This window comes from Anastrepha obliqua, chromosome 4 (genome assembly GCF_027943255.1).
Source record: "Anastrepha obliqua isolate idAnaObli1 chromosome 4, idAnaObli1_1.0, whole genome shotgun sequence".
NCBI classification, from domain to species: Eukaryota; Metazoa; Arthropoda; class Insecta; order Diptera; family Tephritidae; genus Anastrepha; species Anastrepha obliqua.
This window is the reverse complement of record NC_072895.1, coordinates 125,155,824-125,207,203: the sequence shown is the minus strand read 5'-3', so window position 1 is coordinate 125,207,203 and position 51,380 is coordinate 125,155,824. Positions and strand designations below refer to the sequence as shown.

Genomic DNA, 51,380 nt, shown 5'->3' with positions numbered 1-51,380 from the left:
TTTAATGTATAAATAAAGTGTATGCCAATTTAAATAGCTTTAATGAAAATCAGGGAAAATATGGCTGTTTACAGGTATCTGTCCCCGTAAGTTGGCATTTCTATTCAACATTTTATGTTCCATCAGTAATAACCAACCGTTGCGCTTATTATTTATTTATGATATTTATTATTTTCTTTAATCTTTTTTATAGTTCATCTAAGGAAACGATATAAAAACCTAAAAATTACATATTATTTACATTAAGAACTAGCTATTGAAATTTCGCTCTACGACATCTAAAGTCCTGTATAATAGGTATTATGATAATTTTTGGAAAGAAAATATTAAAAAAAAAATAATCTAATAAAATTTCTTCATTATATATATTTTGCTATCACTTAAAATACAGTTACTTATGTATAAGCAGTAAAGTTCTAGATGAAGCCCAGTGTGGGCTTCTTAAGTGCACGTTTCCACAACTTTGTTATTCTTAGTGTCAGGTTCTCCTTATTCACATTTTTAAATTTAGTAAAGCTGACATTTCAATACAATAATTTACTCAATTATAGAGTTAAAGATTTTGAAGGGTTAAGAGTTTTGAAAATATTTGGAAATAGTTTTTCGTAGTCTGGTACAATATTCTGCACTTGCTATGGAAGATATACTGTTTTATTACTCTCTATTTCCTTGCCTAAATATTTAGTATATTTTTTCATCGGGTGAGAAAAATAGATTTTTGTCGCACGATGTTCTTATCACTTTTTATCGGTTTATTATAAACTTATAAAATTTTGTTTACTATTTATTTTCACTTAATTTCTTAATACTTATTGTAATACATCATTTCATATTTATATATAATATTTTTCTTGAGTTCTGATTATGAGCACCAAAGCGAAATATTAGTAGCATAGAAAATTAATGTTAGAATTAAGGCACTATTTTTCAACAAATATTATAGTCTATTTTGCTGATATTCAAATTGGCTCTCAACGACTCAAACGTGCAACTGACAAGAACAGTTTTATGCTTCATCTCTACTTTTACTGTATTTTGAAAATTTTAACACCATTTCATTAACGGAAGTTGTTTCAGGGAAGATTTTTTATATGGTCACATTTATTACCAAATTGGAAGTTTCTTGGAAGTTTTTAATGTTTACCAAAACTCTAATATAATATAAATTGCCCGTGTTCTAATGATCATTCCGTACTACATTTCGTTTACTCTAATAATCTTCTACGTTTTTAAGCCGAGCTTTCCGTCGTGATTGGCGCCGACGCGGCATTGGGGCCGGAGTTGGCGGGCACTCTGGTCGTAGTTACTGCAGCTACTGCCGCCGCCTCTGCTTGACGACGCTCCTCCTCCATTTCCAAGCGTTCAACTTTCTTGATTTTATGCAGTTTTCCTGAGAAATTGGGTGTAAACGGAAAATGGTAAAAAATCAAGTATTAATTTTCATTGCGACATTCACGACTTACTTGCACATTTCAACATAATGGTGCCCCACCAGATGGACCAGCCCCAGCCAACAAAACAGAAGAGCACACAAAATAGTTGCGCTGTGGCCACTATGACGTTGATGATGAAGGAACCGAAACGCGCTTTGGCACTGTCGTACTGCGAGAAGCGTGGAATGCCGACACAGAGGCAGAAAATGCCAGAGAACAAAGTACCTGGAGATGGAGTAATGGGATTAAGTGAGGGTGCTTTGTTTGGAGCTTTTTAAGATAATTTTACCCAATCCGGGAAATATGGTATTGCAGATTACACAAAACCAGGCCAACGAAAGCGGCAGAACCGGAATAGCGCCCTTCATTTTCGAGTTATATTCCACTAGGTCGGCATGTAGTTTTCGGCGTGTGTCCTTTGGCGGTTATTACAATCAAAAATAAATTAGAATGCTTGAGGTTTTTGCCGCAATATGCTCAACTTACCTCACTTGGTGGTGGTGGCGCTTTCATGCTCGCTCGTCGACTTTCGCTGATTTTCGGAATTTTATTGCGTCGACAACACAAAAGTGTGCTCCAAAAACGTTTGCAACAACCCCTGAAAGCACAAGTAAATAATAATTTCTACAGCATTACCACAAAGTTTTCGATAGAGGCTCACTGTTTTGGCTGCATTTCTGCTGAAGTAGTGCCCTCCAACACCGAGGCATCAGTAGCCGCAATACCACTTTCTGGGTCTTGCCAAGCTACGGAGCCAGCCGGTGACACAGTGGAACCAATTGCGGCACCGCGACCGGTCGTCTTACGTCGGCAAGGTATACAGAAGCAACATTTCTCCAACTCTGTTTCATCGCCAGTTGTGGGATCCACTTTGTTGACACGCCGGCAGCAGAATAACTTGCTTATGCAGAGTCCGCATTTACCCTGTTTGGGTGCAGTGGTGGCGGCGCCTGCAGCTGCGGCTGTCTCCGTCTTGGCCATTACCGTCATTTTTGCGTGTTCATCAGAGGAGCCGGCGCTTATCTTCGGCTGCTTGCGACAACGTTTGCAACAGTTAAATTTTTGCCAACAACTCGTTTTGGTTTTACCGTCCGCGGAGTGTCGCGCTTCATCGACGACTTCTAGATTGGTAGTGGAGGCGCTGCTGGTCGCCAATAGCACAGGCTCTTCGCTCTCATCGCCCGTCTTGCTCTTTTTGCTACAACAACAGCGTAAGCAGCGTAAACGGCGGCATGGCAGACAGAATTTCGTGCAGCAACGGCAGCAGCCTGTGGGTGGGGCTGAATCGTCGTCCTGCTCCTTGAGGAACTCACGGCTGCCGTTTCTAACGGGCGGAAAGAGAAAAATATAATCAACGAAGTAATATAGTTGTTTGGCGCTAACACTTTATATGGATTGCGTGGATTAGAATTTTGAGGCTTGGAAAAAAATATTAAACACTCTTTGAATAATCGGTTCATTAAGTTTTCATATGTGATTAAATTGACTTCTTACCCATTCACTTAACACACTTGATGCCCTAGGTCCTATGTATGCAGTTCGAAGTGTGGTTACGTGAACCTTTAGTAAAGGGTTTTCCAATAAGAGGTGTTATTTTGATATTCAAAGAAAAATGCTATTTTTTAATATAAATGATCTGATGTTTATGTTCATTATAAAGAGGAAGGTGTGCTGTTAATAGGGGAAAATAACATCAGGCAAATGACCACCACGGCCACGCTTACAGGACAATATCCTTTTCGTGAAATTTTCCATAACCGAATTGCAAAGTGGATGCCCCATGTCCTCAATAGCCTCACGAGTTCCATCTTTGAAGTCTTGAATCAACCCTTGACTGTTGGCGTAGACCTTCTCTTTCACGTGGTCCCAAAGAAAAAAGTCACAAGGTATTATTTCACAAGATCTCGGTGGCCAATTGTGATCACTAGTGGTGGGACAATTCGAATAAAAATTATTCAAATAATAAAATCTTTTATTCGAGAGGTATTCGTAATTTGAATAATATTTATTCGAATTTTTTATTCGTTTATTCGAATAATGCTATTCGAATACCTCACTATTCGAATACCTCACTATTCGAATACCTTACTATTCGAATACCACCTCACTATTCAAATACCTTACTATTCGAATACATCACTATTCGAATACTTCACTATTCGAATATTTTTGGTAAATATTTACTTAGATTAGCGGACTACTGATCGGTTTCTGTACAAGTGCATGTACCTATGTATGCAAATTCAAAAACCACGCAAAGGCTTATATTAAATGAAAATACTACCTACTTTTTATTGTGTCGGCGCTTTGTTTTTGTTTCATATTTTGGTAAATATTTACTTAGATTAGCGGACTACTCTTGCACATTTAGTTATGCACATACATATAAGTATGTACAGGGTTGGCCATATTAAACTGACCCATTGAGTAACCCTATAACTTTTTACTGTAATTTCAGATCAGCTAATGACATACCGCGTTGGAAGCGTCAGTCGAAGGAGATTTATACCATGAAACAGTACACCCCAATAGAACGCGCTGAAATTGTTCAGCTGTACATTCAAAATTCCTTCTCGATTGTAAAAACGCAACGTGCGTGGAGAAAAAAAAATAAAGTGAAAAGTGCGCCGTCAAAGAACGCAATCAAGCAAATGCACAAAAGATTTTTGTCTTCCGGCACTGTGGCTAATACCCGACGTCCAAATAAAAAGCGGCCAAGACGATCTAACGAAAATATCGCGGCCGTACGAGCCAGTATCGAGTCATCGCCGCGAACGTCAGGTAATCGTCGTTCTGCTCAGTTGGACATCCCTCGGACCACTCTACGACGTATCATTCGTTTGGATTTGGGGATATTCCCGTACAAAATACAACTAAATCAACAACTGTTGCCGGCCGATAAGCCTCGTCGCTTGGAATATGCCAATTTTGTCGTCCGAATGGCCCAAACTGATGAGGATTTTTGGCATCAAATCATTATGAGTGATGAGGCCCATTTCTCCTTGAACGGAACCGTAAATAAGCAAAATTGCCGTTTCTACGCCACTGAAAACCCTCAAATTATTGAAGAGGTACCTCTCCATGACCAAAAAGTTACAGTCTGGTGTGGCATTTGCGCTGATATGGTCATTGGGCCGTTCTTCTTTGAAAATGGTCAACACCAACCATTGACCGTCAATCAAGAGCGTTATCGGGCCATGATAACCGATTTTGTGATGCCGATTGTTTGTGAAAATGGTATGGAGCATTTCTGGTTTCAGCAAAATGGCGCACCACCACACACAGCACGAGCCACCGTCAACTTATTGAAGACTTTGTTCCCTGGCCGTTTGATATCAAAAAGCGGCGATTTTGACTGGCCGCCACGATCACCGGATTTGACGCGACCGGACTTTTTTCTTTGGGGCTATTTGAAATCTAAGGTTTACGTCAACAAGCCAAAGACACTAGGCGCACTTAAGGCCAATATCCGACGGGAAATAGCCGCCATATCGGCCGAAAAACGGGCACATTACGCTATACGAGCTAAGGGCGACCACTTGCGCGATATCATATTCAAAAAGTGATGTAAACGAATCTCCTTGAACTAAATTAAATGTTTTTCACAATGAAACACAAAAAAATGTTTCTTTTTCCATATTTTTTTAATAATCACATGGGTCAGTTTAATATGGCCAACCCTGTATACCTGTCGATGTTTTATCAAGAACAATACCAAAGAAATCTTATCATATTAGCTAATTGAAACATGAAGCGGTCAAATCAAAAAATCACAATGTTCAAAAATCGAGAAAAACTGATTAGCACCATGAGAAGGGCCAATGTAATTTTTATATTTTTAAAAGCATTTCCTCCCTGATGTAAATGAATATATAGTGAGGTATTCGAATAGTAAGGTATTCGAATAGTAAGGTATTCGAATAGTGAGGTATTCGAATAGTAAAGTATTCGAATGGTGAGGTATTCGAATAGTAAGGTATTCGAATAGTGAGGTATTCGAATAGGAAGGTATTCGAATAATGAACTATTCGAATTATTTGAAACGAATAGTATTATTCGTTTTATTCGAATATTATTCGAAAATAATCCCACTCCTAGTGATCACTTCTTCAAGAGATAACTTGGTCCAGAAACTATTCCCGTAAAAGATCAATGGTTTTGTTGCTTGTGTGGGACGTAGCGCCCTTTTGTTGTAAATAAACGTTGTCCAGATCAATAACATCCAATTCCGGCCATAAAAAACCGTTAATCATCTCTAATCTAATCTAAATAACACCTGTTATTGGAAAACCCTTTATAAGCCTTGGTGAATATGTGCAAACTAGAAACCATTCACAAACTTTAAGAAAGACGAATAAAATAAATCAAGGTACACTGCATTGGCGTAGAAAATAATACCACAACAACAACAAAAACAGCACTGGATAGGCTTATAAAAGATTATCACGGCAGGTGCGGGTAATGGACGAGTTCCGCTGGTGCCAATCGGGCCAAAAGATATGCATTCGACTTGGCAGTGCCAGCTAAAAAGGGGCTGGCTCGAAAAAAGGTGCGGTTCATGGCAGTCTCAAGCAATTGACAGTTGGCGGAAGGTGAGTGTTGCGGCTTTTATTGATTGTAGACAGCACTTTTCAGCCTCGTCAATATGCAGGCATATGGAAATCAGGGGCATTTATATGTAAATTCAGATACATACATATAGTGCATGTAAGTAAATGGACGACGTGTGCATGTGTGTTCGGCTGCATGTTAAGACGCATACACAAGTATGCAAGCCAATGTGAGGGCCACATTGGCCACTCATAAATGTTTGTAATGGATATCCGCTGCCGCTGCATCGCCGCAAGTGCTGACATTTCCTTCAATTTAAATCGAATGCCCATTTGAGTGACCTTGCAGAAAACATCATATATGTATATGTATATGTGCACATAGATGTGTCAGTATGTAAGTATGCACATACGCTGGCAATAAACAAACGGAAGTTGTTTTTTTGTTGTTGCCTTTAAAATGAAAGTTAACAGTTTTTACATTCATATGAAAATTTGTTAAAAGTATTCAAAATATCATTCCCTGCATTACATAAAAAAAATATTTTGCAATTTCATTCTGTTGCGACCTTTCATTTGTCTCTGCACGCTTACATTTTCCCTTACGCTCTCTTATAACTGAACCTGCGTTCGACGGTTGTTTGTGTTTAACACGTTGGGTGCTGCCCCATATATGAATATTGTATTATATTGTTGTTGCAATTGGTTAACTATTATGGCTTGAAATAAAATAATTACACAAATAAATAAAAAATAGAAAATCCGAATTTAACCTTTTCTTAGTGGCATCAGTGGAAATAATTTTTTTCTGAATAGGGCTTGGAGTTTAGCCACTTTATTCACAATTTATCAATGCATTCACCAGAATATTTATTGCAGGGCGCGAAAGAGTAAAAGACTGATATAATAAAGAACTCAGCAATAACGGAAAACATTTGATAATAATCAAATAAGATCGAAAAGGTTTTGCTCCATAGCTAAGTAAATTATTTATCTTTATTTCAACAAAGAAAATTCGTTATGTGAGCTGTATCTTGTTGCGCTGGTTTAACTTAATTCAATTATAAATCCATTCGCCGCTGTCTGCGAGAGCGGGCCGTTAGATGCCGATGAGTCTGAGAAATTCTGTGACAGATTTGTGACAAGTGGTATCAAGATTACAGTTACCTTTTGAAGTAAGCAATGCTTTTTTTTAACATGGCACGGTTGCCAAAATCAAAGCCAAGCAATTGGTGTATGCATCGAGATTGATAATATTTCATATACTAAAGAATCACACTGCTTGAACAAAACTGCAGATAAACCCTCAACATCAGAGTATGAGAAGGGTTTAAGTCGAGTAATGTCAGTCAAGACATCTCGCTTGCCAAAATCAAAGGATGGTCGCATATCGAAGGAAACATTTTCATCTTTGTCGGAGGCAGTTGCGAAATTGGACTTAAAAAAATATTTAATGCTATAATATGTAGCGAAATTAGTAATTATTAAGACTGCAATCTGTGTGTGCGTGATGTAGCCCTCCGAGCCCTTAGTTTAGATAGCTTTTCTTCCTAGGCATGCCTACGCGTCTGAGTAAAAAATTATTGGGATTAAAGCAGGCAGAACGACTCGGTGGAAAAGGCATGTTTTAAGAATTGTTTTTGCCGAAACTGAGTTATATATATATATTTAAAGGAGGTTTTCACGTTAGCTTCAAACTGAAGTGGAAGTATTGAAGATTATGTAAATAAAGAATATCCAGTTTTGTTCTGCTGCGTTGCTGGCATAACTCCATAATGAATTTTGGGTCTAGCCTGCCCGTCATTTCGAAGCTAACTAGAGCAATTTTGTCACACAGTTGAGAAAACGAAAAAAGTCAAAGAATATTTTAAAGTCGGGAGTAATTTATCGCCTCGGTTATAAAGCTCATTTTATTAGCAAAACAAGTCAATTGATTTGATGGAATTTTGTTGTTCACTTTTTATTTGTTGTATTGTTATTCTAAGTTGGTTTTTCAAAACTCAAAATGGCGGATGTAAAACCAAAAAGTTGAGCTAAGGTCATCAAACTGAAAACTTTCAGTGTTTGAACTTTGGGACTGCAAACCCCCCGAGTAGTAAGTTTTATGAGCTCAGCTCCGAATTATTTGCTACTCGAACGCAATCGCTGGACCTCAAAGGGATATGACCATTTTATTCAAAGTTGTTTATTTCTGCTTGGAACTGTGTGTTTATTATAGGCCAGATTCTGACAAATAGGAGCTTATAATTTTGCAATCCTACACATAGATTTTCTTTCAAAAAATTTTTCAACAGATTTCCACTGCTTTCCTATTTCCTGGCTGTGTCACACTATACCCACTTGCTTTTATTCGTTTCCGACCGCCGTTTTCATTTAAAAATCACGCGCTTGCTTGGAAAAAAACACTTTTCACGAATCCCAACGGATATGAATCAACAGCACGCACTTTTTTCTGCGGGTGAAGGCCAAATGCGATTAAACGCTTCAAGGCAGCTGTTCAGTTACATCAGTACGTTGTGGCAAAACGCAATTCAATAAAAGAACTCAGTTAACATATTGAAATTCCACACTGTTTATACTTTTTATTTGCAACTACTACAACTAATTTTTTGCTTATTCGCTTTTTTAGTACCAACAACTTAAATTGAAAGCGCTGAACACATGTGTGGCCACCGCCCGGACCAGCGAACGAACGCAATTTGTCTGAGTCCAAAAAATCCACACACCAAAATTAAGCCGAAAAGTATCCTCTTATTGGCGCTACAAAGCTTTTCGACATGCGAACGTGTGAAAAGTTACTGAGCTGGTAGTTAAAAAAAAAATACAAGGTTTATATGGCTGTACGCCGAAATGCGACTTGAACAAACACACACGTACGCACATTGCTTACTCACTGTGTTTATGGTGTGACAGTTAAGCCTTGCGCTGAATTGTTGGTAGTCTGCAGTACTGTTGCCATTTTTCGGAAAGTCAGTCATGGCTGGTGAACGGCCACTTAATTGCGAGGCATTTTAATCGCGTGGCGGACGTAGAGATTTCTACCTGTGCAATGGAACATGTGTGCTTGTGTGTGTGTGTATAAGTATTATACATGTACATGTGAGCGATGCCCCTACCATCTTATGGTACTGTTTCCGCTGTATGCTAATAAATACATAGATTTGAAGTCAGTTGGTTCCAGAGGCACTGTAAAGTTCGTAATGTTTATTTTCTACATTGTCTGTGGTCTCCTTACTTGTCCTGTTCTTCTGGAGCTGATAAGCTCTGACAATCCCTCCGAGGCATTGTCAGAGCTCGCAAAAGCTTTGGTCTCCTTGACGCGGGGATGAAGCTTAAGTGGTGGTCTGACCCGCATAGCATGGGGGCCAACCCAACACGAATTAAGAGGGAAGCTTCATATGGGGATTGGCTAGCCATCCATTCGCTTTACGGCGAACTTGGTGGCCAACTAATCACTATGCGAAGATCACCGTACCGACGAAGATCCCTTTGTCATCCCCAAACCCCTTACATTCCGTTATTTCCTCTCCTAGCCCACCCCCTAATCCAGGGTGTTATGCGACACCGTGCCCAGTGGATGGTTTGCAGCCAGGGGGTTCACCAGACCGGCTGTATTTCAACGGCGCCTTCCTAACACCGGGCCGCCTTAGGAAGTAACTGTGGCCTTGCCACGGCATGGGGCACTGCCGTGGTGGACCGTCTTGAATTCCCCATTATATAAATAGACCACTGCGCTCGCTTCGTCGAGCAGGTGGTCGTACGAAAAAGATGAATACAAACAAAAATTTAAGCAAAAAAACTTCCATTGTAGCGGGAGCAGGCTACAGCGGTCGCAATTCTACTGCCAAACACACACATAACGCTCTTCAGCGCGGAGGTGCCGTTGTCAACGAAGACTCGGACCACGAAAGCGACGGGAGCACTAACACAGCTGAGGAAGAGGCTCTTCTGAGTTCTCCGGCTAGGTCCAATGATGCTGCTTCGGATAGCAAGAACAGACCAAGGATCAAGCCTGATAAAGAGAAGCTGAGTAGTGCAAATGAAGCTACTGGAAACCTTGTTTACTAAAATGGACGCGGAGCCGAACGCACCTATGCCAGCATTTGACGGTGCAGTGTGGTTCAGCGGCGTCAAAATCATAAAATGCAAGGATGACCCCACGCTCACATGGCTAAAGGAAGCGGTAAAAACGCTTCACGGCCTGTGGGAGGGGGCATCACTGGAAATCGTTGATCGCAGCTGCATTCCCTCAATACCGAAGGCAAAGGTTTTCATTCCGCGAGTGGTAAAACCGGAATATACGCTGCGACTACTACAACGTCAAAACACGGACGTGCCGACAGACGATTGGAAAGTGTTGAGCGTGGCAAAACCAGGATTACATTATCCAAATAAACAAGCCGGCAGAGGACCTGATTTACGCGCGATTCGAGAGGATGGCTTGGGGAGTTGGTAGCGTGCACCTTCGCCTCAAAAAGCGCAACCCGGCTGACGACAACCACAACACGCTCGCTGCGGGGGAGGTGGAAAAGGATCTCGGTATAGAAGAGATCCTGGAAGCCTCCCTCAATATACAGGAACTGGAGAAGGGTGACTTGGAGGTAGTATCCAACCCCGAGAAGGTACTGAGGCCAGATGCTGAAAGTCCTTCAGATAAACCTCCACAAAAGTAAGAACGCCTCAGCCGAGCTCCTGCTCAACATAGAGGGAGTCGGCTCCGATGTGGCTCTAGTCCAGGAACCATGGATAGCGTCGGGCAACATAGTCTCCGGCCTAAAAGAACAAAACTACAACACATACATCCCGATTGTAAAAAATAAGGTAAGAACAGCAATAATGGTCAAAAAAAGTATATGTTCTTATATTGATCATAATCTCTCTTCAGTCGATCTGACAGTGGTGGCGTTGGAGGGCTGCAAGGATGAGACGCTACTCTTTGGGTCCTGCTATATGCCACTTGATGAAGAAGCACCACAGACGGAACTTCGGAAGCTGGTAGAAACAGCTGCCAGAAAGAAGTATGCACTGGTGGTAGGAACGGACGCAAACGCACATCACACGGTTTGTGGAAGTGCAGACATAAACGATCGAGGTGAGTCACTATTTACCTATTGTATATTCTTCAGAGTAGCCTAGAAATAGCTAATAGAGGTGAGGAACCAACATATGTGGGACCAACCTCGAAGAATGTACTCGATTTAACACTCTACACAAGCAGGCATGTTATGGTTCAGGAATGGGAAGTATTGAGTAGGCCCTAATTCTCTGATCACAGATACATAAGCTTTCAGGTGATATTCCGCTCAAAAAACAAGCTTACATCCTTTAGAAATCCTAAGAATACGAACTGGGACTTGTATAGGGATATACTATCAAAAATACCAATAATACCCCGGAAATTCAAGTCAAACATCGCGCTTGAGAAAGGGGTTGAATTGTTTACAACTACTCTTGTCAAAGCCTTCAAAAGATCCTGCCCTCCAACACGTAATAGACGCAAGGTGAAGCCTCCTTGGTGGAACAGGGAATTATTCAGGCGTAGAGTATATGAATTCTATAGGTTAGCCAAAGTTGGAAAGAGTATAAGGATCTACTAAAAGTATACAAGAAAGGGATACGTAAAGCCAAAAGAGAATCTTGGAAAGACTTCTGTAGCAGTATGGAAGACACTAACGATGTGACTAGACTTAGGAAACTGTTATCCAAGAATCCGTCTATGCCAAGAACAATACGAAAAATTAACGGGGAGTGGGCTGACAGCTGTGAGGACTCTCTAGAAGACCTAGTCAGTACACACTTTCCAGGGTGTGCGGACACTGCAGATCTCGAACCTAGAGGAGATATTGTGCACGAAATCCCGACGAACGTAATTACAAACAACAAAATAGAATGGGCTATACAAAGTTTCGACCCATATAAATCGTCAGGACTGGATGAAATCTTCCCAGCCATGCTCCAAAAGGTAAGCCATCTTGTGGTACCATGGTTAAGAACGATATTCAGGGGATGCCTGAGGTTCAGCTACGTTCCTGTATTGTGGAGAGAAGCGCGAGTTGTGTTTATTCCAAAAGCAGGAAAAAGCAACCCTCTATACTCAAAGGAATACAGGCCCATTAGTCTGACCTCATTTCTCCTGAAAACGTTAGAGAAGATTTTAGATACATACATTAGATACACAATTGCGCCGGACGAATTATCCTTTAACAACGTGACAAAAGATGCTATTTTAAATAGCATAGAGTCACTTAATGTGCAACCCGCGGTTTATCTATGGATAAGGCAGCTATTAGCTAGCAGAAAGATAAGAGCGGAGTGAAATTCTTAAGAAACTTGACGGAGGGGCACCAAAACTAGTGGCATATGCAGATGACATAGCTATAGTAGTTACGGGAAAGTACCTGGACACCATCAGTAATGTGAGGGACAACACTCTCAAAACGATACACCAATGGGCATCTCGCGCAGGGCTAGAGATAAACGCCGGAAAAACGGACATGGTACTTTTTACCAGGAAGTACAAAGTTCCGGCGTGGAACCTCCCGAAGCTAGGCAACAACGAACTACTTCTCAAAGACTATGCGAGGTACCTCGGAGTAATACTGGACAGCAAATTGCTGTGGAAGCACAACGTTGAGGAGAGGGTGAAAAAGGCCAGTAATGCGTTGTACGCATGTAAAAGAATGCTGGGCGTTACTTGGGGTCTATCACCCTCTCTGATGCATTGGTGCTACACAGCAGTAGTCAGACCGATATTGCTGTATGGAACCTTAGTATGGTGGACTGCGACAAAAAAACTGACATACTTAATGCCGCTAGAAAGGATTCAACGACTCGCTGCTCTGTGCATAATAGGAGCGATGAGACTCCAACGGCGGCGCTGGAAATGATACTCAGCATGCCACCTATTGACCTCATGGCGGAAAACCTGGCAGCGAAATCCGCGAGGAGGCTAATGGCTGCGGGGGTATTCACTTGCATAACCTTCGGTCACAGCTCAATAGGAAAGTGGAGCTCAGGTGGCACGGACTACATGACTCCGTACTTTAATTGGGAGAGAAGGTTTCGCACTACAATTGAAGAGGAAGGATGGCACAAAGGCATGAAGCCTGGCCATAGAACTTTTCACATCTATACAGACGGCTCGAAAACTCCAGACGGAGTGGGAGCGGGTATTTACTGCTCAAAACTAGGAATAAGGCAGCCTATCAAACTGCCAGACCACAGCAGTATTTTCCAGGCGGAAGTTTTTGCTGTGGGGAAGGCCGCGGAGCTAGCCTACACTAGACAAGAAAGAACTCTACAATTAATACATATATACGTGGATAGTCAAGCAGCAATAAGCTCATATTGTATTAAGTCCAAAAATGTTCGACGGAGCAGGGAGGCCATAGAAAGGCTAGCCGAAAACAATAGGCTGCATATCTACTGGGTACCTGGTCACAAAGGCATTATGGGGAACGAAATAGTAGATAAGATAGCAAAAAGTGCTGTGAGACTACCATTTGAACAAGAGAACGACATACCGAAACCGCTAAACACAATATACAACGAAATGGACGACCACATGAAAAGGCAAGTGGAAGCTAGGTGGGCTAACCTGACCCCATGCAAAACAGCAAAAGTCATGTGTAGAACTAACGACTAAAAACTGGCTCCATTCGTACTTACGCTCTCGCGAAAGGAATGCAGAACTATCGACTCAAAACTGTTAGTATACAACAAACTACTAATATATAAACCCATGATAATACACATCTGGAGACACGGCATAGAACTATGGAGAACAGCAAGCAAATCAAATATACAAATAATTCAACGACTTCAATCAAAAATCTTAAGGACTATCGTAAATGCACCCTGGCATATAACAAATGAAGACTTACACCGCGACCTAAAAATGTATCCCATAAAAGACGTAATCGAGAAATACAGCTCGAAACACACACAAAAATTACTGACTTATTCGAACACAGAGGTACAAAAAATACCGCACGTGGAGCTGATGCAGAAATTAAGGCTAAAGCGAATCACACCAACCAGCAGATACAAAAACTATTTTGACAAACTATACCTAAGTATATTACTTTTGCTAATATATTACATAAATGTAAGCTATGTATCTATTCATTGAAACATCTAATTTAAATGAGGATTTCAAGTAACAATTAATCTCCCACTCAAGCTATAAAAATTACTAAGTATCCATGGACAGATGTTATAAAAAATTGGGATCTAAAAATAACAAAAAAAAATTTTGCGGTTTTCTTTGTGGTTTTCTCAACTTTTTTCAGACTTGTTAAATATTTTGAAGTATTACAGAACATCAGCATAGCCTGGGAATCTCGGTGAAACACCAAAATGATGAAAAAGTTTTTCTATATTAATTTACGCGAACAATAACTGAGAAATATTTTTTGTTGCACAACTAAATGCACTGAACTTTTTCCTATAACTAAATTAAGAAACTTTCAATTTTTTCGAAAATTGTTATTAATTTTCAATTAATTCTGAGTAATAATGTACCAGAGACCATTTGCTTTAATGGTTTAAGTTGTTTTGTTTTCCATTAAAATTCAATTATTCCAACAACACCGTTCTGCACCATCCACCAAAGTAATATAGAAATTCCTCAAAAAACGATTAGGTCATTAAAATGCCCCTTTACAATATTAAATAAATACCTGAAAAAATGTTTCTCGACATCAGCAAAGTCCTGCGGCAAATCAATGTGGTATATTATCGAATTTTTTCGTTTTCCTTTTTTCTGAATCATTGCGCGGCAATTACGTTTTTGTTAGGGTTTTTTTTAAGTATGTATAAATATTTTTCTTGTTAAATTGGGCACTTGAAATTTCCCTACGCTACAAAGATATTTTCTCACAAAATCACGAATTCGCTAAGCACGAAACACGCGGTGGAAACAATCACTTTTGAGCGCGACTGCCTTAATTGCTAAAGATTAGTTTGGGTAATTTTGTGAGTAAAACGCGATTTCGACCGGAATCAGCCGCAGCTCAGAGATACAATTTTTTGAGTTTGGAATGCCAGAAAATTTTTACCCGAACTTCCTATGTGCTTTCGCACTCGTCGAGAATGCAATGATGAATAGAAATTCAAAATGCTTTTTGGTGCAACGCGATGTGGCACAGGCAGCAGACGCTTGTATGTGGTGGTCGCTTGACCGTTTCTTACTGATTGACCGGTCGTGTGCTCGTAGTGTGATGTGCCGCGTGTGCCGTGATTGTCCAGCCAAAACTGATTTCTTACTGCGGTCGACAGTGCCAGTAAAGCCGCAGGGGAAAATTTTCAATTCAATCCAACATAATTTGCATGCCTGACTCCCAATTTGCCCCGCATTCTCAGTCGTTGACGCTCAACCAATTTTTGTTACAACTCGTTACAATTCGACAACAAAAATACTTACGTACGAATATATCCAACTGCATACATTTACATACCTACCTACAAACAATTCTAGTACCTGATAATACTGTTGTTTTTGCTATTTCTATAGCCATTGTTTGGAGTTAAATAAACACGAAGGACGAAATGGCATGCCGCGGAACGGATATCCTTTGCGAGGCACTTGCCACCCCACACTCAAAGTAGAAACGAAAACAAGCAATGTAGTTGGGTAATGTGGACTCGGTAGTTGGGAAGCCAGTCGATTAGGTTGTCGTTGTAATTTTGCACTTGGTATAGTAGCATTATGGCGTGTCTTGGCCGTTGGTGCTACAGGACTTGAAGAATATTGGCAAATGACTTGTCTTGGCTGTACATATATTGACGCATTATGAGTGGCCACGCCAACAGTCGGCGGTATGTAAATGTATGTATGCCTTTATACATACAACTTTTGTTATTCTGCTTGTGGCAAGAGCGACTTAAATATGGTGTGTACACACAACACAGTGGATGAGGAGGGCAGAAGTGGCTTTGGAGGCAAGACTGATTTGTTACTGTTCGAAGAAATGAATGGAAATATATGCCAGGCCATGTAAAGATGCAGTTGAAGAATACATTAGCGCTTATAGAATATATAAATATGTAGATGCAAATGTATGCATACGAGTCCTTCTTGCTGGTAAAAAAAATAAATTTTATGAGTGAAAAATGGCAAGCTAAACGTAGTTGCAAGATTAATGTCACTTCTTGCTTAATATGTAGTGATGTGTGAAAGTTGGATGAGGAAAACAGACTTAGAGAGATTCTCCAATGTTACAAAAAATATATGCAGTGGTATTTTACAGTACCTGAACCACCTATACAGCTTTGATCTAAAGATATTTTTGAATAAGGTTGCTACGATAATTCTTATAGAGAAAGTATTGCAGATCAATTCCTTGTAAAGAGATTCAATTCTTTTCAAAATTGGTTTATTTGTGGGCTCGAGCATAATAAGAACTAAACTGTAAAAATTTTTTAAAAAGCTTAATAATTTTTGGATTTATTCAGTATTCTAAATTTTGGGATATATAAGTATAATTGGCGTATGCCTGGCCCTACACCCTTTATTTGGTGTTTGGCCGAGCTCCTCTTCCTATTTGTGGTTTGTCATTGCGTGCCGAGTGGCGGCCGCTATTAGAAAAATCTATTTCTATTATTTTGGTGTTTCATGTACGGAGACTCGAACCTACGCACTTCCGGATAGTAGTCACGCACGAATCCATTCGGTTCCCGGCTGCTTGGTATAGAGCTGCTTAATATTAATTTCTTTTACTTTTTTAGAATAAAACACGAGTATACTTTAAATAATTTTTTGGAGAAAAAGGTACATATGTATGTGGTAGTCGTTAGAAGACCGTCGTGCAGAACAGACGTGGTATAAACGTGGAGAACGATAATTTGCCGTGGATCAGAACATTACTTACTTGAACTTTCTTTTAATTACTCAATATTATTTGCTTTAAATTAAAATCCTTACATCTTATAATTTTAATTGAAAATAAATCTATTCTCACATGGGGGCTCAACCGGGATTTGAACACAACTTAAGCAAATAAATCAAAAAGTCACACGGATCAAATAGCAACAATCACTGGTGATCAGCAGGCCGAACATAAAGAAAGAAAACGAAAAGAATATATAAACCGACGAGTTTCTCGCTGTTAAGAGCATTGTTTTGTTGTTTAACGGGTGTCAAAAAAAAGTGATTGCCTGAAAATTTTATAAATATATTTTAGTCATATAAAAAATAAACCGGTATTAAATATGAGTTCTAAACAAAAAATACATTTGCAAAGAAGCGAACTATCCGTAGACGTGGAAGATAGAAGACAAGTGTCGGTAGATGTTGACGAGAATAGTGGCTCCAAATTTAATGTCACCGATGTTGAGAGCATTATAAGAAAATTTTCCGGTGCTAACACAATTAATGTGCATACGTGGATAAGCGAATTCGAATCCTATGCAAAAGCATTTCAATGGAGTGGACTCCAAAAATATGTTTTTATGAAAAAATCCTTTCGGGTGCAGCAAAACTCTTTGTTGAGTGCGAGGTTAAACCAGTTTCATACCAACAACTCAAAGCGGCATTAACGGCAGAATTCCAAGATAAGCTATCTAGCTGTGATGTACATAAGAAACTTCGTGAAGAAATTAAGAGAAGTAGTGAAACTTATCGCGAATATTTATACCGCATGATTTATATAGGAAGCCAAGCACAAGTAGACTCTGAATCAATATTTCGATACGTTATAGATGGCATAAAGGACACAACTTTCAATAAAGCTATTTTATATGGAGCGAAGACTACTGTGGAATTTAAGGAAAAATTGAGCACCTATGAATATATGAAAAAGGACAGCGTTTCGTTGCGGGGTATGCCCGCAATGACCGTTATAAAAAAGTTGAGAAAAGAGATAGCAAGTCACGACACTGCTTTAACTGTGGATCTTCTGATCACGAATTTCATAACTGTCCAGACAGGGCAAAAGGACCGAAATGTTTCGGCTGTAACGGTTTCGGTCACAAACGGCCAAATTGTCCAATGGTCAAAGCGTCGACAAACTGGGTGCGAAATGCCGGTATTTCTTACTGTCCAGTTATGGTTAATGGAGTAACAGTAATTGGCTTGATCGACACTGGAAGCGATGTCTGTGTCATTAAGAAGAGCTGCGTTCACAAGGTTCGCCCGCATACAATCTCTAAGTCTTCACGCTGCTCACTGACTGGAATTGGAGCAAACATTGTCACCAATGGCCTTTGCAGAGCCGACGTTTGCATCAACGGTGTTTCATTTAATGATATTGAATTTTGCATTGTAGATAACAGTTTTGTTAGTCCTGGTTTAATTATAGGAATGAATCTTTTAAAGCAAGCAGTTGTCAATATTAGCAACGGTAAAGTAACCATAAGTAAAATGGCGGAAAATTTACGTGCGCAGGTGGACAATACTGATATTTCGGCTGGTTGTTTTCTTGTTCATATCGATGATGAAATATTCGAAGATAGTCAAATTAATGCAGACGTTTCCGTGCAAAATCCCGATGTACGCAATGAACTTCAGCAGTTGGTTTGTAACTACAAACCGCAAATTCTAGAAGAATCACCAATTACATTGAAAATTTGTTTAATGGATAATGAACCAATTTACCGTTCTCCGAGAAGATTCCCAGCAACCGAACGTAAAATAATCGAAGAAAAAAGATGATAGTTATCGGCTATGCATCGGCTACTGAGCAATTAATAAAAAGGTGCATAAAGATCGGTATCCATTGCCTGTTATTGAAGATCAGATTGACCGCTTGGGTGATGCTGCATTTTTTAGCACACTTGATTTGGAAAATGGCTTTTTCCATGTTACCGTCGACGAGAGTAGTCGAAAATTTACCTCATTTGTTACACAAGGTGGACAATATGAATTTTTAAAATCACCATTCGGGTTTTGTAATTCACCATTTAGAGACCGTATAAGAGAAAATATTGCAATAATTTACATAGACGATATTGTGGTTCCTTCTCGTACCATTACGGAAGGTTTAAATTATTTGAAGAGAACATTAAATGTAGCGGCTGCCAATGGACTAATTTTTAAATGGAGCAAATGTTGTTTTTTGCGTGAAAAAATTGAATATTTGGGACATCGAATTTCCAAAGGAGTTGTTATGCCATCTAGCACTAAAACTAAGGCAGTAATCAATTTTCCGATTCCAAGTACAGTGAAGCAGTTACAAAGTTTCCTCGGCCTTGCAGGCTATTTTCGGAAATTTATTCCGAACTTCGCAGTATGTGCTCGACCGCTCACGGAGCTAATTAAAAAAGTATATAATTATATGGGTATATCGGTTTTGGAAAACCGGAGTTAGCAGCGCTGACAGATTTAAAAGGGGCACTCACGACTAACCCAGTGCTACAGATATTTCGATACGGTGTGCCGACTGAATTGCACACGGACGCAAGTAAAATAGGTTACGGTGCTGTTCTTTTCCAACGAAGTAGTGAAAGTAATACAATGCACCCTGTATTTTACATGAGTAGATGCACTACAGATGCGGAGAAGAATTATTCAAGCTATGAGCTTGAAGTTCTAGCTGTAATAGAAGCTGTAAAAAATTTTAGAATTTACTTACTTGGTCATTGTTTCAAAGTAGTGACTGATTGTAAAGCGTTCCAACGTACTATGCAAAAAAAGGACTTAACCACACGAGTTGCCAGATGGTTTCTGTTACTTGAAGAGTTCGACTTCTATGTTGAGCACCGTGCTGCATCAGCAATGCGGCATGTCGACGCGCTGAGTCGCAACCCAGTAGTAATGTACTTGAAAAGCGACAACGATTTTTTAAAAAGGTTATGCGAGGCACAGAATAACGATGAGAGCTTAAAAGCAATTATAGAGATTTTGAAACAACGGCCATACAAGGATTTTGTTATGCATCATGGTATGTTATGTAAAGAAGTCAATAATAATATTCTTTATGTCGTTCCAGAGGCTATGGCCGCTACGGTGATACGACAAACACACGAAAATGGTCATTTTCAGGTTCAAAAGATGAAAGAGTCGCTATCCAATGAACTGTTTATCCCCGATCTCGAGTACCGTATAAAACGATGTATTGCTAGCTGTATTAGATGTATTTTAGCTGACAGAAAACGTGGCAAAGCAGAAGGATTTCTGAATCCTATACCGAAACCGACCTACCGTTAACCACATTTCACGTTGACCATTTGGGACCACTTGACGACACCAAAAAGAGTTATCGATATATTTTGGCACTGATCGATGGATTTACTAAGTTTTGCTGGCTTTTCCCCACAAAGACGCTGTCTTGCGATGAAGTTGTCCAGAAGATGAAAGTAGTCGCCGAAACGTTTGGGTACCCACAACATATAGTAGCTGATCGAGGAGGCGCTTTCATAGCGCTTGGTTTCAAAAACTTTTGTACAGAACACGGTATTGAACTGCATCATGTAACTACTGGTGTTCTCCGAGGAAATGGACAGATTGAGCGTGTGCACTCCGTGGTCATATCTGCTCTTACCAAGGTTTCAATGGATAATCCAGAACAGTGGTTTAAACATGTACAAAGAATCATCAACTCAACATGCCACAGATCAATAAAGATGTCTCCATTCCAATTAATAATTGGCACGAAGATGAATACTGGCAGAAACTTACGACTGAATGAAATAATCGAAGAAGCTATAATCGAGCATGATGACAGGATGGAACTTCGTAACGAAGCTAAAAGGGCGATAACTGAGATTCAAAAGGAAAATTCTAAGAACTACAACAAACGTCGTAAAAAATCGTTGAGCTTTAAAGTTGGGGATCTTGTTGCCATAGAAAGAGTTCAGTTTGGTACAGGACTGAAAATAAGGCCGAAATTTCTTGGTCCAAGCGGTGAAGTCACAGCTATTAAGGGCTTTGATCGCTACGATGTGAAGAAAGTTGACGATAATGAAGGGCCAAAAATTACTAATACTAGCGCGGATAAAATGAAGCTATGGGTGGAATCCGACGACGACAACTGGAACGAGATTAATGCCGAGGACTGCCTGAGGTAGACGAGTAACATGGATGACCGAGTGTGGTAGTCGTTAGAAGACCGTCGTGCAGAACAGACGTAGTATAAACTTAGAGAACGATAATTTGCCGTGGATCAGAACATTACTTACTTGAACTTTCTTTTAATTACTCATTGTACCATATTATTTGCTTTAAATTCAAATTCTTACATCTTATAATTTTAATTGTAAATAAATCTATTCTCACATGTATATATTTTCGTTCAAAATTTCTGGGAAATAAGTATTTTTTGTAGTTTTTAATTTTTTTATTATAGGTTTTATAATTAAATGAGGCTTTGCTCAGTGATATCAATTATATTCAAATACGTAGGGTGAAGCAATGAATTAGTGAAATGAACTACTCAAGCGCTTCATTGCATATTTTGCATTGATTGCCCTAAAAAAATTAACAAAAAAATGTGCAACAATGTTAAAAAGAACTCAAGACATTTCACTTTAAAAACCCTTTAACAGAATTTTCAACAATGCAGAAATCTCAAAATTATTAAATATTTTCAACATTTTTGCAGTTTACTCAAGTATACAAATAAACCAATTTTTCGAAAAATTTACGACAACGCTCAAAATACTTGGAATACTTGACCCAGCATTCGCTCAGTATATTTATATGTTATTTGTCGAGGAGAACGATATCGATATACAAGAAATTATTCGCTCAACGAAGCCTATAAATCTCAGCAAAAGAATGAACTTTGAACTCTGATGAACTTTGTCTTCGGCCAAGTCTTGGTTCGATGGTCTGTGCTTACTTCTCCGTGTTCTGTTGTTGAAAACACCAGGTTGAGTGAGGTGAATTCCACTCAATTCAGTTTAGGCTACTAATTCCTTTTGCACCCAAAAGCCTCAGCATATTTCTTTGTGAATTCTTACAACATCACAGAAATTTCAACAACACTGATGGAGACGTATGTATGTATGTATGTGTGCACGTATGCATGTATGAGTATGTAACATCGTTAAGGAGGTGCTGCGAAAACTTTCATACGAATACATTATTATTATTACCAAACTTGGCAATGGGCTGCTTTCAATATTTTCTTCTCTATAAAAGCCGATTATCGCCATGGCAAGCGTTATAATAATAAATGAGAATTTATTTTAAATGCCCATAAATATGGCAGAGGCGAGGAGAACAATCAGATATTAGGCCGCCCATATGTGCTCGTGTGTAAAAATGAGTATAAAGAAGAGGCCTGCCAAGTAATACATATATACATATATGGATATATACGCTTTATTTGCAGTACTTGAGCCGTGAGGGACAGCACTTCACGTTAGTCTCTTTTTACGGTGGCGAATATCTAATGAATTATTGTATTTATGGAAATTTAAAATGATTTGGAATTTCTGCAAGTTACCACTCAAATACATCATACGCGTTTGATGTGTTCGTTTTGTCCTTTCACTTGGCACTTATGAATGGAGGTGTTATGGATGACACTGATGGCCACGGATAAACGTTTGCTTTTAGTATATGCTTTTAATATTATAAGTGTCAAGGTACCCACAATGGGTCTTGTATGCTAAAGTTCTTTGTGAATACGACGGTAGTTGCAGTGTTGTGCTTTGAAGTGTAGAAATACAAGCTGGTGTGGGACTCAACTGCATTTTGGATATGTAGTTGCATTCATTCTACGAATACTATACTCAGTAGTGACACACACATACGCATGTTCTTAAAAAATGTGCTGAGGAGCCATACTTTAAGGCCACCCATTCCCATACTTTTAACTTTCTTAGGAAATGTGGAAATAGGGAAATAAATGACTGAATTTAGCGCGAACCCGGGAGACAGAGCAGTTAGTAGTAACAGATGGAAATAATGGTAATGGTTGTATGGCTTAGGCTAAAGCCTTTAAGCACTGCTTGGCCTAATGCTTCGCAATTCGTGACTAAGTGTTCCATGGACTCCTCTTCATCACAGCAGAGCCTGCATAAACTAGTGCTAGACAGCCCTGTTGTATTGAAATGTTTATTACAAGCAAAGAGGTCTGTAAGTGCTCCAAAGAGTAATCACTGGCCCTTTTTATCCAGGGTTAGAGCAGATTTTGCTCTGTTGGTATTAAGATTCAGGTAATTTTTGGAGTGATTAGGGCCATTTGTGCCATTCTATTTCATGGCAATGGTTCACTGCCGGCCGAGGGATGACCGCTATTAGAGAAAAATTTGTTCTATCATTTTAGTGTTGCATGCACGGAGATTCGAACCTACACGCACCTCTCGCACCAACTATTCGGCTACGGTGCCCGAGTGCTAATTTACTAGTGCTAATTTCCGAAATGGTTAAAATCGCTAAAAATATGGGTGAATATCATGATGGAAAGAATAATGAGATGGCGCCTATCGTGGTCCCGTTACTTTGCGCTCAGCGAATTTGAGAACTAGTTACGTGATTTTAGCTCCAGTATGGCCAGATTACCATTTTCGTAACTTGATTTAGCATTTTTTTTGTGTTATTTAGTCTCGGAGTTTTAGTTCTTGCTTCATGACATTTTTCTAGCTGTTCTAATTAAAATGTCATGTTTATAATTTTGTAAAATATACATTTTTTAATAATTATTTAAATAATTCACTCAGTTTTATTTAGCTTTACTTTTTTTTAACATCTGGTGGCATTGCTCGCGAGTGCAGGTGTTGTTGGTGTTCTTCTGCTTTCGGCAGTCAAATCTCTCTATAAAAACGCACTAAATGCCCATTTAAAGAAAATAAAACACGAAATTTTTATTGTGTTACTTAAAGAACTTTGTATGCGTGACAAATTGTCTGTAGAATGTGCGTTTTTTTTTTAATAAATGTGTTATGCTTATGTACAATTTAATTTATGAGTTTTTTTGTTAAACGAGACTCTTTTGTTTAGGGAACGACTTTTTTGCTATATTTGAAGTTATGTAACTAGATAAGGTACTCTTTTTGTAAAAATGTCAGTATGGTTTCATTAGTATTTTTTGGTATTTTGTGGCTTATTTTTACAATGAATACAACTCGTAATATCCTATGTCTGGAAGAAACGATTACACCTCTATGGTTTTAATTCGCATTCAGTAAGTTCAAACGCTTTTTAAAACGTGTAAGAAGGTTTTCAATCTTAAGAAGAGTTGAGAGAAGAAGATTTAATATTTTTGCATAACCTTAAATGGAGCCAAAAATTAAATTTGCACTTTCAAATTATCAAATTTTATAGGAGGAAAAAAAATTTCATTAGCACTAAAATTTTCTCAGAGTGACCTTTTTTTGTTTAATAATAATATAGTTTGTTTTTTAACTTAAAATTTCGGTAGTTTTAAATTAAAAAAATAAACAAACACGAAACTTCAAAATTTTCGCATTTTCGGTATAAAAAAGCACTAAATTTTTTGCAAAAGCAAATGGTTGGCAATACTGCACAACTCAGCAAACGTGACGTCACGTACGCTCTGATGGGCGCAATCTTCTTTCTATCATTAATTTCTCCTGTATCTTAAGAGTAAGAGATATGCACATACATATTCAAACATTGACAACTTGTATCTGCACAGGAGCTTATATGTGCATGTTTCAATATCGAAATATATCTATTGAATTGCCAATAGTTTGAACTTCAATTTGAGATTTTACGAAACACCAATTTTATTATTGAAAACAAAACATAATATTTTCTTTACAGTACTTTAAACAGAATTATGTCGCAAAATAAATTTGAATTTGAATATTCATTCTATATCATTTCGCCCTATTCCCAACCTCCCTTTCCAAACACCAAATCACAACTTTCATCTGAGACTCGGTCACTGTTGAACTAACACACGAACATCTTCTTTTCGGCTCTCCTTCCCGGAGTTGTCAGTTTTGTGGAGGGCTTCTCTCAAACCAACACATCCTAGACCTCTGTCCAACACTAACCACCAAACGGATTACTGCATTTGGATCTAAGATACCATCCACTCTATTTAATATTATTACCTTTGAGAATGTGAGTAAAGGATACAATTATATCAAATGTATTAATATATCAGACCATACTTAAAATGTACAGTTAGAAATAAGTCATTTTTTAATCGTCATTAAGCACTGAAGGCCCTAGTAGCCAGTGTGGTAATTAAGTCAGGGTTATATTGTATATATCCCCTATAATCAATAATAATAATAATATTTTGTCTTTACAGAATTTTGAAAACACAAACAATTATTTAGCTGTTTGAAATTTGTTTCACATTTTTTACAGAATTTTTACCCAAATGTGTATTGTAATGCGGAATTTAGGACCTCTCCCATAAATAATATCTAGCATAATAAAGTTAGTCGTAAGTTTCTGCTGAATAAAAAGAGGTATACGTGAGAAGAAAAGCGGAAGAAAATCGAGCCTAATGATGAATTAATTATTTTAAATACGATTACTTATGAGCGAAATCTTCACATAGGAGTTTTAATTGAACTTTTAAAATTATACGCCGCCAGTAAACATTTTGATGTATTTTAATTATTTGACGATTTATTACAATTTTATTAAATTAAATTTAATAAAAATCCAGAGAATATAAATACTTGAACGACCTAAAACTGCAACAAATTCCTAGAGAGAATGTGCGTGCCAAGACTAATGCAAAAGCGAGCATCTTTTAATTCCCTCATACATCTGCCCGCTTGTACCTACATACATACATATGTATTGAGACATGTGGTTACTAACAAAAATATGCAATATGCTAAAATGGAAAATTGCCGATGTAGCATTTTAATTAGAAATGCATGCAATAGTACAATTTACAACATTTGCAATAAGTCAACTGTGCAACATGACACTGACTTCAGTGTGTGTTGCTGCAACACGCTTCAACGATTCACGCGTCACGCTACTCTGGCTCCATCTCATAGTTTAGCATTCCACGATTAAGCGTACAATAACCCAAAGTGAATACAAATCAACATACACTCATTGACATACACATGCATACATTCATACATATAGAGTGCATTCTTAAGCTTACTCGGAACAGTGCAGTGGCGATAAGAAAATCTGGGCTTTTCTTGGGAAAAACGCTTCAGTTCAGATTAAAACCAAAGACATATCGGTACATGCACATGACTGCTTCTTCTTTTTAGCGAAAGGCGAGCTCATCCCAAGATATAAACCACCCGCGGAAGTGCAATCAAAAGTTTGGTTTATTTTTGGATGATTAAAAATGGCACCCAGCTAATTCAAATTAAAAATTTGAACAAATTTAATTAACCAACTGGAAGAGAAGTTTTCGCACTAATACATACATATATATGTAAGCATGCGTTTACTGGAAAATGTAAATGAAATAATCGGCATTGAGCGCAGTGTCAGTTGAGGGCATTGCCATTAGATTGGCTGGAGAATTTGTGCAATAATATTATATTAAATAAATTCATAGGGTTTCACTTACCCACTGTCCGCAGCCGAGCCACCTTGTCCATCTGGTGAACGCCGTTTGATATCATGGTCACCATCACCATGACCATCGCCCTCGCCTCCTTCTCCATTGCCTAGTCCCTTTCGGCCATTTCCACTTGCCCCGGTGACGTTTGCATGTGCTTCGCCACTCATCAGCATTGTACTAAACGCCCCATCAGCCGTCGTGTCCGTCGCACCATCTCCATCGTACGCGAAATTCTGGAAATTTGCATCGTCACAGTCAACTTCTGGCATAACTGATATAGCACGTTCACTAACCCGTTCGACGGTGGCATCCACAGCGCCCGCAAGTGGCATTGTCATTGCACCGGTTGTAGCAGCTGCAGCCGCCGCAGCGGCAACAGTGGCGTACTGAGTGGTATGCGCAGTTGCGTTCAACACAGATACATCAGCCTCGATGGGCTGTGTTGGAGGTAGAGGAGATTTTTGTGTAGATGCAGCAGGTGTAACTGAGCTACTACCATTTTTTTGCGATACTTTGGCAGCACCCGCTGTTGTAGTTGATTCTTCAGCTGTGCCTGAGCGAGCGATTGATTCTCCAACACCGCCACCACTACCTCCTCCCCCTACACCACCAACACCACCAACACCACCAGCTTTGCCAGCCGCTTTATTCTCCACCACCGTAGCTACACTTGACGTGGGCGAGCCTGCACTATCCGACCACTGACGCCCCATGTCGCTCTCGAAACTTTTTAAATCGGTGAGATTTTCATGAATAGTTTTCTGGATTTCATCTGTTGCCACAGTTACAGTCTTTTGTATATTCTCCAGAGTCTTTTGAGACTTTTCTAATATAGCTGCTGGTAGAGCAGAAGCATTTTCCGGGGTTCTCAGTTGTGTACGACTATTACTCTTCTGTAATGTAGCTGGTTTTCCTAAGAAATTTTTACAGGGTGAGAATGTGAATAGGACTTTATTAGATACATTTTTTACTAACCGTTTGCCTTTGACGTTGTAATAGTTTCCTCTGCGACCGATCGCACTGTCGTTTTCTTGCTGAGATTACTATCGGAGCGTTTCATGCTGAGAAGGCTCATTCTAGAGGCCATGCGCACGAGCCCCACGTTAGATGGTTGCCGTTTTATGGTTGAAGTGGAACCGCTACCTCCTGTACTACCCGAGCTTATGTTTGCAGACCCCCTAATAGTTGTTGAGGCAGCAACGCCAGCTGCCACGCTCGCCGGTATTGCACCTGCTTTCGCTGCCTCCATTCCAATAGGGCTGCTACCTGTCAAGTTACTTTCGGTATCTTTACCATTAGCAGACTTCTCTTCTTCCAGTTTCGTCATCGCATCATCTTTTTTCGCATTACCGGTTTCTTTTCCCACTTCTGCGTTAGTTTTGCTTTCGATTCCCTTTCCTTTCAACACAGCCACTTGCCTTTTAGTTGTTGCTTTTCCCAAAGTTTTGGAGGTAGTTTGGCGTTTGAGCCCACTTGCTGCCAGAGCTACTGTGGCTGCAGAACCACTAGCGCCTGCCCTTTTTGTTCTTGTTGCTGCGATTGTACTTTCGCGGAGTTCGGTTTTACCAACACCAATTATCGTTGCATCCTTCTTTTGTAGATTAGAAACCTCTCGTCTGAGGTTCGTACCGGCGGTCTTCTGCAAATCACTCGGCTCTTTTTTCACAGATGTTGTCTGTTTGCTCACTGATGACGGCGTGCGCTTAGCACTCGAGGTGGGTTTATGCACCGAGGTTTGCGCTTTTTTGGCACTTATTGTTTTCGTTCGCTGATTTGGTGAAATTCGCGTGGGTGATGCCACACGCATACTCTTAGTTTCCTTGGATTTCGCAGGTGAGCGAGATTTGGATTGTTTGACTACACCTGGTTTTGATGAAGATCGTGTTGGTTTTGTTACACTACCAGCCCTTAAAGGTATGCGGGATTGCGAACTATGCCGTGACTCAGATCGCTCCCGCATTTTCTTCTCACGTCCACGACTTCCCGATCGCTTTTTGTTGGGCGGACTGAGCGATTGTCGACGAGTTCGCGATCTTTGGTTCAGGACTGGACTGACAGAAATTGATTTTCGACGCCGTATTGGTAACGGTGAATGTTCAGCACTTCTTTTTCCAGGAGCTGGAGAAGAATTTCTAGCAAGTGAATTTACCGATCGCATGCTCATTCTCGAGCTGGAGCGGGAGTTTGCAATATCTTTTGCCATTTCCACCCTCGAATTCGGACGCGTACTGCTACGGGAAGCGGCTCGTGACATTGGATGCGTAGAGGCCCGTGAAGTAGAACGTGATACTGGTCTGGAATTGGCACGTGAAGTCGACTGTGACGCCTCATTTTTTGCCGTCGCACGAGAAGCAGTACGACTAGATGTACCTCGTGAATTTGGATCAGCTAAAGGCAGTTGGGCAGTGAATTCTTTCAACGGGGATGACGACCGGGAACTTGGGCGAGAGTGGTGTGGACGGACGGGTATCTTTGAAAATGAATCACGTTGAGAAGTCACATCAGAAATCGTTTCAGAGGGTGCGAGTGAGCCAAGGCCATTTTGCTCAGGACTTTGTGGTGTACTACTGTCTTTATTCGGCGTGCCTATGATTGGAGAAAGTGTAGAAGGTTTAGCAATTTTTGCTCGTGATGTGAGACCACCAGTCAAACTCATTCCCGGTATTAAAGATAGGCGGCGTTTCATTTTAGGGCTAGGAAGTGGGCATACAGTTTTTCTGCGTTGTTGTTGAGCTGCTATCGATGAACGGCGGAAGCTAAAATCGGATGTTGTAATAGAGCTTAAATTTGAACTACGCCGATCTGAGGCTGTTTGTGTTGAGCTACGACGCTCAGGCGACGTTGAACTAGATCGACGACGAGCTTTGAGCTCTCTAATAGGTGTCGAAAGAGGTGTTTTTAATTGCCTCCCTAGGGCAAGGTCATCCATGCTAGCCCATATCGAACGCAAGGGTATATGAGAAGTGTCACCATTGAGTATTCGTAGCAAACCTTTTTGTTTTCGGGTTGGATTAGGGTTGGGCTTAAGTGGGCGAGGCAAGGCACCTGGCGGAAATACAGCTGGTTCTCGATGTAAATCCGTTATGGAGCGATTAAGACGCGGTATTGCAGTACGGTAAGGACAGGTAATTAAAGGTAAAGCTTCACAACTTTTCATTTTTGATTCATTTGCTGGCTTGGCAAACGATGGCAGTGCTGCAGGGCGTCGTAACTTTGACGCTGAAGTTAGCGCCGCTGAAGGCGACATTGGTGTTATATCTTGTGATGATGACAATGACTCGCGATTCTGCAATATGCCTCGTTGAGTCATCATTTTTGGAGTATGCCGGCCGGTCATATTAAACTGGACTGAGGGGCGAGGAGAATCGTCGACGGGACCTTGAAATTTTTGTTGGGGCAACTGTGGCAACTTGAGTTGTATACTTGATAAGGATTTTTGTTGTAAGTACTGCCGTGGTTTAGCGACAGGTTTTATGGTCGAACTATTGGATAGTCCTGAGATTTTTGAGGGCGAACGCTGGTTGAAGGGTGAAGGACTCTGAGTTCGTGACGACTGTGGTGATTTGTCAGAAATAATTGTGAATGAAGTCTTTTTATGAAGGCGAGGTTGGTCAACTCTGCAGAAAAGTATAATACTATATTATTTAATAATATTTTGTGAATTGCTTTATTTAGTACCTGAAATCTCCGCCAGTTGCTATTGAGTCTGTCAATATAACAGGTGACATTTCACGTCTGATAGAGCCTTCATTTTCTCCTGGTGAGGGAGTAAAAAAATCTGGAGGTGGTGGTGCGGCCGGTGGCGGGGGTGTGGGAAAATTCTGTTGATTCAAACTGTCTATGGTTCTCCCGGTCTGTTGAGGCAAATACCCTTGGGGTGAAAGCAATAAATCAGTTTCGATTTCACGTAGAAGCGATGGAGATGGATCGGGTGGCCTTTCTGGTGGCTGCAAAATATCCAGGGCAACATTTTCATGCTCAAATGCTTCTGCTTTGTCCACAAGTCGTTCCTCTCCACTGCTGGAGCCATTGGAGTCATTTATCATTGCAGCCACCGGAGAATGGTGCATTGGCATCTCTTCCCTCTTAATCGACATAATATTCTTTGAACTGGGGCGCAGTCTTGGTATTTTACTGAATTCGGGATAGTCTTGTGCAGCTGGTCGAAACCACTCGCTACTCGCATAATGTTCATTAGAAAATTGATGAGGAAATGAGTGATTTGCAGGGGAAGGTAAGTCTACTATTTCGGTTTCTTGAGTGTTACTGCAAAGAGGTTTAATTTATTTCTTATTCATAGATCTCAACCAATGCGTACCTTAGTGCACCAACATTCGATTTAAAGTCTTCACTAAAGTTTGACACGCGTCGCGTTGCTTCGGAATATTCACGTACGCCCTTCGCATCCCTTACTTCCAATGACTCTATGATTTCTGTGACATCAGGTGCATCAGTTGCGTCGTACACAGAGTGGCGATGCGTCACATTATCTGGCGTCAGCAGAGCATAATTCGGTGACTCATGTGCCTCAGAACTAGATCCACCACTTGAATTAGGTAATATTTGAATATCTGGGGGTTGAAGGCGAGGCAGTGGCGTGGGCAGTACAGCGAAATTTCGCTGAGGTATCGTGTCGGAGCTGCGTCTACTAAAAAGCGAGCTAAAAGGCACATTGGAAAATAGTCGTGTGTTTGCAGGTCGATCAGTTTCCAAAGATACGAGGCGCCCAGTAGCATCTTCATCAGAACCGGAACTGATATCCAACGATGATGGCCGAAAAAGGCTTACAGGATCAAACTGTGTAGTGAGAAAATCAGGCGGTGGCGGAGGTGGAACCGGATCTCCGAAAAGGCTGCTGTACTGATTATCCAGCTCAACATCGACTGAAACGGTACCGGAGGGACGAGCACTGCTGAGGCGTGAATGTGGATGCAAATTATAGGAAGCGCTTGTGTTTGTGTTTGTGGTAACCGGAGATGTAATGCAGTCGTTGCGAAATTGTGATAATGAAGACGGTGACATCGTTTGATAATTGTAGTCAAGCGGAATTATGGCAGGAGTGAGTGTTGATGTGCTCTGCGTGTTCGAAGAGATGTTGGAAGCGGATCTTGCAGGATGCACTAATAGGTTTGGTGGAGTGGCAGATGAGGATGAAGATGACGGTATATGGTTCATATTAACATTGAATATTGATAACTTGTGGTGCAGGGGAAGGGATGTACTTTCGGAACGGATTTAGAATTTACAAGTAGTTTACGGGGTTCCTACTGGAGTACCAAGTCGAGATGGCGCTGTTAATCTACAAATAGTATAAAGAAAAGGTCAGTTATTAGGTTTAGTTTAAAAATACATATTTATCATACCTGTATGCATAGCCTTCAGTCGAAATACTTGGAGGTTTGCTAGACTGCTTTCTAGTCGCGCAAAAGCACAAAGGTTTTGCATCAATTGGCATTTGTGCAAAGAAGTTCGAATATGTACAGGCATATGGGTGGCTCAATGTTGTATACACTTTCGTATTCAATTAGAACAGTTCGATTCAAACTTGCATGATGTTCGCGTTCGTCAAACCGTGACTACGCAATTTCTGTAGATGGTTTATACCAACAATTTTGTGTTCTTCTCACGCATCGGCGTTTGGAAGAACTCAGCGAAAGCAGATTTTGAGACGTTGTTGCATATGAAGCTTTTATTGTCAGAATGCACTTTATCCTGCTATCGGAATGGCTTGATGATTTTGACGATCTTAAATTATATCAATTTTTTGTTGCAGAATTTACCACTTCTTGGAAGTTGCGTATTAGAGCTTTTAAGGCTCGGCTGACTTAATGATCTGAAAAAAGTGAGTAGTAGATTTATAAGTTGAACAGTTCGAGGAGTTTCTTTTTTTTATTTTTAAAACTAGAAAAGATAAAGTTTAAGGTTTGCTGAAGTTTGTTTTCTAAAGCCATAAGTCATGACAAAGGCTTGCAGAAGAATTTTTTAGCGTTTGCCACAAAAAAGTATTCCTTCCTTAGTTCATTTGGTAACAAAACGAACAATAAGAGCTCGTTCTTATGGCGCGAAACGATGACCGGCTTTGAGCCAACCAACTTCTTCACGATTTTCAATGCCAATACCAGCAAATTGATGGGTGGCCACGTTATCGTTATGCGACTGAGCCGCGACTAAACTCTGCCAATGTGCAGAGACTATGAAATGTTGCAGCTGCCGCCACTTCGTTTGCGGCAATTATGTTGCACATCGCATGTTGCACGTGCCTAAATCTTGCTTGCACATGCAGTGTGTGTGCCGTAAGGCCGATCTTTAAATTTTTACGCTTCGCTTCAAATTGACGATTAGCTGCTAACTGCAAGATAGGTTTTCCTTTTTTTTGATTTTTCGCTTTATATAAAGTATTTATGTATGTATTACTGTTGATTGTTGGAATTTGCAGCTATCGCCGTGTGAAAGAGAGCGTCAAATTTAAGAAACACGCACAGCCTGGCATAGAGATGCCCTCACGATTATAAATTATCAAACAACAAGTAAATAATTAAGTTGCAAATTCCGATACTTGTATTTATTAAGTATACGAATACAACCTTGAATTAATTGAGTAGAAAAGATATTCGAAGAAAAATGATTGTGTTAGGCATAGGCGAATAATTTTCGCATTTGCTTATTATTAGCTATGGAATATTTTTATGAAACTAAAAGCGATCGCACGATAGATGGAATTATTTCACATACAAAAAGTAAAAAAAATCGTGGCTGGACTCTGCTGATATTTCTGAAAAGAATGTTTTTATTTGAGCTTCGTTTGTTTAAATTTTTATCGTCCAAAACCCTATTTTCAAATGATAATGCCTATGACATATCGATTTCCACTGTTCCACAGCAATCATTTCCATGATACTTTTTTTTATGAAGCTTGACTATTGGCAACTCTAGCACAAACACTTTTAATAAAATAATTTAATAGCGTACTTCATACAATTTTAATAAAACAACGGTAAGTTATTTTCTATTGAATAATAAAAATAAACATTTTATTAAAACATGCTTAAAGGGGCAGCTTTCCTGCCTACGATGTGATACTTTGAATACACTTAAATATCCGTCTACTTACAGCAGTAAAAAAAAAATTCTGAACGAAAAAGAAAGCTGCTACAACTTCATGCAAAGTTATTCCTAACTTTCGGCAATGCCAGCATAAAGGATTGGCCGCGAACTGCATGAAAAATCGTAAAACGTAACTCGAACGTGCCGAATGGATCCAGTGCTGCGCCACACGACCAGACTGCCCAAATAGGTTTCGCCCAGCGAAATATCTTACGTAATTAGTCCTCGGTAAGCGATTTCCATAACTCCTTCTGGGTAAAAAAATGCCAATAAAACTTGGCACTTAGGCAATTATTCAGCAGAGGAAACACCATGTTGCAGTAAGCGACGTTCGCCATGAAAAAGTTGTTGCTCGATAGTTAGTTATATAGGGTGATCAATTAAGAGGAGTTTTTTTCATTTGCGTTTTTTTTACAGATCGTTGTGGCAAACTGTCATCGTGGATTTGTTGAACAGCGTTTGGCATTTCATCATGGAAAGACTCACACCGCAACAACGTCTACAAATTGTTCAACTGTATTATGAAAATCAGCGTTCTGTGACAAGCCACTTGCCATACAGCTCGTGAAACAATGATTTTATTGAGAAGTCATTTCGGAGAGCAGCTGATTTCACGTTTAGGACCTGTGAGTTGGCCATCAAGATCTTGTGATATCACACCTTTGGACTTTTTTCTTTGGGGATTCGTGAAGTCCAAGGTCTATGCTGGTAAACCAGCTACGATTGAAGCTCTGGAAGCCAACATTACGCGTGTTATTCACGACATACCAGTCGAAATGCTCGAACGAGTGATTGAAAATTGGACCTTCAGAATGGACCACCTTAAGCGTAGTTGCGGCCAACATTTGAATGAAGTCATATTCAAAAAGTAAATGTCAAAGAATGTCCTGTACCCTATAGTAAAACGAATAGTAGTGGCCACATAGTGGTTCCTAAAAGAACACTTGTCTACTTTCTTGTCTCATACAATAAGAAAAATATGAATTTTCAACACGGCAATGTGGCATGTAAGTTGACAAACAAGAATGACCGCGAATTCCAACAATTACTTCTATGAACAGCATCTGAAGAATCCTTTTGTATCGATAATATGCAGAAAATATTCAATATATTATAATAATTTCAGGGAACTAATACCATAAGAGCACCCATCTTCGAGGAGAGGGAAAAATTTGGATCTGAAAAATTGGTGTTAAGAATGAGTAAAAGGATATTTGAATTAATTATGATGCTAGATCTCTTTTCTTTATGTGCTAGCTGGCGGGGTCGTGGCGGTCGGCACGCTTCACTTCGTTCGTATGGTAAAATGTTCATATGGAACAGGATATCATGCATTCGTATTACTCAGGTCCATGTGCGTTTTGTATTTGTATTTGGTGACAAAAAAGGGGGTTGTTTAATCAAAGCCTCAAGAAACAAATCACGTTAATAGCAAATTGGCATGAAAATACTGAATAATGAACGACTTGACTAATTAGGTGAAAATGTTTTAATTTATCGAGTATACTTGCAATTAATCATTTTTAGTTAGCAGGCCAAAGTGCTAAATGCTATTTTGTTTTGTTTTAAACCAACTCATCTGCATTCATTTATTTTAATCTAAATCAAGTTTTTCAATATTCAAGTAATATATGCCGTAGCATTAACTCTATGACGTTCAGATAGATTGTTCTCTTCTACACGAATTTATAGCAAGTTATTTTTTAAATGAATTTGCCATTCATTTTTAATTTCCTTACACCTTTTCCTATTTTTCACATCCCTAAGCATTTAGCCTACTTTTGGGTGCTCCACCTACGACGGCCAACACAGCCGATGGTTACGGGCATTAAAAGCCGGCTAAGCTGTGCTGATTTAGTCGAACAATTGACCGAACTGCGGTTGCTAAATAAAGATTTTCATTTCTTTTCGCATTCGTTGTACACCTGCCCTGCCTTCATGGGGGACACTTCGATTGTTTACGTTTTGTTTTGTTTCGCTGTTTACTAGAGATTTTATGACACACTTATTCGTATTGCTTGTGTTGCGTTCGCATATTCGCATTCACATTTGCCAACCAGCGCAGTTCTTGCCGATGAAAAGATAAGGAATAAGGAAAGAAATCTGGGTCAGCGCATTTATGCTTTTATATCTACTTTAATGGTTTGTGTCGGCTGCCTTCACAACTCCTTTGACCCTAATGGCAGATTAAGTAAATTATAGTTCATTACCGTTGCGACACTTCTTACAAGTATATGCCTAATATCCCAAGGTGTTGATGTGCACGTAAACTAACGAAGGAAGGCTCGAATATTTGAGTGAGTACTCAAGAAAGGAATAGGAAGTGACAAACAATACCACTAAAAACGTTCGAGCGGGAGAACTACGATTGGAGGACAGCGGGGGTACATTTGAAAGTAGTAACAAGTGTGAGCGTGTGTTTTGATATGCGGATATTATGACGCGACAGGCTGAAGTAACAGTCTTTAGTGCATTGCTATGCTTTTTACAATATTCATCGTTTATTCAACAATAAATCACTCAACATGTTTTTGCAGAATAGATGCACATTTTTTTAATCATTACACTGCATTTCCTGTCAAATAAATTTTAAACTTTACAAGTCCGAAAAAGAAAATGTCAAATAAGTTGTGTTTCAGTGGCAATTAAGCTGTGCCAAAATGGATATATCCTACATATGGATAAGTATAGTAATTCTATTCTTATGGATAATGGATAAGTAATTCTACCAAATCGCGTTGCAAAAATAAACTGTTGCACAATTGCAAAACTACTCGTTATTTTTGTAGACGAGGCACTGCAACTTTGCAAACACGCACACATATACTCACACAAGTACCCAAGGGAAGGGAAGGGATAATAAATTTAGTAACCACGTGTGGTGTCTCGTAAATAAGATTTAGGATTTCGGGTATTAGTACGAAGACATTTTTGCATTCTATCAAAAAAGTACCGGAAATTGCTAATTTAATGAACCCACTCCAATGGAATGTTAAAATCAACCCTTAGAGTACGGAGTGGAGGAATTTATATGTTATAAAATATGCTCCATAATCTAAGAGTTAAAACTAAAAAATGGTCAGACGAGAAATAAAGAATATTAAATGGACATTATGCGGAATCAGAGAAAGCTCAAGGATTTGGTATAACGATAAAGCACTAGCTCACGAACCTATCGTAGCGAACGAATTGCTTACCAAGAACTAAGCTAATATCATCGAACTACTACCATTCAGGAACCACTACTTTGTTCTTGGCGAATTTCACAATTGAGTTACGTCAGTGCAGAAAGTAAACAATCATTTGTGTGCAAATGCATATGTGCACTCTTGGCACTCCACTTACGTTCGATTATTCTTCATTTTCATTTTCTTCTTCTTTCTTGGCTCTGAGAATCAGAGACAATTTCAGACGAGAGAAGATATAAAAGAGAATGCGAGGAGAGCTGAAGTCGATTCTGCAAATGCATTTTAAAAATGTTTTTATGAGTGGATTACATACGTCTACATGGTTGTTTTACAGGACTTTTTTCAGATACAGATTTGTGCACTGGACAAGATTCTGATGTTCATAGATTCTTGTCACAACGTCATTGTTTCATTTAGTCCCATAAAAACGGGTTTCGGGGTGTTTTAGCCCCATATTTTCTCAATTAGATAAATTAGCTCCGTATTTTCTCAAGTAGATAAAAAAATAACTATATTTAATTAGTTTATTTTTTTTTTCTACTTCAGATGATTATTTTAAAATTCTTTCTTGATTGTATTTTAGTGATCCAAAGATATTTATTGATTCCAATTGTTCAAAACCCTTCGCAGTTCCCTTACATCCGAGGGATATATTTCTTGCTAAGGCTTGGCAAATCTTATTATTATACTGAAATCATTACAGTCCGTGTAGCTCCGTGTAATCCCGGTATCCTTATAGCATTTTAATGAATAATTAGTTAATATATATATATGTATAATGTTCGTTCACCACAATTAGAAAGAGTATCGGCTTTACCAAAAAGATAGAAATGTTTCTATTTCCAAGACCTTTTTGACGCTTTGAGAGCCGAAATTCTTTCTGCATCGATCTAAAGTCGCACTTATATTGATATGATTATCGAGCTAAGCGTGCACCAAACTTCCCCTTCAATCGTAACGGTCCAATATATCCAGTACATATCATTTCATATTATTGTTGGTATAAACTTCATGATGAAGGAGATTGAGTATCATCCACTAGCAGGTCCGCCTCACTAACTTTTTGCACCAACATGCAACAGCAAACATGTTCAAAATGTTCATTGTCAACGTTGTTCGGGTGTCAAGCGATGATTGAAATTAGTTCTGCTGAAGGAATGACAGTCAATGTCAATGTTTCAATTCAAAAAGAAACATGATCGTCAAAAGGTATTCTATTTCGATTTGGTGATCACTAATTAGACGATTTAAGGAGGTAAATTTGTACGTTTATTACAATACAAATCGCAAAAGTAGCAAAGATAGAAAACACCAAATGTCAGTTATTAGAGTTTTCAAGCAGCCACTAGAAGAAAGTCCTACGAAACTTTAAAACAGTGCGAGTTAAAAAAAGAGGTTGTCTGTAAAGTCGGTTTACTGACGATAGTTTAACGTGACAACGTCATAAGAAAATATTGATGGAATGGTTGCAATTTTCAAAACAAAATTTTAATTTTATTTGTTTGATAGATATTTTGTATGGATATAGAGGAGGAGGTAAATGAAATTGCAATGGAATAGGTCAAGTTACATTTACACAAACGTGAAAAATGACGAAACATTTATCAAATTCATGAAAGATATCTTCAATTTCGATTGTGCTTCAAACGTTAATAAGTCAACAACACTAAGAGGCACCATCATCGATTTCCCTTGTCAAGACACTTTACACTCGAAACACTCCCTTTCATTTCCTACTTTTTCTATCATCGTCCTATTCTCAACAAAGAAATGGTTCATTACCATGCACACAGGAAGAATGCATATGCAAATGCAAGTATGTGAATTTATATACAAATGCGCATATACATACATATACATACAAATATATGCTCACTCAGGTAGGACAGAGCCAGATGTCGAACGTTGCCGAACGCGGGGGCCGATTGTGCTCTTTGTCGTTCGTTCCGCGCTCTCGCTTGCAGTTCAAGCACATTAGCTTACATTTGCTTGCGTACGGAATAGATTCGTATATTTGATATGTCTATATGATTTGTATGCATCTTTACATATAGATTTATTCTCTTTGAAAATTGCGCGAAATTGTATATGTATATGCATGTTTATATACATATATTAGTATACAACATATATTATAAGGTATATTAAATATTACCATACATATTTTCCATCATATATAATAAAAAAAATTAATAATAATAACATTAAAGCAACAGGTATTATTAACAAACTTGGTTTTATTTTAAATTCTTAAAGTAAATCAAATTAATAATAATCAATAAGAAGACATATGCAAATACAAATACATGAATTTATATATGTACTTATGCGCATATACATACATATATACGCTCACTTAAGTAGGAGAGAGCAAGATGTCGAACGTTGCCATTCGTTTGCTTTGTTCGTTCCGCGCTTTCGCTTGCAGTTCATTCAAGGTAACGGCAACGAGCAAGGTAACGACAAATGAGCAAGGTAACACTAATGAGCAAGGTAACGACACATTTTTTCGTGCGTGCAGCCTGTTAAATCGAATTATAAGACGTTATCACGTCAAAAACTTAATAATAATAACATTAAAGCAACAGGTATTATTAACAAACTTGGTTTTATTTTAAATTCTTCAAGTAAATCAAATTAATAATAATCAATAAGAAGGCATATGCAAATACAAATACATACGTGAATTTATATATGTATGTACATATGCGCATATACATACATATATACGCTCACTTAAGTAGGAGAGAGCAAGATGTCGAACGTTGCCGTTCGTTTGCTTTGTTCGTTCCGCGTTTTCGCTTGCAGTTCATTCAAGGTAACGGCAATGAGCAAGGTAACGACAAATGAGCAAGTTAACACTAATGAGCAAGGTAACGACACATTTTTTCGTGCGTGCAGCCGGCTAAATCGAATTATAAGACGTTATCACGTCAAAAATTGGTATGCTCAGTAATAACATAATTTTTAAGGTTTTTATTTGGTTTTGAAAGAATGAGTCCAAAATGATATTTTTAAGTCGAAATATACGTCTACCAAATTCGATTAACGAAATTTTTAATATTACATACTTTCTTTTACATTACTCTTTTTTCTTCGTTGTAAAATTCGACTGAGAACACTGTTTATTATAATTTGTTATAAACAATTGAATTGCAAAACAACAAAATGCATGAAAAATATGTTTATCATAGCACAATCCTTTCTGAGTCGATAGTCGGTCGAATTTGCTATATTGATAAATTCTAGGTGAAGTTATATTGTTTTGAAACAGCAGATGGCATTAAAAGTAAGTAAGTTTTAATTTTTAGTTATAGGCCAATACTAAATAAATTGATGATTTTAAAGCGGGATTTCTGGTTATTTCATTTTTTTGAAGCATTGTGTTCTTCCAACATTCACTAACACAATTTTTAATTGAAATGCTAAAATTTCTTTACACAACTTTTCTAAATACATTTTCTTTGCTTTGGATGTCGCATGGTTCTGCTCACTAGTATTTTGAAAGCCATTTTTAATAAAACACAAACTAAATTCATTGCCTTCAAAGTCCTCGAGAAACACGAAAATGCCCCTTGTTTCAAGCCTTTTTATGGCATTTATGTAGTTATCACACTTTAAATCACTTTTCCATCGTCACAATTGCTGCATTTCTCTTTAATGGGAAACTATAACAGTGGCACAGAACTAAGTATAGAAGCACCTTAAGTGAATCAAATTTATGAGTTTAATTTAATTTTGGTTTTTCAATTTCACTTTAAAGTGTTTTTCACACGCAAATATTAACAAATCCATAAGAAAGAGGAGAAAACCGGGAAAAGAAATATTCGATTCAGAAAACTTGCTCGCCGTAGCAAGTCAAACAAGAACACAACGGCAAAACAGCATTCACCGACTGCCGCAAACCAACCAACCAACTGGCTGACTGACTGACTGACTGACTGGGCAGCAAGCGCACCGGCACAACCTCAGCCATAAAGAGCTAAAGTTTCACCAATGCAAAAAAATAAAACTACTTCCCAACTTGACTACAACTCCTTGCTTAGTTGGCGTCTTTGCAACTACTTTTAGTCCTTTAAAGCACCGCACCCGAAGAATGTGCACCTCTTTCTTCATCCTTTCATTTCATATCACCACAACTGCTTTCGAAATAATTTCTCACTTAGCGAAGCACCGCAAATTGTTGTTGAAATGTTTCTTCTCACACGCCACCATACACATATACAAGCATATGTGTATGTTTTTGAACACACATTCCAAGTACCACCGCGCCTACACACCTACACAATTATACAACCACTTACAGAGGGAGTATCTCTCGAATATCTCCTCCAGTGGTTGCATCAGTGCCTCTGTGTGTCTTTTTGCAAAGAGCCAGTGTTTTTGTTTTTCTTTTCTTGGCTTCTTTTTTTTTGTGTTTGCTTTTCATTTTCCTTTACGCGGCGAAATAACCTGTTGTTGCCGTTCATTGCTAGCGATATGCCACCTTTTCAGATGTTTTTGCACGCGATATTTACTGCTTTCTCTGTCCATTTTCTACTATCTTTTTTGAAACTTGTGTGTTGTTGTGTTGGTAACTTTTGTATATTGAACTGTATTTATTTTACTCTCATTATCCTGCCCTCAGCTTGTAAACAAATTGATATACTAGTCTGGTGAGAAAAGGGAAAGCGACTAGTGCTTGTTGCTATTTCGAATAAAATCAATGAATGATAGAGCTTAGAGTGCGCAAACTGGGATATCGGGCCTAAAAATATGTGCTTTGGCCAAACAAGTTCTGGAGTCTGTGCAGTCAAGTAGCATAGAGAGCGTAAATTTAAAGTCTGTACACGAAGACTTGAAGTTGGGAGAGGATGGAATGGAATTATGACTAGCCGGCATTTTCAAGCACTTAGACAAAATTACTCATGTACTTTAACTCTAGTAAAAGGATTTAAAGGAAAGGGAAAGACAGATGGGGTGGAACTTCATTGCATTTCTGTAATTTCCCAGACATTTTTATGAATTTTAGTAGTCTTTGGAGAAGGAGAGAATGTCCTCTCTCTTCTGCTTCTTAAACAAAGTGACATTTGCTTCCTCGTGCCAAATGACGTCAATTAAATAGTCTATTAAGTCTTCCAAATATGTCCTTCGTTTTCAGGCTTACGTTGTATGCTGGTGCTCAAATTAATGGAGCCCTTCACCTAGTACATCGACAGTGTCGTGGTTGTTAGCACGCGGTTTCGTTGCGTATGTTTGATGATGCGATAATATTCCTCGTGTCCGGCAGTCTCACCCGTCTTGCTTCTTTATCCAATTTAGGGAAGTCATAAAAAAGAGTGCGGCTGTTGTCGATATGAAAGATTTAAGGCTAGCAATTGTATGCAGCTCGTACCTCAACGGCATCGCAAACCTCGCTTAGTTTCAAGCAGATTGGAAAGACCCTTTCAAATTCCCACGGTACTTATGGCATTGCTCAACATTTTCTGTGCAGCAGATAAAGTTCTTCTAATACCACAGAATTACGAGAAAGCAACGTTGGTCTCTATATGCATACGGAGAACACTCTCAAAACATCCTCTATTTATCTATCGCTTCTTTTCCTCTATCCCTTCTAGCATAACCGAATGCGAATATCAATAGAAGAAAGTAAAAAACAAAAAAGTTGTTTACTTTGTATTGTTTGCCGTCACCAGAGGTGATTGAATTTCCTTGGCTTTAGACAAGGGGTCAAAGCAATAAAACTGTTGCAATAACAACAAGAGTAGCAAACTAAGCCCGATATTGCAATGAAATGCAAATGAAGTCGCCGATAGTTGCTGCGAAGTATTCAAACTCTAAGGCAACACTTCTGGTAGAACTGACTAAGCGAGTGGAAAAAAAAACATTACGTCAAGCAGGTAAAAGCAATAACAAAAGTGGGACCGTTTCAACTCAGTAGTAGTAGTGGTAATAGTAAAATTGATTTGAATTGTTTATGGTTGTGTTTGTACGCGTGGTAATCCTTGGCTAATGACCAACGTACGGCACTAGGCCACTACACAAGCGGCGCGCAACCAACCACATATGTGTGAAGTGTTTGCGTGTGTGAATGAATATATATTGTCGAATATATTGGCAATTTTAGAGCTTACTCTACTTTTCTACAGTACAGTTTAGCTTTGCTCAGCTCACTGGCCCTGTAAAAATGTCTAGAGCGAGGCCGAATAACAGCGGTCAGCGGCCGGAGCGTCCGACCCGAAGAAAATCAAACAATTTAATGCATTCAGGCAAAGTAAAAAGCGACCAGTTTGGAAGGCGGCTAAACATTAGGTGACGCCGCGTATTTGTGGTGGTGAGAATTGCATTTGCATTGGCGGCTCACTTGAAATGCGAGTGGGCGAATCAGCATAGCGTAGGGTGAGTCAATTTGGTTAGGCTCGTGTATGTGTGTATTTTGTCATGTACTACACTGCATTTTTGCTGGGATTTTCCTCTTTGTGAACAATTTTTTTTTTTTTTATTGCATGAAGATTGTAAAATTTTCATATTCCGAGTTAAGTGACCGCTTTAATGAGTTTTCGAAATGGCAAAATGTGTAGTTTAAGAGATGTTTTGGTTTAAAAAGCTGTATATACATAAATATTTAAAAATATTTCACTTAAAAAATGCCATTCGATTTACTAGTTACTGCTCCATACGCACACACATATACATTTATACATGCACTTAAGAACGTTTTCCGAGAAATGCTCTAAAGTTTCTTAGTTGGTTTCTTAGTCGGTTCTCCGTTGGAAGAGTTTTTAAACCATTTTATATTAAACAATTAAAATTGAGTTATGCCACATAGAGAATATTTAATCATAAATAAATCACTGTAATGCTTTTTCATTATATACTTTTATCTTAGAAATATATGTGTGTATATATATTTTTGTATTAACCCGAACCGCAGTTTCAAGCCGTTTTTCTTTTCTGCATCGATCCGCTGCATTTGCCGTCCGCTAAGAAACTGAAAATCATTTTTCCTTGTGCTGTCCAACTCGAATTTCTTTGCTGCCTTTGGTTTCAGTGCCTGGGACTTTTTTCCTTTTCTTTTTCTTCATTTTATAAAATTCTCCTTTTTCCCGAACAACACAAAGTTGAGTGGCTTTCTTTCAGCCACATGTCTGTGGTTCACAAGCGTGTATATGTGTGCGTTTCAAAGTATGCGCCACTTTCTCTAAGCAATTGTCGTTGTGTGAGTTGTTTCGGTTGAAATAGAGCTGGCATAGCCCGTGACGCGGTCAGTCGCCACTGTGGACGAATAACGAAAACGTGGGTCAGTAAACCTACTTCCGGTTGACATGAATTCGGCTTGGACATGAAAACGTCGCTGACTACTACAATTTGAACTAACCGCTACTATTCGTACTACAATGACAACAATAACAAGGACAACCATTGCTATTACTAACAAAAACACTACAAATTCAATGATCAACACTACTGTTGCCGCTAACAAAACGCGTAGTGCGCGAGGAAATGCAAGTGAGAAGAAAGCGTTTCATTGGCATTTAATGCCGTTGTCATTTTTTGGTACAGAGTACTGTCCACTCACTAGTTGAAGTTTGTATATATATTGCAGAACCGATTACCGTCACTCAACGAAGGTGAATACTTCATATGAAATTTTTTATAGGCATCTAAACTTAAGCGATTATGCGGGAAGGCATTTAAGAGTTGTGGGTTTCCCTGAGTAGTGATTTTGTCCTATCGTAAATTACTTTCTGATTCAAAAATTTCACTTTGACAGTGCAAACAAATTGCATCGAAATTTGTAAAGTTTTTTCAAGTAGACAGTATGTTTCAAAAACTTTTGCTACCTACTACGAAGAGAAAATAGTTTGCGAAACTTCCAAATTGAAAAGAATAAATCGCATGTGAATACCAGGTTAGGAACTCCACATGACAGTTTAAGCATTTAAATTCGAAAAAAAAAACAAATCAAAGTTATTTCTTTCAAATTCAGATAAGGTGACACCTCCGAAATGCTGTGAGTTTAATATTACATACACATGAATGTGGGTGTGTTTACTACAGCCGTGTGTGTGTGTGTGAAAAAATACTCGTACATGAATGAGTAGATTGTTGTACTTTTTAAAACACTTCCGTCACTCGCACTTTTGGCGACAATCATCGTCGCTGACACGCGTTACATTTTCACCGCTTCCTGTGGCCGCCTCCGCCCACACGCTCGTTGTGATATTGAGCGAACAGCAGCTAAGTTAATACAGTCAGCTGGAAAATTGGTTTATTACCCAGTTTTTTCGCTAGCAAATATGCTGCAGTATCACTCAGCAAGTGGTGGTCAGCAGGAGGAGGAAAACATGACAAATGGACTTCACAAAACATGATGGGGGAAACTGGGGTGACAAGAACCTTGGGCCGCACTCCACATTTCACCGCGCCAACACTAAACGCCAGGTGAAAGGAGGAAAAAGACGTCCCCGAAAACCATAACAAACATGAGACCAGCTGTCGGCTTTAGGAGGACAAATAATGGAATATGAATGAGTCCTATTCCCTCCATTCCATATGCTCAGGTCAGAATAAGCTTTGAAAAGAAGAATAAATTGTACGACATGTTTTGTGGTGCTAATAATTACTGTTATTGCTATTAACTGGCAGGATTATCCAGCAATACAATCGAAAGCCAAAAAAACGCAATCATGGTACGTAACAGGAAATTGGCCAGTTGGAAAATTTTCATTCGCGGAGTTTAGAAATACGAAGCCATACAAAATGTGAAGAGTTTGGAAATAGCAGGGTTTTCAATAGAAATTTAACAATTTTGTACTAAATGCAAGCACTATTTTCAAATTCTGAGACAATGATCGTTATTTCAAAGCGCTTAAGGAGTCAAACATTTCAAAGACTGTAGTACACTGTTTAGACTATACTTCCTGAAAATTTCAAGCTAATTAATTAATGTCCGAGATGTCTGGGAGTGAGGGGCACTTGACGGCCAAGACAAAAACTGAAAACACGTTTTCCTTTGTTTTCAAACACGTTGACGACTGGAATTCAAGAACCACTCAGCAGATTTGAATACATTTTGTACAGTTTATTGAAAGCATAGCAAAGCATCTATACCGAATGGACGATTTTTCGCTTTCTGTTCAAAACTTAGATTTGTTTTAAACAAAATATTATGGATTTTTCTTTTTAATTAAGGTGTAAGTTTTTAGAATTAGCCATTTTGTAAATTCAAAAAAAAAAAAAAAAACAACCAAACACTAAGTTCTAGGTTTATTATTAAGATATCTAATGCCACCTTGATCAAGAAGTCCAAGGAATATATTCAGAAAATTCGAAATACAAATTTATCCTTCAAAGTACTCCCCATCAACCGCAAGACACTTATGCCAGCGTTTGATTTATCTCTTGAAACATTACTGGAACTCTATTTTCGGTATAGCCATCAGAACCGTCTTCGATTCCATTACGCCTTTCCCGTAGTGGTTTAAAAAAAAAAATCGTAGGGAGCCACATCAGCTGATTTCGATGGCTGTTGGATGATATTCGTTTCGGTCTTGATCAAATGATTGGTCACGGATAATGATGACACTGTGCGACGGTGCGTTATCATGATGCAAAATCCACGAGTGGTTTTCCCACAAATGCTTTATTTTTTGGCAATTAGCTTCACGTAAGGCATAAATTGTGCAGAGCCAGTTTTACTCAAGATGGCTCAACTTTTACAAATATCAAGGAATGGCGATACAATTTTTATAGGAATGTTAGTCACAGATGTGGCAAAAATAATCACAACTAAAATCAGTTGGCTTAGAGCATCACCTGACGGTTCTTCGAAGAATTTTTTGATCAAGATATTATTGTTGCACAATACAAAGTGTTGATGGTCACCATAAAGACGGCAATAACTTCGTCTTGGAATAAATCTGATTTTTGAAAAACCGATAAAGTTAGGCAACAATATTGTTTAACAGTATTACATTACTAGCTTTATGAAATTAGAGAAATCACCAATGAGTTAATGCATCGACCGAAATGCCGAAAATGTACCCTTCGTAAGTCCCCTAGTCTAAGTGAGCAAAACATGAAATGGCTGGCGATCGCCTAGTCGTTTAAGCGGCCACATCAGACTTTCAAAATTTTCCATTATAAGTATACGACTTTAAGGGATTTTTAAGGGTTATTATTTCAATATGAGTACTTGCGAATAATATGAAAATGCGAAAATCAAACTCACCTCAGTAGTTATTATAAAATTGCGAGCGTTTTAACCACCATTTGACTTGTAATCAGTAGCTAGCCGTGCATGCTTATTTCAGTGCTTTTTATGTCAAAATATGAAGAGCGTGCCTTGCTGGGTGCACGCTGTAGTAAGCGAGTGCATAAAAGTCAAGGCAAGTCGAATCATTTAACTAACAACAGTCGAAAAATTAACTAACGACCAGCGTCACCGACATTTTTATTCATTCACTCATTTCACTCCAATTTAATTTTTTCGTACTTACATTCAAATGCTTTAAGCGAAAACTAGAGATATCGATATTTTTGCTTTGCCAAGCTTTAGCCGCGGAAAGGAAGAAAAATGTGCAACTTGCCGGAATGAAAGCAGGTCAAGGCTTTGGGTCATACGCAGGACAATTGGCTTACGCAGCTGGACAAGTTACATGGCTGAGCAAAATTTGATGAGTGTGTGCTTTCTGGGGTGTACCAGAGCCATAAACAAAACCAGAGAAATACGCTAAAGGAATGCAAAGAGAGGTGTCGGCTAATTGGATTCAAAATCAGTTTACATTAATGCATTTTAATTATTTATAAAGAATTATGAAATTGCGATTTACTTTAAGAAGTTATTGTATATACCTTGTTTTGGACTAAAAATCGAAAATTTTTTTATGGCATATTCTAAGAGTACATCATATTAAAAATATAAATTCAAAAATCCACAAATGAAGTGCACACAAAACCTTAGACGCGATTATCTCGAAATCGTGTTTTTTAAAAATTACCGTCGCGGCGATCATTATTTATCAAAAACCATTTGACCGATTTGCATAAACTTTTTTTTTTAATTATTAACACTTATAATTAACAGTTTTTATAAATATTTGTATAGTTCGCTGGAATTAAGTTTCTTTTATTGTAATTTTTCAAACCCTCAAAACTCGTTTTTTTGGTGCAAAGCGGTTTTCATGTCGAAAAAAATTTTTGGGTAAATAAACCGTTCAGATTCACTAAAAACATGTTCCTACAATAATCATTTAATTTTTTTGATTTCAGCGCTACCGTGATCACCGCAAGCCTCTTCTAAAAAACGGCGTTTCGGGGGAGAGGCGATATCAACAATAAATAATAAAATTTTTTAAAATAAAAACACCAAAATGTATTCTTCGAGAGTTACCCTTCAATATGATTTATGCCTCATTTGAATAAAAGTTCTAAAACATATTTAAAAAAGATTATGACAATCGTCCATTTTTTCGGGCTCAGAAGGTATATAACCCCTTAATTGGACTACAATTTTTATTTATTTGTTTCTTTATATCCAAAGTGTTTTGTTTTGTGTTTTTTGATTCTCAAAGGACTCTTCATACATAGTAAGAAACTATATATTGGTGACTGGGCTGCTGCGCCTAAAGTGAGGCTACACATTTAATTAACTTTCAATTTCAGTTAATTGCCGCTCATTGGTATAAGGTTGGCCAAACAGTCTTGCGGTATTTCCGTAAGCTTGTCTTTGCAAGCGCGTAGTTCTAGTTGCATTCGTCGCATCGGTTGACGCTAGAGCTTTTTGGAAAGCTATTTTCACGTGCTAACACGTGTTTGATTAATTGTTGTTTGCTTTTAGTCGTTCGTGAGTTATAGCGTCGCAAACATGGAGCAAAATAAAGAGAAAATACGGCATATTTTACAGTACTACTACGATAAAGGCAAAAATGCATCTCATGCTGCCAATAAAATTTGTGCAGTTGGCCGAATTGTCTTCCATCAGGACAACGCCAGGCCACACACATCTTTGGTGACGCGCCAGAAGCTCCGGGAGCTCGGATGGGAGGTTCTTTTGCATCCACCGCATAGTCCGGATCTCGCACCAAGTGATTACCACCTATTTCTGTCCATGGCGAACGAGCTTGGTAGTCGGAAGTTGTCCCCAAGAGAGTCCTGTGAAAATTGGCTCTCCGAGTTTTTTGACAATAGGGAAGCAAGCTTCTATAAGAGGGGCATTATGAAGTTGGCATCTCGTTGGGAACTCGTCATCGAACAAAACGGCGCATATTTGACTTAAATCGCATTATTATAGCCAATTTTATGAACAATTGAAAATTCAATAAAAATACCGCAAGACTTTTTTGACAACCTTATATTTAAGTCTTTGCAAATACATATTCTGGAAATTTCTTTATTCCAATAGAGTGATTAGATAAATTGCTGCCATTCTTATTTTAGTCATTGCTCCGCATATTTGCATATCCTTTCCGCTAAGTGGATTTGTAATATACGTTCAAACTCTATAATTTTTTATTTTTATATCTATATTTAGATACTTAATAACTAAAAACATTGAGGGAGTGTTCAATGTAGGCGAAGCATGAAACAAGGTGAGGTCCCCTGAAAACATTTTATGGTTAAATCTTGCTATATGTATGAATATTCGCAGTACCCGCACATTTTTTAATAAATCTAATTGCCTTTTGCCCTGATTACTCTATACTATCTCTCAGAATTTTACCTGTGCATTTGTCCATTGATTTGGCTTCCACTAATTTACTACAATTATCTGCTGCACCTTTGACAACACCCTCAATCGCCTCAATTGAGCGAAAAATATCTTACAGCACACAAATTGTGAAATGTGCATCCGCTTTCCGATCCCACTTTTTCACTATGACTATTGCAAAAATATGTAGAGTAAAAAGGCAAAAAATCTAAAAATATTTGCTATTTGTTGCAGCCACGCGATTTGCGCATAGCATCGGGCAAACATTATAGAAATTATTGAGAAGCATGCCGCACGCCACTCACCACTGGCAATCAGCAAACTGCTACTTGCGATCTGGGACTCACCTCAAGCCACGACATATGCAAATTCTTGTGAGCTGATTGCATTGCTCAGCTTGAAGATACACCCAGATTATTGTCTACTGGCCCATATTTAGTTTATATTAAATAAATGGTTTGTATTTTTTTTACCGAAACACGTGTTACATGCATAAAATGTGTTGTACTTATTACTGAGTATTTAGTTTTGCTTTTAATTTTACAATTACAGAGCGGCATTGCTGTGTGGTATTTTTCTTTAAAAGCACGGTTAAATTAAATATAGAAAGTGACTTGAAAATGTTTGGATCAAACCTGAATGGGGTGAATACAGATTTGTCCATATGTGCTGCTACTTTTCAAAATGTAAAAGGTGGCGCTAAAGTAATCCTCCTATCAGGAAATGCTATCAATTTTGCGATTGGCCCCTAATGACAGTTCTGTTTTGACATTTGTGTAGTAAACACATGCGAAATACACGTTAATAAACAATGTTACGCTACACTGCTCCAGAACGCGGAATATTGGTGACTATTTACTTAACCAATAATCGGTCGGTGCCATAAAAAGGGCTCAAATGGCAATCAACTGTGGCGGCGGCCATTTACATGACATCATATTCTCGACTTGATGTAAAAAAAATTAAAAGACCAAATAAAAATAATCCACAAGAAGAATCAAAGTTTTTCATTTTTTTTAAATTACAGCCAAAAAACATCACAAGGTTACTTTTACGCCACCTGTACTTACTTGTTTGATTTTGAATTTCAGTTTTATTGAGCTGGAAGTAAAAAGGAAAAAAGTAAATTTTTCCAATACAGACCCATTTAGCAGCAGCTAGGTTAGGTTAGGTTGAAGCGGTTGTCTTGTGGGACACCCTCAGGCTCATAGCCCATTGTGATGCAGCGTGGGGGAGCTTTCCCTATTTCTCCTAAAACCATTGTGCGCTTTTCAAAAATTTTAGAAGATCTCCTATTTCTATGGAACTGAGATCTTCCAATTCGTTAAAAAATTGTTTGCCTAGAATAGCAAATCTCTGTCTGGATAGAGCAGGACAATGGCACAGAAGGTGCAGGATTGTCTCCTCCTCTTCCTCATCAAGACAACTTCTACAGAAGTCGTGTGCTTGCACATCCATCCATTGGGCGTGCCTACCTATTAGGCAATGTCCCGTTATGACTGAAATCACTGTGCCAAGATTGTGTTTATTTTGGCTTAGCAAAGATTCTGTGCGTTTAGCACTAAGAGTTGGCCACAGTTGATGGGCGATTTTGCAGGTGGCTTCATTGCGCCATCTTTCGTTTGCTTTCCTTACGATTTCTTCAAGGATAAGTAGCTTACATGTTTGTAAGGGAATGCCTATGTCATTGTCTATGCGCTCATCGGTCAACTTGGTGCCGAGTCTCGCTAGTTCATCGGCTCTACAGTTACCCTCAATGTCGCGATGGCCAGGAGCCCATATTATCCTTAGGCGAAATGACTCAGCCATCTCGTTAAGAGATGTGCGGCATTTCATGGCTACCTTGGAAGTTGTCGACTGTTTTGTGAGGGATTTTATCGCCGCCTGGCAGTCAGTGAAAATGTAGATGTCATTTCCGAATATCGCATCACACTGTACCAGTGTCGTGGCTTTCATTATTGCCATCAGTTCGGCCTGAAAGACACTACAGTAGTCGGGGAGCC

At 38.7% G+C, this 51,380-nt stretch overlaps 1 protein-coding gene across 1 annotated transcript; it reads right to left on the bottom strand.

Annotated features, from left to right (window-relative positions):
- Window positions 1-864: 864 nt before the first annotated feature.
- Window positions 865-31,569, bottom strand: LOC129245060 (protein stum). The gene is made up of 10 exons (XM_054883025.1): window positions 30,713-31,569; window positions 30,073-30,660; window positions 27,370-30,011; window positions 26,688-27,307; window positions 26,401-26,627; window positions 2,095-2,757; window positions 1,920-2,031; window positions 1,723-1,849; window positions 1,464-1,658; window positions 865-1,390 (listed from the first exon to the last, which is right to left on the bottom strand). The coding sequence occupies exons 1-10, from the start codon at window positions 31,567-31,569 to the stop codon at window positions 1,230-1,232; spliced, it is 6,192 nt and encodes a 2,063-aa protein (XP_054739000.1). The 3' UTR covers window positions 865-1,229.
- Window positions 31,570-51,380: the final 19,811 nt, after the last annotated feature.

What these genes read in the sequence shown, in the direction of transcription:
- LOC129245060 (XM_054883025.1), bottom strand. Translation starts at nt 31,569, where the DNA reads ATGAACCATATACCGTCATCTTCATCCTCATCTGCCACTCCACCAAAC. An exon ending in TACAACGTCAAAGGCAAACG is followed by an intron (nt 27,308 to 27,369) that starts GTTAGTAAAAAA and finishes AAAATTTCTTAG; the next exon opens with GAAAACCAGCTACATTACAG. An exon ending in TACCATATTTCCCGGATTGG is followed by an intron (nt 1,659 to 1,722) that starts GTAAAATTATCT and finishes CTCCATCTCCAG; the next exon opens with GTACTTTGTTCTCTGGCATT.